This window comes from Nelusetta ayraudi, unplaced genomic scaffold (genome assembly GCF_046127955.1).
Source record: "Nelusetta ayraudi isolate G7.1 ecotype Tasmania unplaced genomic scaffold, CSIRO-AGI_Nayr_v1 ptg000238l, whole genome shotgun sequence".
NCBI classification, from domain to species: Eukaryota; Metazoa; Chordata; class Actinopteri; order Tetraodontiformes; family Monacanthidae; genus Nelusetta; species Nelusetta ayraudi.
In genome coordinates, this window is record NW_027466287.1 from 475,431 (window position 1) to 543,028 (window position 67,598).

Below are 67,598 nucleotides of genomic sequence, written 5' to 3' on the forward strand. Positions count from 1 at the left end.
ATGCCGTTATCAATAGATCCATGGACGTTTTTTTCCTTTGGGACAATTAATCACCCAAGGCTCTTCTACTCAACTGTGGAATGTGAAATAAATGTTTAAAAATGGGCGCAAGGTGGGATTTTAAAACACCGGTTCACTGGGTCCACTGGGTTCCAGTTCAGGAGAAACCCCCACGGGATTCTGGCCGCACAGCTGGCACAATCATCCTCCCCCCCCTCACAATCATCCGAGAGCAGGATCACCAGCATCAGATGTAGAGACCCAAGCGTGAGTCTGACCAAAGGAGCATCCGAGAAATTCACGTTCAGATCTGCTGAGATGGAAAATGTTTAAGTTAAACTGAGGTAAAAGAGGATGCACGGTGCATGCAGGGGTTGGCCTGAGGTTTCTTTCCAAATGCATGGAGTGACAAGCGTGTTGGGCTCTCAACACCACCCCCCACCAAAAAAAAATAATAAAAAATCCTCCAGGAAGCATGATAACAGTTGGCAGCCATGTAACACACTCCCCGAAGACTCCGTTACAGAAAATCACCTGCACCGTTGCGTTAACAACAAACATATGTATCTTAAAGTGTGGGGGGAGGGGGGGGGGGGGACTATCAGCCGTCTAAACTGAGGGAGATTATTTCACTATGAGCCAAGGAAAGATCAAACGCAAACAAAATATCAAGTTAATCAGGGCACAACCAGGACCCTTCCAGAGTGAGAAAACCTGCCAGAGGAGCTCTGCTCACTCTCAGAGGTGCCTCCGTGAGGTCAAAGGAAGCTGGGTGAACGTCGCCGCTCCGCACTTTGACAACTGGCAGATTCCCCAGTTCCGCCAGGCTCACACGCACACACGTTTGCGCACCAAGCACGGAGTTGCTTTAGTGCCGGTCTGGCTCAGTGTGATCGGACAAAGTCAATGGGCTTAACTTTGAGCCGCGACATTATATAAATGGGCCCAGAGGGCCAGGGGTCGACCACCAATCGCGTCGCATCTCTGTCCATCACGCTTTGAGATTCATTGGCTGATTTTCCCGTCACGGGGTGATAAATTATACACACTCTTTCACACACACTTAAGATGCTTATTAAATATGTGTGCAGGCACACCCACTCGCGCACTGCTTAAAGATACATTTACGACCTTTCCTCATCCAGAGAGGGCGTTGGGTGGCTTCACTCCTCAATTTATAACATTACTCAGCATCTGGAGCCAAGATTTCCAGAAGGAAAAAGAGAGAGCAGCTTGCATTGCTCGCATACTTTCCAAATAGTATTGCAGTGGCTGGTCAAACAATTGTGTTTCATTCAAGGGACTGGAAACGGATCGACTCAGTGGGATGAAAAACAAAACAAAAACTAAATGAGAAACAGCCAATCAGGCACATCAGGTGGGAAGCGACAAACATCTGTTTTAAACACACGAGGCGACAACGAGACACCAGTGGAAACACATTATGGGATTAGCCAAAAGCCAGGAAACAAATAAAGTGCGGGCAGGAAAACATGTTGAGATTTGAGACTTTCAAATTAAAAGAGGATGTGACCCCGACGACAAGGCCGCTTGTTGTTGACTTTAAACTGAAAGTCAGCTGAATGGAGTCCATCAAGCACGTCGCCTGTGAAAGTTTTGCACATTGCTGTGAATCCTGCCGTGGCCTTCACTCGGCACCCTTCACACCTCTCACTCAGTGACGGGTGTGAGATAGCAAAACTCTGTTGGCGTTAAAGTATGTTAGTTTAGCCCCTCCCCTAAACCCTAGACCACCCCACCCCACCCCCACCCCCACCCCCACTGGATCTATGGGAGTAGAAAAAACGAAGAAGAGAGAAAGTGGGGGGGGGGGGGGGGGGAATAAGAGAGCGCATCTGCTTTAAATCTGAGAACCATTGAGAAATTCTGAGTGAGGCAGTGACCCTAAGCGGAGAAATCCTACTGATCCAGATCCATCCAGTTAGTCATGCATGTGCTTATCTTGCTCAGACCGAAGTGGTCAGAGGGCCGCTGGCTACAGTCAGGATCACCTTTCAGCCTTTGCAGGTGGAGCTACTCATCCTGCCGCCGCTGCTTCTCGCCCAGCGAAAACCCTTCTTAGTCCGTCGATGCAAAGACAAATTTTTCGGAAAAAATGGAAGCTATCTGCTGAAGGAATGAGACAAGTGTGTCAAAGTCATGCACAGACAAGGACAATGTGCCAGGAAGGGTGTTTTCGTTTTCTTTTATTTTGATTGGCACGTCTTTCTGCGAGATGTGAATAAATAAAAATGATTGACGTGGAATCGTGAGTACGTCGAGATCACACTCGCTTAAGATGCATTTCATTCGATCCGAAGGCCCAGTTTCTAAGATTTATTGTCTTCTTAGCAATCGCCAGAACCCCTGAGCAGATACACTGGTTCTGGGTTACTGTGGGAATGTGGCGGCACATGGTTACACGTGGACCTGCTCTTTGAAGCCGAGAAAGATTTAAAAAAAAAAAATTACCCTATAATAACCCTGTGAGGAAGTGAAAATTCCAACATGGGCACGGTTGTTCCTATAAAAGAAAAAGGTCACTTCCTTGAAAACATGAATTGCCGGGTCAGGAGTGAGAACATCACTCACGCATCATGTGAACATGACTCAGTGACTTGCATTTGGAAGGTCAGAGTGTGTGAGTTCAGAGGGGCCACAAAGATCAACAAGGAGGTCAGATTCCTCTTGCACTCGGCCGCGACGGTTGCCCCTGCTGCCGTCGGACGTGTGGCGTCGCGAGGACGACGGGACCTTTGGAAGGTTTAAGCATCGGCAGCCGGTCGGAGGTGTGAAGCGGAGCCACCGATCCAGGCAGCCAGCCGAGAGCCAAAACACACAACGAGGGAGCTCCCGTCGCGGCTGGCAAAGAACACTGGCTGCGGCTCTACCTGCTATCAAAATTGAAAAGGGGGGGGGGGGGGGGACAGCAACCGGGGTTCGGGTCACAACACTGAGGCACACGAACAACTGGCAACAGGGGATGATTTAAAGAATCCAACCTGAGGAGCTGCCAGAGCAGCTGTCACCTCATGACACAAGTGTGATCCGCCACAGGTGCAGAACGGCGCCCCCTGCTGTCACAGCTGCATTGTGGCGGCTTCAGGTGTTTCAATGAATTGGCCTACATTGGAAGTTGCGGTCAGGCAGTCGATGAAAGTGCTCTCTCTCTCTCTCTCTCTCTCTCTCACACACACACACACACACACACACACACACGCCTCTGCATCAACAACTACTGCTCACCTGTCCCATTACAACTAATAAAATACACATTTTATATCATATATGACCCTTGTATCCTTTTTCTGTGTTTAACATCAGGCCAGGGTACAGTGGTTGGAACTTAGCCTCTGGCTAACACCGGCACATTGACAGGAATGTAACAGAAAAGTTCGGAGCCACTCCTCTCAAATGGCAAAACACGATAAATCGTCGTGGCGCGCCAATCACCAGGGAAACCGGACACCGACGCCCACTTCCGTCATCGTTCGGGTCGATATAATTAATCAGCTGAGTGTTCGGGAGAAAGGAGAGCACACTGCCATCATACCGGAAGGCGAGAGGTGCTGCACGATTCCCAGGAAGGAGAGAGAGAGAGAGAGAGAGAGAGAGAGAGAGAGAGAGAGAGACAGAGAGAGGGAGGGAGAGAGAGAGAGAGGGCGATAGAGAGTGAGAGAGAGAGAGAGAGAGAGAGAGAGAGAGACAGAGAGAGGGAGAGAGAGAGAGAGAGAGAGAGAGAGAGGGAGGGAGAGAGAGAGAGGGGGCGATAGAGAGAGAGAGAGAGAGAGAGAGAGAGAGAGAGAGAGAGAGAGAGAGGGAGGGAGAGAGGGAGGGAGAGAGGGAGAGAGAGAGAGAGAGAGAGAGAGAGAGAGAGAGAGAGAACCGGTTGGTCAGATGAGGCTCGGGGTTGCTGGTCTGGTGACAGCGCGCGCTGTCCTTTCAGCACCAAGGATGTTTTACGCGCGCGGGGCGAAGAGGCGGTGAAACACTCCACAGATATGCACGATTCAAATAAAATAAAAATAAAAAGTCACCCACACACACACACACATACACACACACACACACACACACACACACACACACACACACACACACACACACACAATAATAATAATCTCCTCCTCTCTTTCCTCCCCAACTTTCTCAGATGGGTGAGATTCATTTATTTTTTTCAATGGGGGTGGGGAAGCGGCGTGGGAGCCAATTGCGCGTCTCCTCCTCCCCAAGTAAAGAAAACCTCGCCGACCTTACTAAGTCACTGCCTAATCTCCGGCCCCTGTGCAAACCTCAGCGATGCCGCCGTGTTGGTTAGTTAGTTAGTTAGTTAGTTAGTTTTCGTCTTTGTCGTGCAAGTGCGGCAGCAGCAGCATTGCTTCAAAGGAGAAAAAAAAAAAAAAAAAAAAAGCTGCGTAACTGCGCTTTTTAAAACAAAACAACACATTCCGGTGGATGACGAGCGCGCAATGGCTCTTAATGAGATTGAGAGAGTCATTGGACTATGGAAGCACTGCCACTGATGTCAGGATCTGCGCTGCCGTGTGTGAGTGTCTATGTGTGTGTGTGTGTGTGTGTGTGTGTGTGTGTGTGTGTGTGTGTGTGTGTCTTTGCGTGTGATGTAGTAGGACATTTCGTGGGAAGTATTAGTGGGGAGAAGGTTTCCCGGCAGCGCCTATCGCGCTGATAAATGGAGTAACAGAGAAGGAGGGGTGCCGCGAGAGGATAAAAAAAGAAAGAGGGAGAGAGGAAGAGGAAAAAAAAAAAAAGAAGCCTTCAGTCGTCACCCGAGTGATGGTCAGTCAACTCGAGTAGACCTCCGACCCCCCGCAGTGCCAACAATGCGTCTCCTGCTCATCACGGACGCAGCGGAGTAGCCCAGGCGGGGACGTGTCAGCGCGTCTGGAGAGGCAGGATAAAAAGTCAGCCTCGGCCAGGACGCACACGAGGGGGTTCTCTTCTTGGACCCGGAGCCCTTTGTTGCCCACTCCTCTCCTCTGACCCCCCCCCACCCCCGCCACCACCACCATCACCCTGCAGCTCTGAGCCGGCTGGTGTTCCGAATGATGGTCGCACAAGTTCTACCAGGACTTTGGAGGTTTTGACATTTTTCCAGTCCGAGAGACCCAGATTCCAGGGGAGCTACATCCGACTGGCGCGCGCAGGAACTCCAGAAGTTGCGCACAGTTCTTGGTTTTGTCTCTCTTTTTTTTTTTTCTTAAACTGCTGGGATCGTTATCAAACTTTTGAGTGAAGAGAACCAGAAGGTGAGCACTTCATTTCCGAATTGTCTATTTCCCCACCCACTTGTTCATCAGTGTTAACGTTTTGTTTTTAGAAAGTCTTCCCTGGAGAGCAAAGAAAACATTGTTCTAATGGCGGTTTCCTGTCATGGTAAAGTTTGTCATCACTGTGATTCTGCGCACAAGTTGCGTCGAAAATCATAGAACAACTGTGGGATGGACGGAGTGAGTGATGCGGGGAGCTGTGCACGCTCGCAACTTTCATGTGGGCTTTAAAGTGCGCTAATTGTGGCTCCGTGCGTGATGTTTCATGGGTCGTTGACTCGTCATAAAAGAATCCGTGTGTGTTTCTCGACTGAAAGGGAAAGAAATACTGTATAATGGCAGAAGAAAGAAAGAATGTACACTTTCACAGCTGCGCGGCTGTTCGCTCCAAGTCTGCTGTCAGTCAGCGGCGTGGGCGCGCCGAGCCGACTCCAACATGCTGGCAGCTCATTAAACGAGGATGTTCAGAAGCTGCTCGCGGTGTTAACAGCTGCGCGTCACGCTCTGCCTCGACTCTCCCCCCGCAGCTCCGCCGCGGTGAAACGTCTGTGACCCCCCCACCTCCCCCACCCCCCTTCGCTCTTCCAATCCCCCGCGCCGCGCCGGGAGCTATGAGCGGAGCGCGCAAGTACGTCAGCATGGGACTGGTGCTACTGGTGTGCACGCTGACCGGCCACTGCGGCGAGGGCGCGCCCTCGGCGGCCCCGGCGGCGGCGGCCCCGAGGAGCAGCAGCAGCAGCAGCAGCAGCAGCAGCAGCAGCAGCAGCAGCAGGGAGGCGCAGTCGGACTGGAGGAGGATGGTGGAGATGGTGAGGCACGCGGAGGACGCGCGTGGCCACCACGGCTCCAGGACGGACGCGCCGGCCACGCTCAGGGCGCGCGGCTCCACGGCGGAGCCGAGGAACCAGAGGACGGACAAGGCGGAGAAGAGCGTCGGTGAGTTGGGTGCGAGCTCCGCGGCTGGACGCTGCAGACCTGTTGACTCTGCCGGGCTCAACATCCACTGTTTTGAAAAACTCCATAAAAAAGAGTTTTACTGGATGTGCTCTGAAGACATTTAAATGTCTGACTCAGAGCGTTAAAAAATACAACAACAACAAGGTGTGCAATGAGCTGAGACAAACATTTAGCATCCAGCTGGGGAGACCTGACATGATGCATTCATAAAAGGGTTTCTCTACCAGATCAGCCACAGATGTCTGACTCAAGCCTTTCCTCCCGTCCCCTTCTGTTCTGTTCTCCCCTCAGTTGTGTTTCCCAGAGACCTCAGGAAGAAGGAGAAATTCCTGAAACACATGACAGGTGAGGCCCAAATGCAAACGTGTGTAATTCCTCCTGACAAGCCACGGAGGGGCTCAGGCTCTGCTGGCTCTGTCTGGACAGCGTGTGGGGCACACATCAAGAGCAGGCGCAACATGAAGAGATCACGAGAGGGAAGAATGCATGCTGGCTTTAAGTAGCAATAATATAGGGGGATCGTGGGGGACGGAGAGAAAAACAGATATCAGCGGCTGCAGGTGCAAAAATGTTCTGACAAGATGCTCTCTTCCTCCTTCTTTGCGTCCAGGACCTCTTTACTTTGCCCCCCAGTGCAGGAAGCTGGTGTACAGACTCTACCACCACACCAGGGACTGCACGATACCCGCATGTAAGTCAAGTGTCAACTCCACCCCTTGACCCCTGTCTGACAGCGCTTCCTTGTCGTGGAACGTGAAACTCACGCACTCTCCCTTTCCCCCCCCCCCCCTCCTCCGCTACAGACTATAAACGGTGCGCGCGGCTCCTCACGCGATTAGCCGGCAGCCCGCAGTGCACGGAGGGGTAGCGCACAGCAGGTACGGTGACACGTGGCTTCAATATTGGGCACCGCACAAAATCATCCTGACCTCAGAAAGTCATCATGATGTCTTGCAAAGGGAAGGGGAGGGGGGGGGGTGTAATTCAGTGTTTCCTGCTTCAATGCTGGAAAATGATGCAGGCGTGCACCTGCTGTATGAAATTCAGCGATATTTCATTAATTATCATATACACTACCAGTCAAAAGTTGTTTTTTTTTTATCTTTACAACTTTCTGCACTGAGGTTAGATGCAGAAGACATCACATATATGAGCAAGATATATGTAATTATGAAGCAAAGAAAAACACGTTAAATGACTCCAAATGTGCCTTTTATGAAAGGTGGCTATTTTGAAGAATTGAAATATAAAACATTTTTCTGAGGAGATATATATTGTCATATATTGTCATACATATGTATGTCCTTACATCAGTTCCATAAACAGTATGGGGCACCTTTGTGTTGTTGTGCAACTGCACGTACCGTTAAATCCCTGAAATACGTTAAGTCCCTTTTAACCCCTCCCACCCTGCAGCTTATATTTCAGAAAAAAAAAAACTATATGAGAAAACGTAAGACTATGAAAGTTCCATAGATTCAACGCTAACTCTCTATTATCACGAAAATCACTGGCGTAAATTGTCCAGGTTCTTTGTAGTTGACCCTTTGGGTACTTTGTCATAAAAGGCCACAGTAACACAATAATGACTCGGCTGGTTTCAAATTGCCCAAAGAGGTGACTTTACACCACCTGCTTCCTATTAGGAGTCAGAGTGATGTTTGAATGGTGATGCACACTTCACACATATTGCTGTAAACTCTTAAGGTAGGACGTATAATGGGGCGTGCAGTTTGCCTTTGCCTCAGGATAAATTACTTCCTGTCTGAAGTCAGAGACAATTGGTCTTTGTGCACACCGAGGCCCACAGCTGCACAGCAGACTGGAGCTAAGCAGCTTATTGATTTCCCCCACCACCCACCCCCCCCTTCCCCTTCTTGTTCTTTTACGATTGTATCGTGAAAAGACATTGTCAGGCGGCGTCATGTTAAAGACTGGCCTGATTTTTCCAAAGTCTTATCCTCATCTTCTCCTTTGCAGACTGGAGAGCGTACTTGTTCTTGGGAAAGCGTTGGAAAGAAGTGCTTTGGACAGTGCGAGCGGAGCCTAAAATTACATGACCAGCCCAAAGTGACCTTAGGCACAGTGTTGCCCCTCGGGGAGGCCTATTCTGCTAGAGCACGGATTACCTACCGCAAGGCTACCTACCACCCTGGCTGGTGCCTCCATGGATGGCCGTCACAATGAGGGAGCAACAAAAAACCAGCCTGAGGGGGGGGACGAGAAAAAGAAGGGCAACTGATGAGTGAAGATGCTTCAAGGTGTGAAGTGACTGAGAAGAGCAAAGAACCCGGGGGCCTGTCTATTTCCTGATCTCATCCAAAAGATGAAGCTAGAACCAATCGAAAAAAGAAAAAAAAAAAAAAAGAAAAGAAAAAAAAAAGGGATTGCATTTTATCTTCTTGGTCGGTTTCATTATGAAAAGAGCAAAGGTCCAAATGTCAAGTTCATGTCAAGAGCCCGTTACTACCACAGCAAGGTCCCTATAGGCAACAAAGACAAAGGAGGAGAAGAAGAAGTTCTCACTGACTCTGGCTGAGGGTCACAGCCTCGTTTTTTTTTTGCTCAGCTGATTAAATTATTAACTCGCAAGGACTGTTTCTCCGAGAAATGGCGCTCCGTACGTCACAGCCCGCCTGTGGATCTTTACTCCAGCGTGGTGAAGTCTATATTTCTATTTGTTCTCACAAAGGTTCCACTGTAGATACGTTAGGCGGCAAGCCACATAAGATGTATGTGTCATATCTACTGTAAAGCAAAGGCATATGAGAAGGAATATGCATATATTTAAATAAATTATAAGATTGGTACAAACGTCCAACGCTGCGGCTCTTGTCCTGTGAACCGTTTCCCTCCTGATCACATGACCTGCGAGTGAGTTCCGGCAAAACAATATTATGGAAGGGGTGGGGCTCTCGGCAGCGGCTGCTTACACTTTGACTCGGGCTTGAAATAACTGAATAATTCATAGTATTTTGTGAATATAAATACTCTGTTTTCAAAAATTTTCGTAATGTCTTTGGGAGTTGTTAAAATTTACAAAATGAAAACATGATACTCGGCCGCCCTGCTAGTCTGGTCACCTTCTTAAGTTGTTACTCCCAACTGAAACAATGGCCATCTGCCAGCTGTTGCACCAACAGATACATATCTTACAAGTATTGCCGCTAAAGGCTGCAGTGAAACTCGACTCTAAAGTTATTATAAACCTGCCCCGGGCCTCAGTGTGAACACTGCTGACAGCTGACTGGATGGATTATCCCACCTAATGAGGACGAGTCCCGGCGACGCGGTCTGTCTCTCGATCCGAGCTCTTCACGCATGTGTGAGGAGTCCAGAAGTTAGCGCTGCCGCCAGATGGAACGCTTCTCTCAATCCTCTGGATTTATCTCCGCTCGCGCATCCATCTGGTGAAGAGGCCGCAGAAAGTTTGGACAAGGGAGGCAAAACTCTGAACTGGTCCAACCTTCTGTCTAGTGGACCAATCGCAGTTGCTGCTTACTACTAGTTCGGCCAGGTCATGACCTCTCACCAGACTGCAGTGTTATTCTCTCGCCAGACACCTGAACCTGTGTTTTAGGAGACACCTCCATTTTTCCCCATCTTCTTCTAATGTGAAAAAATGTCACCCGCCAGCTTCCTGTTTCTCTTCTTCTGACACCTTAATTGGGCAAAACATAACCGATCACCAGTCACGCAGCCCACCTTTTGATTGGTAAAGGAAGCTGATTGGCGAGAGAATTCACAGAAAACGAGGCCCGTCCGTCAGCACGCGCTCTCTTTCTTGGAGCTTGGCAAGACGGAGGAGAGTTTTTGAGAGCATTTCAGAGCTGTGCGAGGTTTTATCATCTACAGACGGTGAGTGAATAAAACGAGTCTAGTTTCATCCCTTTTTACGGGTTCTAGTCGGCGCTTGAGTTTCAGCTTATTTCGATCATTTAAGGCCAAAGAGAGGCGCAAAACTGCACGACACCAAATAAGAACCACGCCGGGAGATTCGTTTTCAGGTTAATGGTACCCAAAATGTGTGACCCCTGGACGTGACCTTTGACCCGTAAACCTCAGTAGTGCACAAAACCAGTCATGCATAATAATGTGCTGGTTAAGTTCATTCATAAAAAAAAAAAAAAAAAAAAATGAAACAATGAAAGTCAAACGACACATTTCGTCCGGTTTGATGAGCGTGTTGCAGAAACAAAACCCCACCAAAGTCCAAGTTAAAGGCCGGTTTATTGAATGTTAATTGACGGCGGACAAACTTTTCCACACAGCAGTTGTACAGCGAGTGATTCATAATATGACATTTATTACCACACTGAGGCAACATGTTCTCTGGTTTCCCTGTGACGTGTGCCGCCGGCGGCCCGGGCGAGCGCGGCTGCACTGGTCGGCTGTGAGGTTGCTGCTGTCTGACTGACTGACAGGTGCCAGTGTGCGTCTGCCGCTCACCCGCCGTTAGGAGTTGTCTTCCAGAAATGCTTTGCAGCAGCGTACACACTGCTCGTACACCTTCTCAAAGTCCTTTTCCCCGCCCTGTGGGGGTCAAAGAGGAGAAAAAAAGATATATACATTTCAGTTCAAAATGTCACGTCAACATACGCCTGGGCGATTTTGGACAAAAATAAAATCCAGATTTTTTTTTCTTTCTTGAAAACTCGATTTTTGATTTAGGTTTTTCTGTAAAACTACAAAAGACGATGGAATAAATTATTTTTTAACATTTTATCTTTATTTTTTAAAGAAAAATGGCAAACAAAATTCCCTATTGGGAATGGCAGTAAATCCTTCTTGGGTTTAGTAAAGTGCAACATTTACAGTCTTCCTGACCAAACAAAGATGGAGTGAGAACCTCACTTTCACCAAACATCACTTGACAATGAGCAGGTTCTCCATAAACAAAGATGCAGTTCGCTTATTTGGGAATAAAGCGAAAACTTCAGAACCAAACACAAATGAGTCCTGTGGATAAAGCAACACAACCCAACCTTAACTGTCTTTCACCAAACATCACTTTCAAAATAAAAGGTTTTCCTATCTTGAACAACAATGAATGAATAAAGTGCACAGCCCGGAAGCATGCGAGAGGAAAATTGATTTCAAGATAATAATTATTATTATTTTTTTTTTTTTAACATCGTCTTGACCAATAAATCCGATGTTAAAAAAATCCAATCCAATTAATCGCACAGCCTTATGTCAACACAAATGCAAAAATTTGAATTTTCGTTAAATCAGTTGCAAAGGCAACTGATTAAAGGTATAATTACAGACCCCAAGCCTTTATATTGAAGCGTCTTCAGGCGGAAGAATCGACCAAATAAACGTCTGGCTGACGCCGGACCAAAAATTAATGACATTTTCTGTGGGATAAAGTTACCCCCCCACCCCCCCCAAAAAAAAAAATAAAAAAGCTGTTGTGTTTGTGTGTTTTGGTGTTTGGAGCACCAAGCCTGCTTCCTCTGGGACGCCGCTGTGGCTTCCAGCGAGCACGTAACAGCTTTACGGTCTAACAAGCCAAGACCGTAAAGCGGGACACACACACACACACACACACTGCACTCACACAGGCTGCGGTCAACCACACTTCCAATCCCGGCCACAGCAGTTTGAAATGAATTGTTTGTTGTTTGTTTATTCAGTCATGGGATCTGAATGTCTCGAGATGAAACAATACTGCAGATGGTGATTACGCTTTGCTAATCAATGAAAGGTTTGGCCTTCAGCATCCGTCAGCAATGACTGCCAATAGAAAATGTGTCTGCTACTCCTTTGTATTGATGTAATCATAGTCCTGAGTTAAATATGAAGGGTGTTGAGATAACTGCATAAGGAGAGACTTTTGAAAAATGCTCAGTATTTTTAGATTTGAGTGGCTTGAATGACTCTCGGGATCACGGACGGACATCAATGTGTCACCGACTCTCTGGGGAAAATAAACTGCAAAAGCAGGGTGGCGATTAAGTTTGCAAGGCCGTATGCTCATGCATTTTCGTCTCCTCCGCTGTCTTCTCTCATTGGAAGACATCAGGAAGATGAAAAACAGGAACCCAGAGTTGAAAATCATCTGTCGAAAAGTTTTTGTTTTCGCAGGAGGACGAAAAAAATGTAAGGTGAAAAAACAAAAGAACGAATGAGTAATGAGCACGAGTATGAGCAAAAACATCTGAAAATAAAAATTTTCCGTCCGGTGGTTTCCAACGATCACATAACTGCATGGAATCAATAACTGTGTTTACGCAAGGCTGATGCAAGGTCGAAAGGCTGGAGGTCAGAGGTGAAGAACCGGCGTTCCCTGAACGCAGCGCACCACTCCAGCACGCGTACAGAAAGTCGTTTGTGGGGGAAAGAAAAATGAATAATTGTGATTGTGAGAATTTATGAAATGTGCTTGAATGTGGCTCCGCCCATATAGGCGTTTTAATTTTCTCCGTACAACCAGAGATGTCTTGGATTTTCCAGTTCCTCATCCTGCACTTCACTCGTACACTCACCGTATTAGTGCAAGGACTTCACTGAATCTGTCCGCTTCTATGAACTTTGAGTGATTTGCTTGTGCAGCATCTCTTTATTCTGCGTCACCCATAGAAATTCTTCTCAACTTGCGAAAAAAAGCACGTCTCATGATAAATTGAACACATATTTTAAAAGTCTTCACCAGAAACTGCTGCTTTCGGCTGCATCACTCGTCGTTGAACATTAGAGCAGTATGTCTGTATTACGCCTCAATGCAAACAACTTGCCTCAACATATGGAACTGGCGACGTTTAAAGAATCTCAATATTTAAAAAAAAGCCACTTTGCATAAAAGAAATGTCAAAAAAATACAAAATACTCGGCGTGAATACTTACATAATATGGATCCTGAATGATCAACTGCTTCTGAGGGTCGTATGAACCAAGAAGCTCAATCTTTGCTTTGTGGTTTTTCACTTGCTTTGCTTTATGGTTCAGGTCTCTGAGAAGAAGAAGCACAGACAAGTGACGCAATGACCTATATGTTACCTATATAGCAAGTCTCTTTCAAAGTGCTGACAAGTGATGGTTTAGCCTTGATTCGGGCAAGTCTGAGCACAAAACATGACATTACACCCAAGAAAGGTCCACAACTTGACTGATGAAACTGATACTGATATTTTTTTTTTCTCAAATTCCTGGTGGGAAACCAAACAGGACCTGGGTACCTGAGATCTAGGAGTGTCTTAATTTTCTCAGTCTGGTCAGCTTAAGTGAGGGGACGGGAGCGCGGGGAGCGCGGAGAGCAGGGGGAGGAGGGAGACCCTAACGTGGGAGAGAAAGGGCAGGAAAAGCTGCCCAGAGAGCAAAGACAAGGCATCCAAAGAACTCAGTAAGCTGCTTAGAGATCAGATCTGCCATGATCACAGGCATGTGATCTCAAAATGATCCCTAAACGTTCAAAGTATCAAAAAATATCCCTCCCCCTGACCTCTGGAAAGAGCTTAAGGAAGGATATTGCTCATTAAAAGCAGGCACTGGCCTCTGCGTTAGCGCTGCTCCGTGCCATTTTCAAGTGCATGTAGCGTGGTAGCGTAGATACTGGTGGCGGGGGGGGGCTGAGAGTGTTGGGGGGAGGGGGGTTTGGCAGGTAGTGGACGTCTTTGCTTGGGGGAAACAGCAGAGCGATAGAGAAGAAGAACATAATGGTACCTCAGGTTGGTTTCGTCCATGCAGAGGATGTACTGAAAACTCAAGAAGTCATCACTGGTCACCTGACAAGAGGAGGAGAACCAGAGGGGAGGGAGGGAGGGAGGGAGCGAGAGGAAAAAACAAAAACAAGTGTCACTATTGGTTTGGTGAAGACACAGAGCAGGCCTCCGCTGATCTGCAGCTCACCGCTGCGGCTACAAGAAACAAAAAAAAGGAAGAAAAACAAAAAGCTGCTTCTGACTGTGACCCCGGCGTTAATATGTGTTCTTCACATTAGGCAAACCCCACCCAAATAAACTCTGGCTAAGACATCTCATTTCATTCACACGTTCAAAAGCAAAACTTCAGCCTGCCTGTTGGCGGTGAGGCACCTTCTGCAGCGTCAACCACATGCAAACCACCACACACAACACAGACAGCATGTTGGCTGGTGGAGACGCGGTGGGCTCTGCGTTCACTCATTTGTTTGACGGCAATAAAAGCTTGCAGGAATTTGTGGGAGGGTTCGGAAGAGAGGAAACATTGCGAGGCTTGAGAAAGAAAGGAAAAGAGGAAGAGAGGAACAAAAGACATGAAGAAGACTTTGGCGGGGAACATTCAATCACGCCGACAGCTGAGGTCACTCGGAGAGATGGCCAGATGTTTCACCGCGACTGTTCACGTTTCATTCCCCGGGTGGCCGTGTGCGTGCGTGACAGCGTCTTTTACCAGGTCGCCCCGACACTGCATGGTGCCGATAAAATCGGTGAGGGGCGGCGAGGCTGCCGTCCTTTCATCCACCTCTCTGTGGCATTCTTCACATTCTGAGAGGAATAATCATTATTTCTCTCTCTCTCTCTCAAAAAAAAAAAAAAAAGAAAAAGAGAATGACACAGACAGCTGCTGTCACTGTTAAAGAAGAAAGAGTTGGGTGGTGGTTTTATGGTAAATGAATGACGAGCACAGGGAGGCGAGCGGCGGCGTGGCTGCATCTGAGGGATAATCCAATCCAGACCCGACACCAGAGGAGAGACTCCAGAAGTGCTGGACCAAAGGCCACACGGACGTTCCCCAGGCATGAAACGGCCTCGACCACTGGCTGTGCACGATATGGCGCAAACATTTTAGGTTTTGAAATATTTCACAGCTCCCCCAAGAGCGGATAACCCGTTTACGGCGATAGCCGGCAGCACCGGGGCAGCCCCGCTGATCGCAGACAAGAGCAGGAGATTTAGTGCAGCAGCTCACATGATTTATTACCTCGCTGAGCCCTTCTAAAGCCACTCTGTGGTCAAAACAGAATGGTTGCAAAACATCACAGTGCGTCTCTTTTAAACTGTACTGCCGTGATGTGGATTAGACTCGACACTAATTATTTTGTTGTTTTTTTTTTTTAGGCAAATCGCTGAGTGTCAAGTCACTAACTGGGAGGTGTTGCTACTTTGGAAAGCTGCGATCCCATTCCAGCAACGTTAGACGACATGAAAGGAAGCCACATGTTGGAGCGGTTCATATTTTTTAGTATATTAAGTTTGAGAGATTTTATTTGATTTATTCATGACTATTTTAACCTGGGGGGCCAGTCAGGCTGCTCTTGACAAATATTTGTTCTGAGTTTATTAATACAATATTAATGTTCTGTTGCCAAGTTTCTTCTTTGGTGTATGAATCAAAAATAAAATTAACTAAATAACAGATTTTTTTTTTTTAGCTAATTTCCACATGAATGCATTAAATATGGTAAATGCATTTATATTGGGCTTTTCCAGCACCCCAAAGCGCTTTCCAAAGGCCGCTCATTCACCCATTCATACACACAGTCACACACCAATGGGTGGCTGCTGCCATGCAAGGCGCTGCCAGCCCCACTGGGAGCAATTTAGGGTTTAGTGTCTTGCCCAGGGACACGACGACAGACTAGGATGGAGCGGGATTTGAACCGCCAACCTTTCTGTCATTGGACAACCCGCTCCACCTCCTGAGCCGCAGTCGCCTCTAACGTCTGTTACCTCTGAGATGACATCTTACATGTGCATCCTGTCTTTGTATTGTGTCAACAGTAATATGGCATCCCTGCAATGACATATTGCATGTCCTTGATGTTTTGTGATGTCTAAATATGACTGACTGTTTAATTTTATTGTTATTTATTGGGGACTATGTATGGAATTTATTTTTTATTTAATTTATTATTTAATTGCTGTCAAGACTTCAGGGACAATGTTTCACTAATGTTTTCATAGATGGAAGTGGGGCAGAGGCAGGCCCCCTGCTGGGCTCCCAGTGGTTCGCACCACAAAAACACTGCGATCGTCAACATTGAGTGTGAGGGACGGAGAAAGACCCCAGGGGCGAGCACTGCAACCAGGCCGCTGCTGAACAAGTGGGAAAGTATCAAGAAGTTGATGGGAGATGTATGTGGATTTATTGACACTTGTATCAATAAAAGATAATAAATGAGGCATCTGTTGCAACGGCTGCAGGCTTGGCTTGGACTGCTCGCACTTTCACACATGACAGACACATCTGATTGTGTTTGACCTTGTTTTTTTTAACTGCGACAGACTACAACGTTTTTTCTTTTTTGCTTGCTTGGTTTTTTGGTTTGGTTTTTTTTTTATATATTGTGGGAACATGTCATCCGAGGAAAATTGTGTGATTCGCTCCAGTTCAAATTCATTATCTGGAGCCTTTGCTTTCGTGAAGTTCCTTGCGAAGAGGCTTTCATTCACAAATGTCCCCAAAACATCTCAGGCCGTTAAATGTTGTGTAAACAATACATAAAAGTTTGTTTATGTACTGTGACAACAACAAAAAAATACTACAGAGTTCCCAAGTACTGCATGCACGAGATTTCCATTTCTCACAAAGCTTATTGCGCAATTCAATCAACGATAGGCATTTTACACGACATGTCGTGTACGGTAACGGCAAACCAACTGCATCTGCATTAATTTAAGAATTCCTCAAAAATAACCTAATCTTCAAACACTTTCTGTTTTCTTTGGAACGCGCCACTGGCAAGAACAACATCTTCACGATCAGCCAAACAATGACTCTATTAAATATGGTATTTGTTTTTTTTTTTTGCAATTTCTGACATTTACTTGATTCCGCACAAAATCTGTCATTTCAAGAGAGTCGACTTTTTTAGGGAAGCACTGACTTCAAAGCAGCGCACACTTGGCCCAGTCAACAGGGGATGCTGGCAGAGGTGGAAGCCCAGCCAAAGTTCAGGAGGCCAGGTGAGGGGAGGAGGGTGGGGGTGGAATATCTTTCATGTTTTTCACTTTGGAAAAATCATGATAAAAGAAACGGGGAAAGAGCGAGAGCGTGTCCAACTTTGCTTGGGTTTGAGCCAAGAATTGGGCCTCGCCATTCCTGCTTTGAGGAGATTAAACGAGGCTCCGAGTGATTTGCAGATTTAGAAAAAAAAAAAAAAGGCAACAAGGGAGAAGTTCACAGGTTAAAATACTCAGGTAACCTGAGGACAACATGGAAAAATTATTTTAGGGCTACTTGGGAATGAGAGTTGCCAGTAGAATCACAAAGCCATGAGAGTTGTGCCTGTGCAAACATCTCAATGTATTCAAGGCCTGTGTCAGTCGTTCAAACACATGATGTGAGGCCATACAGTAACTGCTACATACTGTGGTGAATTCCAACAGCACGAAAGATTCTCGTCAGTTATCGTCATTCGTCAACAACCTTTTTTCTGACTGAAGCAAGACGATAACTAAATAAAAATTAATTTACAAGGACTAAGACGATGACGAGGTGTATCGACACTTTTGTCAACAAATAAAAACGAGAACATTTTAGTCAAAAGACTATGACTAAAACTAAATCAAGTTTTGCTGTGAAAATTAACACGGTATTGAGCTGATTTTATCGACAAAAAGATCAGGGAGCAAAGCTAAAGAAGATTTTAATTTTGGAGGGAGATGTTAGAGGGGATGAAAGAGAAGAGACAGAGCGAGTATTGTGTTAGACGTCCCAGGTTAAAAAAAAATCAAAAACGGTCTTGTTTGTTGGGCATGCAGCAGACCACATTCTCCAAACAGTCATCAATAAGGTACCACAGGAGCCTCAGGACGTCCGACTGTACCTGTCGGGCCCTGTGGCTCGTTTCAATGCCATGCTTCCTGAGGCAGGCCAGGCCTCGGGCGTCCGGTGAACTGCCCACATTCCAGTCGGATGTGGCCCCACTGTCTATGACCCACTGAAACAACAGAGAACAGAAAAAGGGGGCGCTAACTATAGCTAAGGTGTCGTGGTGGGATGTCGTACCTGCCTGGCTATATGCTCCATGGGCACACCATGCTTCCTCATGCAGGCTTGACCACGGTGGTCCGGAGGGCTTCCTATTTCATAGGTGGATGTGGCAGCGCTGTCTATTCTCCACTAGGCAAGGGAAGCACGGGAAGCAACAGCAAAGCAACATTGATTGATACTCTACATTTGTACTGGTAAGGTAGAATTAAAAACAGCATGAAGATAATTTGAAGACAATTGCAAAAGTATATTTAGTACATAAAGAAGGACTACTGAAACATACAGAGTTTAAACTCACCAGGTGCGAGAAAATCATTGCTAAAGTTGTATCTTGCAGACTAGTACAATTTAGAGAGGAATGGGGCGTGCATGTCCCAAATAATCTTCAATATGAAGGTAATGTTATTAGCATTGAAATTGGTTGGTGACAGTTGCACATGGTTTAGTTACCTGATCAAGAGTGCCAGCTTCAGTTACCATTTTGGCAAAGACGGCTTCAGCGATGGGGGATCTGCAGATGTTCCCTGTTCAAAACCGCAGAATAGCAGCAAAGGTGAACAGATTTCAGTGCTTGTTTTTTCACGACAAGGTTTTTTTTTAGTTGGTCACAAGATGGCAAGATGCTATCTTGTGAAGCGGAAGCCTTTGTTGAAAAACAAAGATATAATGAACAGGACTTAATGCACAATTTGATGATTTATCTGTGTGTGGATCAAAGAAATTTATAACAAGAATATTTTCAACTATGGTACATTTGGACATTCAACATGGCACAAATATATTGAGCAAGAGCATCAAAGATAAACTGAGTAATGTGATCCCCCTGCGCCAACTCTTTCTCCCTGAGTCATTTGCATTTCCGTAAACTCTACACCGCGCATTCGGGCAGCAAATCGAGCGAGCGTTTTAGCATGACGTCACCACCCCGGAAGAAAGCCCCTGTCTGTAACCTATCTACGCACTATTTGACAAGTGCCTAGTGCGTCAGAATGAAGTCACTCTTTTTGATATTGTGAAATTAATATATGCGAAAACGGGACATAATACGACTTCACCTGAACAGCGTGGATTGTTATAAATACAAAGAGAAGGGAAAATAGATTTATTACTGGTCCATTTTCAAGCAAAAGCAGCCTAGAATTCGATATTCAAATCACGGGACTATTGCTACTATACTGTTGTTGCCCGGCGGTAACCTTTTGCCAATGACTTCATATTTCAATGTTAACAGAAAAGAGCAAATGGTTGTATGTGTCGCTTGCGATATGGTTTGCATAACATAGGCGGGCGAGCCAATGATGACTGGATTTTAGGCTCACGACAACGGCAACTTGGGACCGTGTGACACATTTGGAAGGAGCAAAGTTCGCATTTGCTTGCGCCCCTAAGCAATTGGTCAGTCACGGACATTTAGTTGATAAGATTAAATTCGAAGACGCATTCCTTGGTATTTTCCCAAGTTGCTCGTCGCCATGCAAAACACCAGGCAAGACAAAGTTTAAAAAACAACGAGGGACGATTCGTAATAGCGCGAGCAGCTCATTCATTTCTCAGAGCTAGCTGCAAGCTAACGCTTTAGCAAGCGAGCCAAATAAAGTTGGAAACACGCTAAACAGGGACGAGCGCCGATGACGGCTGTATTTCTGTAGTTGTACTCGGGGCGTCCCAACTCGGTTAGAGCGATTCAGCTTAGTTAGGGTTAATTAATGGCTCTTACCCAGGCAAACGAACAGAGCAGACTTTTTTCCGGCGGCGGCCATGTTGTTCTAATGGCTGTAATCGAGCTGCCTGGAAATCAGAAATGCGCAGCCGGGACTGCAGTCAGCCTGGCTTTCCGCAGCGAGCAAGTCAGGCGCCTCTTATGACAGAGTGCGCCGGTATTCTAAGTATTACGTCAAAAGCTGGGTACCCCGACTCTTGGAAAGTTTGACTTTAATCAATCAAGAACAGTTGTTTTAATGAATTTAATTCACATTGTACATAGACATAGTGGGTTTAGGGAAACTGAACCCTAAGAAAGGAATTCATTTCAGAGTCTAAACGTTATTATTTATTTATTTTCTCAAGTTTCTAAATTCCAACATAAAACTTCAGCGTAGGTTATTTATAATAGTCAGCGTGGTCCTGATATAATTTTCTTTTCTTTTCTTTTCTTTTTTTTTTTTTTTAAATATCCCTTCAAAAAGAAGTTTTGTGGTTATGTAGGATAACTCCTTTTATGTCTTCAATAATAAATTCATTATTTACATAATTCTTGGAAAAAGACCCCAGATGACTAGGAAGAAAAACCTAACTTTTCTCAGAATATATCAAAAACCTTTCCAAAATATTTTGGATAAATTATATTGAAACCAACTTTAGTTAATGAACTTTGTCTTTTCTTTACTGCAGAGAATAACAAGCAAACCACAGTTTGTTTTAGAAGTACAATAAAAAGCAGATCAACGTTTGGGCAATTCCAGACCTACTGGCCTTAGAAGGAAAAAGACCCTGCTGTTTTCTCTTCTGAAGGTTTGATTTATTTGTTTTCTGACATGAATGGTATTAGGATTAGGATTAAATCCTAACCCAATTGTCTGAACATTGCAAACTTCAGTTGCAGCTAATTAACTACAACCCTGAGCCAAAAGATAACAATTAATTTTATCAACCTTAGAAAAAAATAACACGACAGTCTGCAGGTATATGTGGTTCTGGCAGTAAAGATGTAAATGTCTACATTCTAGTTTGACCATCGGACAGCCGATTCTAGTTGTGATGAGTTACAGAGAGCGTACAGAGAGTCTTTGTTTCCTCGTATGGCACTCATTAGTTTTATTGCGATAGTTTCTTCCCTCGTGGGTCACAATTTCACCACAATTAATGGTTTCATTCACATCAAAAGGAACACTGTCTGAAGTCTTGCTCGTGCGTCACTTTGTATAAAAGGGTCTTCTAAATGAAATTGTAGAGTTGTAGAACGTGCTAAGAGGGCAACCAATGATTGCATTATATTTACACTCATATTGCAACTGACAAATATCAAGTGTTCTGTGCAAGCATTTGCCTCGATTATCTATGAGACAGGAATTATAATTTGACGTAATCTGAATTTTAAAGGTTTAAGGTAAAAAAAAAAAAAAAAAAAAGAAAGAAGAAGAAGAAGAAGCTGATTTTCCATTAAAAAAAGCAGCAACAAATCTCAGATAATTTTTTTTTTTTCATACAGTGAGATCGGCCTATGGCACCAGCTTTCATGTTTACTCTGCCTCACTGAAAAGTTTGAACTGTTTCCACAATGCATTAATCCATCAATTCATGAATTGACTTTCTATACTGAACTCAGGGGTGCTTAAGTCCATCACGGCTGTCTTGGTGCAAAGCTGGGGTTACACACTGGAAAGCCACCAGTTTGCTGCAGGGCCTGATGTCTAAAGGGTCTGCCTATGGACTGCTGGAGGAAGGCACCCAAAGAGAACTCATGCACAGGCTGAACTCATCATAGAAGTATACAGAAAGGTCTTTGGTGAGAATCCAATCCGCAACCTTCCTGCTGTGAGGCAAACGTGCTGGCGCTGCATCAGCCTCCACCAGTGGCGGTGGGCTAAGTCAGTAATAGTAATTTGAATATTTGCAGAAACAAAAGAAATCTTGATCTAATAATATTCTTGGACATCCTTCATCTCGAGATGTTGGAAATTGCGCAATTCCTGTTTGACATCCTGAATAGTATTTGCACTTCCAGAGGGAGCATCACTCCCTTGCCATGATTTAAGAATGACTAAACAGATGTAAACATATATTACACAACAGTTTCATGTTAATGACCACCAAACCAATTTCATGAGTCAATGCCTCTGGGAAATGAAACGGATAACAAGAAGGGGTTTTCTTAGTACTGGATCTTGTTGGATTGCAATCTGAAGCCAGCTGCACAACACCGACATTTCCATCAAGGACGCCAAGATGATGAAAAGGAAAAACACAGCTCAGTTTTCTCACAAGTGATAGTATCAGGTGGTATCAGGTGTACTTTGAACAAGCTTGTGTTTGGCTTAAAAACTAGCCTGCGCAGAGTGGGTGGGGTCATGTGTTTGAACAGACAAGGTGAAATCTCCTGTTGTAATGCGTGCTCAGGCAAGGAGCAGGCGTGAATGGAATCTTATACCGCCGCCGCTCAGGCGACCGACTGCACACTACAGGACTGCCTTTCCTTTGGAGGCCACTGACGCGGATCTTCTGGGGGGAAAAAACGACGCATAAATGCCATGGACGCAACGAGTGACACCTCGAAAATCCTGGAGAAGGGTCCGGAATACCTGCGTAAGCAAATGGAACTGGAAAGTGAGAGCAAGGGGGGTATGAGCGCCGTGGAGAGGCTCGCCGCAAGCAAACCTAAATATGTCAAAAGCCAGCAGGTGGTGAACTCGACTCAGGAGCCTGCCATAAGCCTCGGATCAGGATCTACTGGTGCAGCGTCTTCGCAGCCGAGCTCCAGCCGGGACGAGGACCCCGACACAGATGCCGACAACAAGGAGCAGACATGCGGTGTGCAACCGGGCTCGCAGGTGCGCCGCTCCAGCTCCAAGAAACGGCCGGATTCCCTGCTGCTTTATAGGCATAAATGTGAGTTGCTGCGAGGGCCGGCCAACGACCGTAAACACCACATCACACGCAAGCTGCTCCTCGGTGCCGTCCAGAGGAGCGCTCCGTTGCACGAGGTAGCAGACGTGAGCAACCAGGAAAGAATTGCCACACCTCAGGGGACAGGAAAGGAATGCGACCGCCACGCTAGTAGCCCTCAGTCAGGGAGGAAGTGGGATGGAGCGAGGACACGGCGCGGCTGTGCCACAAGCTGTGTCTCTGCTGCCACAGAGAGGCCAGGTGGCGTCTTGAGAAAACGTGGCGGACTGTTGGCGGTCCCTGAAACCGAGCAGCGCTCCGGCAAAGGTGTGAGCCGCTCCCACTCGGACATCAGCTCCAGGTACTCGAAGAACTTTGCAGACTTTGACGCCTTTTTCAAGTACTGCGGACTCCAGGGCGAGGTCGTCGAGTCGCTGGGCAAGGAGAACTTCTCGGCGCGCTCGGACGACATGGCCATCAACATTCGCAGCGTGAGCGTGTCCACGTCGGAGAGCGGCTTCACCAGGAACAGCAACGAGAGCGATGGGCTCCAGGAGGACGAGCTCCGCGGGAAGACGCGACAGGGGACGTCGGTCATAGAGCGCAATGCTAGAATCATCAAGTGGCTGTACAGCTGCAAAAATGCAAGTGAGGCTGGAAAAAGATTGAGAGACTTGGACTGACGCACGCTGCCTTGTGCCTTGACAGGGACCAGAAGTGGATTAAAGTTTGTCATCAAGACAGCCTTTTGGGGGGGAAAATGACACCGGGCTACTGCAGCTGTGGGTGTGTCTGCTTAGATTCCCATTTCCACTTGCTGACGCGTATTGCATGTGTTCGAGAGTGCCAATTTTCAGCTGACACCCCGGCAGCAAGCCTGTTGGCAACTGTTTCAACACAAAACGATTTATGAAAATTGTTTCTGACAATACTATTGAACTTAAAACTTTCACACAGCACTGCAAAGGCCACTCGTAAATGAAAAGACAGTGGGGGGGAGGAAGAAAAGTGCCAGTAAATAGAGACGTTTTCTCCTCCCTGTGTTTGAATGTCTCCCATGGGTCACAATAAAACTTGAAGAATTGCTCAAAGAGAAATTTAACTCTAGCCAAACAAAATCCTAGAATTGAGAGACTGCTCTTTAATAATCTGCCAGGACTGAGTCCAGTAACCTCCTTTCCCCAGCTCTCCACTTCCTGCCCTGAAGTGTGCAAATGCTTATTTACCACTTTCACTTAGGCCATCGTTCGGTGGTGGTCAGAGCTCGCCCGTCTGCAACGGCGGCTGGGAAAAAAGCCAAAGGACAACCTACTGTTGTCTCCATGCGTAAACAGGATTGCCACCCACTCTGACTCTCTCACACACACACGGGAACAAACAATATTTATGTAGAGTGTGTGAGCAGATTCACATCAGCCAGGCGCCGATGTGCCAGACACGCTTTTCACACACAAAAGAAGGAGAAGGCCCAGCCGGCTGCGTCACGTTGGGGCAGGTCATGTCTTGCCTCCCCACATGTTTGTTTCCAGAACTTACTACTGTTAAACAAGAGTTAATCATTCCTTTGCAGAAAATAAATGGAGCCTTGCTGTTGCTGCTGATCAACGATTGGCAGATTTCAATGTTTTATTTTTTCTTAGCGAGCTTTTACCAAGTTTTAACATGTTACAAGACTTTTTTTTTTCAGTAGGGTTAAATAGTGCTGTGATACTACGCTCACACCACAGGTTCACTCCTCAGCATTGTTTTATGTAATAAAAGCTGTTATTTCTTTATCACCCAAACTATTCCATATTTTACTTCAGTTATACCTGGTACAAGGTAACAGTTGAAAGAAATCTATGCATTGACTGGACAATGTGGTTTCTCACTCTCACTAAATGGCTGATTTGTTTTGGGGTTGTTGTTTTTTGTTTGTTTGTTCAATCTCTCTATTGATATAATACAGCCATCAAAATGATCGGTTAATATCAGTGCAGAATATTATTTATACACAACAGTTTTTGCACGTTTCTAGTATCTAATGGTCATATTGCACATTGCACTGTAATACATTAATACATGTTTTCTGGAGTCCTGGTTGATCTTCCATCCTTCTAATAGCAGCTGTTACATGAGGGTAAAATCAGGGAAGCCCAAAGTGATCTGTGTTCCGGGCAATGGGAGATACTGCTGGACCTGGTCTTTAAGCAACTATGAATATTATTAGTTATTATTAGTAGTCAATGAAGACGTATCAGTCATTTGATCTCAATAACTTGATCTAACAATAATTGTAATTAGGAAGTAGTAGTTTTCACAACAGCCAGAGTATAAATTAAAACTACAGTTTTATACTGTAGAGCTACCTGGTACACTAACGCCTGTTGGATTCCGTTTTTTAGATACGATGGAGGAGTTTGAAAGCAAAAGTTACTGACGTTTGTGTTTGTGTCTTACCTCATTTTGAACTACACCCTGGTACCCAAGTTTTTAATCTGCAAAAAGAATAGCTACGCAAGTGCATGCACTGAATACTTGGGGAAACGCATAAAATCTCAACTTTACCTGAACTTGGTTCAAATAGATTGTTAAGAGGCTAAATAAACAGGTTTCAAAATGTGACCTCTAAAAATAAAATGGAGCGATAAGTATGATACGTCGTCATCTACATAATCTATTAAAAAATAATCAAAATTTTCATTTCAAATTGATTTTTTTCAATAACCACTTACCTCGGATTTAAATCCGCCTACACACGTTTAAAATCAAGCCACACGCACCAACGCGCATTCGTCTGTCACGTGCGCGAGAAAACCCCAACAAAACAGAGAAGATGCGAAGATTATGACTGACAGCGTCACTGACCAATCAGCGGTGAGACTCGGCGTAGCAACAGGGATATTAAGTGGACCTTCCGTCCAATCAGAAAGCGCACGGGGGCGGGGCCTCGTTCCAGGCGTCCGTGCTGTGTTTACTTCCGTCAATATTTCCAGTACGACGGGGACGAGACAAGGCAGACCGAGGACGGGAGAATATCGCGAAGATAGACTCGGCAAGGTTTGTCCCACCGCAATGTAGACATTCACAACCGGTTCCCGGCAAGTGTTAATTGTGTGTGTGTCGTTTGTAGTAATCCTGTCGTTAATGCGTGTGTTGAACCGACTGACAAAACCGACTGTTTTCCCCCTCTATTTTGAGTCATTGCGACTAAAAATCAGAAGCGTCATTTTGTTGTTGTTGTTGTTGTTGTTGGTGGTGGTGTTGTCTCAAGTGTGTCACCGAAATGCTTTGATCGTCATGCCAGCCGGCAAACCTACGATGATAATATTCCTAATTGCTAAAACATGGACATGAAGAACAATGCCAGCGGCATATTCTACTGTACGATGGTTTTTGTTGAGTTTCACAGCTGCAGTGGACAACTCGAGGTGATACAGGCAAGCCGAGTAATTACAGGTTCTTCTCTTCACCACGGAACACACTCGACTCGTTTGACTCCTGGCATTCCAGTCTGAATATACACTAAAAATAAATAAATAAATAAAAATACTGCAACAGCTGGTAAAAGTGTTTGACCCAAATTGACCAACATTGAGATTTTATCTGTAGTTTGGCTAAGAAAAAAAAAAAAGTTAAATTTGTCTAATGTCACTCCTCAGTCTAACTTGGATTGTGTTTAGTGTCATTTTTTTGAATTGAAAATTCTCCTGCGTGACGATAAAGTGGATTAAAGTGCACTAAGTATGAAGTCATGAATGTCAATACTTTCTTTTCTTTGCCATAGAGAGACTCCCTATGTCTTCAGGTATTTTCAGTAACCGCCTCCTCCTCTCATTTACAGCCTGTCCTCTGGCAAAAATGCCTTTCTTGGGCAAGGACTGGAGGTCGCCCGGATGGTGCTGGAAGAAGACGGACAACGGCTGGACCAGGATCTTCAGACACGAGCTGGAGAACAACAGCATCGACTTGGAAGTGTAAGACGTCTGTCAGAGAAATGTGCCTTAAAATCGCTCCTCAACAATCGCAGCGTTTGCGTCATCGGATTAGATTCTTTGTTAGAGATCAACATTTACCTTTTGTCCACAATAAGAAGAAGATGCTAGCAATTACCAGCTCACGTCCCATTTTCAAGGGGTTAACTTAACCCTAACCCATGCAGACATGGGAACCACACTGTGTGTGGGACGTCACTGCATCGCCCCTTGTAGTGCACGTCTTTGTCATTCATGTCATTTGAGAATGCCAGCAAGCTGTGATACATCCGATGTCCCTGTGACATCTGTACTAATCTGTTTAGTAGCAGCAGCAGTGAGAGTCGTGGTCATTTCCTGTATTGCTTCTTCTTTTTTTCCCCTCCATTTGCACCGTTTTTCCCCAGATTGGTCACAGCTGAAAGGAAGCTGATTGATTACTGGGCCCCAGTGCAGTTTGACAGACCAGCTGCCCTGCAGTTTTATCATTTTTATCCACAGCTGTAATGTAAAACTGACGTCGGAACAACACTAACATGCAAGTGTGCCTTGTTTGCAATGGAGACAATTTGCAGTGTCGACAGGAGCCTGGCAGTGCTGAAATGAAATTTTTAATTTGATTTATTTATTTTCATTGACAAGGGACAGTGCATATTAATGAACATGTAAATGGAAATACGCAAGAATTAGCCAAAGGCTACCTTCCCTCTGCAGTCCTTTGCAGATCAGACAAAAGTAACAAATGAAATGATCAAATGAAAAATACAAAAAATTAACAATACGATAGAAGAGTTGGTCAACTGACACTAACAAAGTAACTAAAAACACTAAAAGGATACATATAAACTTAAATTTAAAATGAGTGCTGACAGATCTGGTTTCTTTTCAGTCACTTCTGTAGATTGACTTTAAACGTGTTGAATGTGTTACGGTCTCTTACTGGAGCTGGAATCTCACTCCAGACGTCAGTGGTCTGGATTGAGGGTCAAAGGTGGCGTCCAGCGACGTCTCCGTCACGTTGCAGTGTCCACTCTCAGTGTTGAGTGGTGTCTCACACAGCGGAGGCAGTGTTGCGCTAATGACATCATTTGCCCGGCGTGCTGTGTGTCAACAGACCTCTGTCACCATTTGTCTTGCAAACACTCGAGTGGACGAGACTGCTTCTTTAATGCAAATTAAGAGGAAACCAAACAACAACAACAACAACAGCAGCAGCCACACGCTCTCTTTTCTTTTTATATTTTCTTTCATACATGACCTCAGTTGCAATGACCCAAATATTTTAGGACGCAGCCGGAAAAAAAAGAACCCACAAAACCCTTCAGATCATTCTGCCGCAGGGTGATTTGTTCCGCATGTAAACAGTTTGCAGTTTAGCTGGTTCTCTCCCAGTTTGCAGTTCCCCGCTAACATAATCGTGCTCGCCCATGCAACAGGATTAGAGGTGAGAGAGCGGGGATTAGCTTTGAGCCCATTTGCCCCGAAGTGGTCGACTTTGCTGTTCAGCAAGCAAAGACGAGCCCTCACATGTCCTGCGGTGGGAGGTGGAGGTTTGTGTGTCCTGATGAACCCCAGCATCCTTCTCACTCCTCCCACCCTCCTCTTCTTGCCTTTTTTTTCTGCACCCGCCCGAAAAACGAAGACCAAAGCGGAGCAACAACGCAAGAAGCAGAGCCCAACAACAGAGCCCATGAGAAAAATTTCAAGTTATTCAAGGTCACAAAGCGGCTGTCACACAGATATCGTGTTCTCTGTCTGCTTCGTGTGATTGTGATAAATCCAGTGTGCAATTAAAAGCTGATTCTCGTAAGAGGAAGTCCGAAGGCTCGGACAGGGTCACCGTTGAGAGCAGAAAGAGCATCGCCAGAGACCAGAGAAAGCCCCCCGCCTCCATTTCATCTTGTGATTAAACAAACACATCTGCTGACGGTGATTAATTGCACATCTGCGGTGTCCTGGCAGTTTGTCCGGGGGAACCCCGCTCCAGTCCAGCGGAACCTGCAGGAAGAACGGACGGACGGAAGATGAATCTGATGTTGATTATCTCGTCGGCTGAAAAGGAAGAATGAAAAAGAAAGCTTAGAATTCTCCCACTTAAGGAGCGCTGGCTACACAAACTCCCATGATTATGACTGTTGGTGTTTCTGTCACGGGAATCAGTTGAACTTCATTACTCATGTGATGTCTAGAAAAGATCTGTGTCCTTTGGATGAAACCACTTCTGAGGAAACGAGAAGAGGCTGAGCCTCTCGTGTCCCGATAGAGAGAGACCCGACGCATCCCAAACACCAGCGATGACCTGTTAATGAAAACCACAGTGGACGGAAACAAAAGAACACACCAATAAACAAACAGAGAAGGGCCTTTTGGGGGCGGTTTGATGGAACGAGACCAAAGATTTCCTCCCTCAACGTTTCTATCCCGGGGCTGACCGGCTCGGCACCGGCAGTGCAGCCACGAGACCAAGATACATTGTGTTCTGGACTGCAAGCAGAACACTGCATCAATCATTCGCCTTGGCTGTGTTGCAGTGACAATTACACCCTGTTGCTTTCCGTCTTGCACGCAGCAATGTGTTCAGCACTCCGTGGTCAGCGCCAGAGGATAATTAACGTCTGGAGGGGAATCAGCGAACAGGCCGTTGATCCACCAGTCGACCGACGGACCGACGGACGGACGCACATGCCTTCACTTGCACCAGGACAAAAAAGAAAATAGTCTGCAAGAATTTACCTCCAGATGCTACCAGACTCCCGTCCATCTGTTGTTCTGAGTCCAGGTTGTGAAGTCAGCGTTCGTTATCGGGATGTTAACAATCAATCGATGACGATTGTCCATTAAGAATTTAACCAATTATATTAAATTAGTGGTAATTAACTGAACATTTTCTACGTGGGTAGTTAATATTATTATAACAGTGTAGTGGCAAGAAAGAGCAATTTACCTGGAGATGCTGTGATGGTTACAATACACTGAGAACAAGGTACTTTTAAACAACTTTAAAAAAAAAAAAAAAAAAAAAAAGTTCAAATGCGACCCATGAGAAGTCAACTTAAACTCAGAGGAGAAATGTTTAGGGTGTTTTTGCTGTTCTCTAATGTAAAAAAAAAATAATGTGTTCCTTACACATTATTTATTGTGAAATTTAGGTTCTCAGGAAAAATCGCCGCTCATCAATTAATCGTTAATCGATCGATACGGTCAATCAACATCAATTAATGAATTAATCGATAATTTGCGTCCCTAGTTTATTATCCGTCAGACTCGTCAACTCACTGACTGTTTAAAATCAGGCTTCTCAGTGGCAAGCAAGGCTGCTTATTGACCAAAATTGGCCCAGATGAATAGAAATCAGATCAAAAGAAATGGCGCATCCACGGTTCCTTCTCCTTGGTGATGAGATACATTTTCCATCTGTGGTGGGCCAGTAAATCAACATCATTTTCCTGCTTCCAAAGTGTCTTCTTTTACAGCTCTTTGCACTTGATGTTATTCCCCTCCACAGTTCACGCATTTTTTCTTTTGTTTTTTTACACTTCTTGGAAGTCTCTTTTATTTATTGTTTTGTACCAGACAGACTCTTTAAATAGAGATGGACACACACACACGCACACACGCACACACGCACATATTCCTGGCCACTGGTCGCCTTCTCTGCTGTGAACACATTCTGTCCAAACAGGCTCTGCACGGACGGCAGCGGCGACAACCTGTTTGTCGGGGATGTGTGCGAGCTGGTCACCACCAAGAGGCAGAAGGACTTCTACAACAACAGCACCAAGTCTCAGTGTAAGCATTAAAGATGAACACAAACATTCTTTCCCGACTCACAATACGAAGGAAGTCTCCTCTTTTCAAGACGCCCTCGGGTGCATTTTTCTGATTCCTCTCGTGCCTGATTCAGCCGTGCAAGACCAACCTGTCACTTTCACGCATTTACAATTTACTACTAGCTGTCTGGTCGCACATAGTTTAGTCAGTATGTTTGTGCTACACTCACTCTGTTGCTTGCTTGCCTGCTGCACTTCATTTTAGCAAATGTTCCGGTTGGTTTTATCGCAATCGCTGTAATGACGATTTATCCAAACTCTCCCGAAGTACGACAGCAAAAACATTCCGAAACACCCGCATCCTGTTGTGATAAATGACTACGATGTGTGCACAAGCGGAACTCAGTTTCGATACTTGTGCTTCATTAAAGAAACATCAGGCTCACACAACTCAACAACCAGTAATGCTCCTTCTGTGTTGTTTCACCCAGTTGTTTACCGGGATAAATGGATCTACGTCCAGAAAGGAAGCACAAAAGAAGTGAGTTTGATTTTAACTTTTGAAAGATTTTCTCTTAGAGGATTTAGCCACAGCAGTGTTGATCTATTTCTTCTCTTTTTTTTTTGTCCACAGCGTCATGGATACTGCACCCTCGGCGAAGCCCTCAACCAGCTAGACTTTTCCAGCGCCATCCAGGACTTGAGAAGATTCAACTACGTCGCAAAAGTGAGGCTCGGCGGTTGCACGGTTGATCCGTCATCACTGTGAAACTGCTGCTGACGCTCTTCTTCTGTCTCTCTCTCTCTCTCACTCTCTCTCTCTGTCTCCACAAGCTGTTCCAGCTCATAGCCAAGGACCAGCTGGGCAGTTTGAGTGGCGCCGCCCAGAAAAATTATTTCAACATTCTGGAGAAGATTGTACGAAAAGGTAAGAAGGACCCTTCCCTCCTATTCCATATCGGATTAAAAAAAATAGATTTTTTTAATTTAAGTTTGATAACTTGATTGTTTGTATCTGAAATTGTCCAAAATAAAGTTTACAAAAAATAAATCCAACACTGCATTGCCCTAGTTATTATTCATTTTTGCTCTACATCATTGTTCTCTGTTTTAATTTGGTTTTTGAACGCCCCCCCTCCCACCACCAACAACACCGCCACCAGTCATAGAGGACCAGTACAACCCGCGCCTGGTCAAGGAGCTGCTGCAGGACCTGAGCCTGACGCTGAAGGGTCTGGCCATCCACGCCGGCAGGTGTGTCCTGGTGGGCAACATCAACGTCTGGCTCTCCCGGATCAACGACATCATCAAGTGGCAGCAGCAGCTCGACAACCTGCAGATCCCAAAGGTAGATGGACGCTGAGCCAGAGGTCTCACTTCTCAGTAGCGCATCCCTCCCAGAGCTCATTGAGGGAACTTGATCGACTGCAGTTTGAATGCTGTGACCCTGAACGCATCGCTTTGTCATCGTCTGGCCAGCACACGAGCAGCGGCTTCTCGTTCAACGACCTGCCGCTCCACACCCAGAGCACCATCATCTACAAGCTGTCTGACGCCTGCGACGTCATAAACCTGGGGCAGGCCACGCCCACCATGCAGGCCCTCAGCGAGAACAGGACGCTGTGGAAGAAACTCTGCTACTTTCACTTCTCGGACAAGACGGTGAGGAAGCCGGCGGGAAAATTGTCCAGTTTATCCTGCGGTTCTGTCAAGTTGTAGTTCATATATTGACCACCAGAGGGCAGGATTGAAACAAGTGGGCTGGCGGTCTGTAGTCACTTTTACACAATTGTGTCCTCAGCCATTTCCAGCTGTGTGTTGAATAATAATGATGACAATAACAATAATAATAACAATAATAATAATAATAATAAGAATAAGTTTTATTTGTTATGGCACCTTTCACAATACTTAAGGTCGCCTTACAGAAACAATTAAAATAGAAAATAGGAGAGATAATATACAGAGAAGTCATACAACAAACACACAGCAATTAAAATACAAGGATGTGGATTACGTGCAGCGCTGCCACGACTTGGTCCTCACCACCAGCGACAAGGTGGACTGGAAGCTCATGTACTTCACACTGAAGAAGCACTACCCAGTGAGGGAGCAGTACGGCGACACTCTGCACTTCTGCAAGCACTGTAGCGTCCTCTTCTGGAAGGTAAACAAGACACACCTGCAACCATAAGCAAAACACGTGACACAAGTGAAGTAGCAGAGTTTGTTAGAAGTGGAGTAGAAATGAAATGTTCCCCGCAGGTGGGGGAAATATGAGAGCAAACTAAGTGCAAGGGATTGATATTGCTCACTAACAGGTGGCCTGGATAGAAAGTGCAGCGTCTTCCTTCCCCTGTGATGATTTAACACTGACTAGTTGTAATTATCCTTGGTGGGGGTCTCCGGACTTTTTCCCCTTCTCCTTACGTGTCTCCTTTTTTTCCCCCTACCTCCTCTCCTGGTTGTCCCTCTCCCTGACTCCCTCAGGATCTCCAACTGGCTTTGTTATTCAAGGTATTTTCTGTCCCTCTGTCTGTTTGTTTCAATAAGTTTGCCGCCTCGGCTGATACAGTGACTGTGACCACGAAGGCTTGACCTCGATACCACTGGAGCTTGTCAGATTTGTGTTTAGTGAGAGTAATGAAGCTGTTCACCAAAGAACGTTTGATTCCTACCTTTCATTTCTTAATAGTGTGCCTGTGTTGAGTTTGATTGTTTGACAAAGATGTCTGTCAAAAGTCTCACCTTGTTCTCCACGTGCCTGTGTCTAATTTGACTGCACATTCAGCATACTCCCATACTCACACTTGTTGTTGACTGTTCCAGGACTGTGGCCATCCATGCTCGGCCATGGACCCCAGCAGCTGCCTCACGCCCATCTCACCCCAGCACTTTATGCAGCTCTTCCAGTACTAGAAGAACTCCCCCACCTACGCTGCTCCGTTAAACTCTTGGACTGGGAGAGATGAACGGGTGTGTACGAGATGTTTAAAAGGGCTTCAGGTGAAAAAAAAAAAAATCTGATGGATTTTCACTTGAACGTTTTGAATAGCTGAGCTCTTTATCAATCAGGGTATCGGGTCCGTGAGCTTGTGCAGGACCTGACCTTGAGTCTGCCGAGCGGGAAAGAGGCGGCCAGGTATAACTGGACTTGGAGAGAAAACTAGATTTTTCAACTTTTTAGAATTTTTAACGCACAAGATTTTCCACAAGACAGTCAAACAAAAGTTTGTTTGATGAAGAATGTCTTATAACGGAAAAGTGAAAAAATTGTCTTTTGTCAACTGTCAGCAAGACGCTGTTCCCGTATACAGAGAAAAAAAAAGACAGTTCTAAACGTTTTACGCGAGTATGTGCAATTTCTAGGTCAACTCAACTGTAGCATGTTTATTACGAGAGAGTGGTGACTGGTAATGTTTATATATATTTTAAAAAAAATATGCGACTTCAAATGTGGCAGTGTGTTTGTGAGATGTTGGTATTTTTCAATATTCTACTTTTTTGTACTTTATCCTGGTTCAGTGGGGTTTTCCTGCTCTAGCTGAATGCATGTCATGTTGGAGTCTCTGTTACTGTACTTAGTTACCAAGTCGTCCTATGTGAACTCTTGCTGTGCTTTGTACACTGGAAACACCAACGTTTGGAAGAGTCATTCTAACAATGTTACCTGAAGCTCCAGTCTTTTGATGATGTACTGTAAAGTATTATTTATGTGGGAGGGGGAAAAAAATAAGTTTTATATTCCAACCTAGAACTTTATTTTTAACGTTTACTTTTTGTTTCCACTTGGAAAGTTGCTGTAAAGTCTTATGGGCCAAGAACTAGCAATATGATTATTAAACATTTCTAAAATACATGAAATGAAACAGTTTTGTCTTTCTTTTGACCTGAGATTTCAGAATTACTAAAATGGTTCAAATAAACAGAAGCAGAAAATTCAAACTAGACCTTTAATCTGCTTGAGAGAAGGTTGGAAAAGGTCCTGTAAGTGTGTACAAATCTGGCAGGAAAAAAAAAAAAAAAAAGTCAATTACATTCTCAAATAGTAGTAGATTTAAAAAGAGAGAGGAAGAAAGAGAAGCAAAGATCAATTACACAAAGCTTTACATCTAACTAAAGGAGAGGTTCCAGCCCTGAATGATATAAAAATGTACGATAAGAAACTGCGCTGCTTTCCGGAAGGTTGCGCCAAGGTCACTGGTTGGTTGGAAGAAACCACTTGTGGGTCACAGAGACCTGCTGGATCAACCAGCAGGTCCTGGCACTGAACGCAGCGGACAAACACTGCGAGGACGTCGCTGCACAAGCGTGACGTCTTTAGGCGGGAAGCGTGCACTGTGTCGCCGTGTGGAAGCTGGTGGGAGTACAGTGGAATATTCCCAATATGTATCGCCTCACACACCCCACACTGCAGCGTCGCTTCACACGTGCTTTGAAATGTGATGAAATGTGCAGGTTAATTTTCGACCTCACAATGGACCCATGTCGTATTTGCCTGTTATTGACATTCTTCCCGCGCATGTAAGGAAGTGGAAACCAGCGTCAAGTCTTCAGTCACGCATGTGCAGATGCTTCCGTGTTTCTTTTGGCTTTCTGCAGCATATAAACTTGCGGGAAATACAAGACATCTCGACAGCAGACTGGTGGATGTCACAGTTCAAACGGTACAGTAGTTTCAGGCTTTCACTCGTCATTTACATTCTTTTTCAGTGATTTAAAAGTGACCAAAAAAAATAATGTTAATCGCTGTAATCAAGGGCTTTAGATCAGGTCTTAGATTTTGGGACTAGACACCTACTGACATTAACAGGGGCTTCAATCAGAACTCGACTACAGAGAGGCAGCGATTCGGTTCAGGCCTTCGTCCTCTGGATTGTTGGATGGCACACGCGAGGGGGAGAACTGTGCACGGTACAACTTCCACTATTTCAAGCCCTCCCACGCGCTCTCTGACACGATCCCTCTGCTCATCCTGCTGATTCCCGCCAGCTTGATTTTGGCGCGGGCCGTCCACCTGACGGCGGCCGTGGCATCCTTGGAGTCCGAGAGGTTAGCGTAGCGTGACGAGTCCTCCTCCAGACCGCGACCAGCCCAGGAGGCCAACTCCAGCGGGAGGCCCAGGGACTCCGGCAGGGTCAGCGGAGGGTGGTCCGTCTGGTTCTTGTCCTCTGGGACTTGGTCCGTCCCAGACTCGGTCTCGGGGGAACCCTCCAGACACGGCGGCTCCCAGCCCTCTATCTTCTCCAGTTTCTTGGTGGGTGAGATTTGCCTCATGGTCATGGTGATGCTCTCCCAGAAGCAGAGGCCCTTCTCCGGCTTGTCCTTCTTCTCCTTCTCCTTCTCGTCATCTTTGATCTTCTTGTGAGACCTTTGGAGAGGAAAAAAAAAACAAACAGCGGGAAAACAATTAGCGAGTAATCTAACAACAAGCTGTGGAAGTGGCTGGGTGCGTGAGATTCGTGGAATTCTCTCCTATACGTCAAGCCATTGTGTGGTTATACATTTGTTTGTCACATCAACTTGGTTAATGAAGGTTTTCCTCTGTGTACAGTCCACTTCCTTCACGACAATGAGAGGGAACGACGGCTGGAAAACAGCAGCCTCGGTCTCACAGACAGAAGTCAGTGGTCTGACCTGTTCCTGTTATTTTGGATCGAGTGTGTTTACATATTTTCTTTGTGCATTTGACAAGAAGTTTATAGGGACAGGGAGAATATGTAGTGCATTGCAAGAATATGTTATCTCATTGAGGAGTCCAATAAGGACGATGGGATCTTATCTTGGAGACATTTTCCAAAATCTCAGAGGAAAAGGGAGGTTTGCAAACATTTGGAAGATTCCAGGAAGAAAAGAGGAGCGGCTCTCACCCTCTGCCAGCTGCCAGCTTGACTCCCGACAGTAAAAAGTGCTCATCGTCTTTGGAGGAGAACATCTTCTTTTCCCTCCTCTCTTTCTTGGACATGATCTTCTTTACCTTGGCGTCCTGGCAAAAACAAGCAGACGTGAGCAGATTCAGCATTTGACCACGTGTGTATATATTCGAACACTAGAGGTCGCACTTGTTGGATGTTTCACGTCAGCTCAGTCGATTGAGTGGAATTGCCTTGGCTCACGACGACGTTGGCGCTACACGGACACTACACACGTGTAGTAGCCTAAAAGTTACAAACCGCCGTATGTTAAGAGAAATTAATTTAACTGAAACGAAAATCTTCTTAATTAAACGTTTTATTTAAATTCAAACTCAACTTCCAATCCGGGTTCCCAGGTTCCCTTAAACTAAGCTAGCTGACATCCAAGTGCAGCTTCCGGTTCTCTGGCAGCTACTATGCGGTTAAAAAAAAAAATCACGGAATGCCGCTTTAAACAATATTCGTGAAGATACAATTACACACATTACACAACTTCATTTATTTGTTGACGCCGCCAATTACATAAAAACAGGTGAGGGTTGAATGCAGCCGAGCAGCCGGCGCATTCATTCCCGTGGGGTGACGCGCCTTCACTCCCTCCGAGTCTGAACCTCCCCCTCTTTATTATTATTAGTTCAGAATTCCTCCCCTGTGATGCAGCCAGCCAGCAGCAGCAGCAGCACAGACCGTCGCGGAACACACTTTTGGCTCGCTTTCCGTCTCGACCTGGGAGGAATTCCAACGTCAATTGTCAAGGTCGGAGTTCCTCCTCCTCCTCCTCCTCCTCCACCTCCTCCTCCACCTCCCATCCGCGCCTCCTGCCTCCTGCCTTCCCTTTCACCTCTATCAAAACATTCTCAGCGCTCACTCATGCACCTGACCTCGGCTTCAACACTCGCATGTTTGACCGCCTGCTGTGTGTGAAGGGTTCACTGTGTTCTGGCACAAGGAAAGCAACTGGCGAGCCCAGACCAAACAGGAACTGCTCTGGAAGATCACGTGACTTGAAAGTGCGATACTTTCAGATGGTACAAGTCCAGTGGCTGTGTGAGTTTTATGATCATCGGAAGCTGAACAGCCTTTGGTGACGGATTGATAAATGAGATGAAATAAAGTAAACGGAGCCCAACTGTGGCACGTGGAACACGCACACTTTCAGCAGATGAATGATGAAGTGTGCTTCTCCTTTCACCTCTCACAGTCATCAACATGCCTGAGGCCAAGAACTGCTGCCAGTTCCTAATCATCAAATATGTTCACATTTCTCTCGGTTTCTTCCATCGTGTGACCTCTCTGACCTTTCGTTCTTCCTGTGTGTTCTTTTTTGCAGCAGAAATGCCCGTGCAGATTGATTGTGTATGCCCGTAGAGCTGGATTCCACTAGTGTACACACACACACACACACACACACACACACACACACACACACACACACACACACACACAGTGTACTTCTTATTGAAACCAGTGCTCTGTTGGACAAAAAAAAAAAAAAGCTTGCCATGACTCCTGCAGCTCCCACTGTAAAAGCTCACACAGTGCACTTAATCTGATTTCCTCCGTTGGAATTTCTGTGTAGCGTGAGAGAAGCCTTTACACTCAGGCAGTGATGCAAAGTTACAGGAGGCGTGTCAGGTGCACTGTGGATTTGTAATATTATTTACTGCCTGAAGAGGGAGACATAAATTCCTATTGATCTGTCAAAAGTGAGGGTTTGCGAAAAGTGTAAACAGATAATTAATGTTGGGGCAAATAAAATGTGTCTGCTGTTAAGAAAACCACATATGGAAACTAGAAAAACTGAAATAACTGATTTAGTGAACTGAACCGAATCAATATCACAAAAAAAATATAACACAGAGTACTTCATGCTTACTTAATTTAAGCATGTTTTATGATGACAGGACAGGTCGTAGTGTTTCCAGTCCTGCTTTTGAGTCGACCACATTCCAGCGTCCTGTTCACATTCACCACACAGGTTTGTTTTCAAAGTTGACTACATTTTTAATATGCCTAGATTAGTACTGAAGATTAAGTCAATAAAAGTCAAAGGAAACCCCCCCCCCCTGGAACTATAAATGGAGTGAGCGGTATCCCACACTTCCCGGACTCTGTGCCTCCTTTGTGTGTCCTAATATGAGCATGAAACAGCCAATAGCGGAGGAATATGCAGCGCTGCAGCAGCCTGCCAGAGCAGCCCCGCGGTTATTTTCAACCTTATTTTTTTTCCCAGCCCCTATTGTTCCCAATCTGAAAGGTCCGGCTCCTTTAAAGAATGCTGGGTTTCCTTCCCTTCTCAGAGCCACATCACCGCAAACAGGACAGGTCGTGAAATAACGTCCTGTGAACCGAGTCACCCGACAGCCAGCGAGGGACGGTGGGCCGCCCAGTTGTTTGCCTCTCCTGATTTATGCAACGCAAACTTGACCGCATGCGATCAAGATGTCAGTGCTCAGTTCGGCCGTGGCCGTAATAACATTGATATAATATAATAAAACCGCTCGACAGGAAGTTCCTGAACTGACCTGTGGGATTCACACTCTGGAAAATAAATCTGTCAGCCATCATAAAGACATTCAGAGCAGCGGTGGGCAAACTGTTGCACTGGTGGTTTGACAGCAGGGCCTATAAATGTGAACGAGGGATCATGTAGCTGTATAATGTCAACTGATTGACGGTATTGAAATGACTCTTAAAGCACTGGGTGAAATCCAGCTATTTTATGACTTACTGACTATTGATATAAATTGAAGTTCGGGGGGCCGGATTATAAAGCTTAACGGGCCGCATATGGCCCCCGGGGCCATAGTTTGCCCACGCCTGCATTCAGAGCCATTTCTACTAGTTTTTATAGCCACACAGGAGAAAGGGGATGGGGGGGGCGGGGGGGGGGGGGGGGGGGGGGGTAGGAGCACTTGTTGTGGACACACATCAGATTGCATCTCACAATTCAACTGTCAGACACACACACACACACACACACACACACACACTGACTGTTTGCTGTTGGATCGTCAGCAGATAACCCAGTGCACATCATTCAGTATGTGCAGGAAAATGTTTATTTTAAAATTTCATTCACCAACTTTTGGCTGGTAAATTTGGCTCCCTCTCCAGCATCATCGTACATTCCATGTAACAATCCCTATGCACCATTATGATACAGTGAAGTTGCACTGAGCCAGAATTGCTCTTGAAATCCTGACCTTGGGTCAAAGCGACCTCACGTCACCATTTTCCAAAGCTTGAGGTCCGAGATAGAGGGTGAATCCTGCTGAAACAGGCCTGTGTTGTAGCTCTGAGGCTCGAGATAAAGCAGGCGGGTGTGTTTACAGATAAACAGTGCGGCCTCAGTCATCTCCTCCTGCTCCTCACCTCAGAGCGACCGGGAAACTGCATGATCATCTGACAAGAAGAAGCGGCTGCCTGCGCATGTGAGGGAGGTTAATCAGAGGATACGGGGGCGCCTTCTGTGACGGCTGCCATAAAGTGTGTGTCGCTGGGGTATTTTTGTGTGGGGGGGTGGGGGGGTTTTCAGGGGCGTAACTCTCGGTGAGTCGAACGAGCGTCAGTTGAGAAGCAAACAGTGTCCTCGTATCTTGTGTTTGGTTGAAATAGCTGTGAAGAGCGTCTGTTTACCTTGGACACCGCAGGGACGGCTTCCTCCTCCTCTTCCTCTCCTTCTATGTCTTTGTCCTGAGACACACACACACACACGGGCACAGACACACACACACACACACACACACACAAAAAAATGCAAGCCAAAAGTGAGTTAACACAAATACCAAACACACACACACACACATAGACAAATACCAAAACCCAAACCACAGTATGTTGTAGGCGTAAAGCGTAAAACCATTATCAGGTGTATTGGATGGATGGATGGATGGATGGATGGATGGATGGATGGATGAAATGCTAAACACGACCCAAGCAGCAGGACAGCAGGTGACACCGTCCAAGTGGAACTATTTGGGTCCCATTGTGATCCAGTTCCCGGTGGGGCCGCGTGGGACTTCCCTGATTTGACGAGCGGCCTCGTCGCTTCCTTGTTTTGGTTGTTTTAACATGAGGCGGTTCACAGCGTTTAGATTAGTGTGAGGAATCTAGTTTGATGTTAATGATAACAAACAGCGTTAATGTTCCACTTGGAAAAAAACAAAAAACAAAAAACAACCGCTCAAATCGTCCCACTTGTCGTCGCGATGTTGCCACTTTGAAAGCTTCCTGGTTCCTTCTCAAGTCTTACCCGCTATTTTCGCCAAAGGAAAACACTGTTAACTGTGAGCGTAATCGAGTTTAGCTGAAGCTAACTGGAGACTTCCCTCAAGCCAAAACAAATTTAGCACGTGTGGGGAAACCTGATGAAGGACAACTCTCCTAAATCACCCTCATTCAGATAAAAAAAAGAAAGAAAAGAAAAGAATCTCTTGATACGTCAGACCCTCTGAAATGACTTTTTTTAAGGGCTCTTCCTAAGAGCACAGACACAAAGGGGAACCTCACCACCTCCAGATGATCCTTCTGGGGCATTCCCCCCCCCCGCCCCCCTTTTTTTTTTTCAAAACTGTTTCAAATGTCCGACTCGCTAACAATAACCCCATAAAACCTTGTGATTTTACTTTGGAGCCGCTCCAAAAGACTTATAAAAAGAACATTAAGCGGCCGAGGGGGTGGAGGCAGCAGAAGAAGTCATCAGACCGGCAGCTGAGCCTGAGATTAGTGAAGTGGTGCCAGAATTCCTGTAAAATGATCAAAGCTGCAAGGACGTCTAGCATATCACAAGTCCAGAGGAGGAGGAGGAGGAGGAGGTGGTGGAGGAGCAGGAGGAGGAGGAGGAGGAGCAGGAGGAGGAGGGACGGGCGGCGCTCGGACGTGTCTCGGCAAAGTCTGCCACCTGAGCTGATCAAAGACACACACACACACACACACACACACACACACACACACACACACACACACACACACACACACACACACACACACACACTTCACTCCGACTACTGTTTAAGTGTGAAAGCATTAACAACTTGGAACAGGAGGAGAGTTTTAACACCTTCGGCGGCCGTTTTGGCCCCGTTCTCTATTTCCTGTTTTGATTTGGTTCCAATGAAAGCTCGCCTCACTTTTTCTTTTGACACAGTTTTGTGGCAGACTGCGAACAACCACACACACACACACACACACACACACACACACACACACACACACACACACAAGAACACAATACTTAGCAGGCCAAGGAGATTTAAATCATCAATCTTTTTGCGTAAACTTGACCCCCATTGTGTGTAAAAGAATACACTGGTCAGCAGTTTTCTCAGTAATTGATCCCACAAGAGTTCAGTCAGGAAACTTTTTTTTTTGGGGGGGGGGCATCTTAATTTTTTTCTAGCCATTCACGCCCATCATGCATTGCTCATCATGTTTGAGGCCTTCAACATGTCAATAACGGCAAACCAAGCTTTATCTACGCTCCCCCACAGTTCCTTCACAGCAAAAAGGACAAATACGCTCTGTTCTAAAAAATGTCCACCAAAAGAATGTTGGATATTTGATTGTAATGGGTACAATGGAGGACCTTTAAGAAAACAATAACCCTGAATTTTCACAATTGCATTCGGTGGAATGAGCTCGATGTTAAGTGCACTGGAACAGTGAGTGAACCCAGTCACACAGCTGAATGAAAGAGCCGTCAGATTTGTGTCGATGGAGTGGAAATCAGTGGAAAATTCCTAGATTAGCTTAGTATGCACACACACACACACACACACACGCACGCACGCACACACACACACACACACACACATACATTTGCCAGAAAAAATGGAAAACTTTGGGAATCCGCTTACTTTGTCACAAAAGACCTGGCAACAGGGATAAAAACCCACTGTACTGCAGTTGTACCACTGGTGCCTTTTTTGTGTTTGGTAGCTTGTTCTTCACAGAAACTCAACCAGAACATTTTGGGTAATAGTCCATTTTTACGTTTGGTAAAACACAGCACTTTTTTTTCTCCCCTACACACCAATTTGTTATCTTATCATCATATTATTCAAACGACAGAATGTTTTCTCTTAAGCTTAAATTCCCTGATCCGACCTCCCGTGATCCCAGCGGCGGGTAATCCGTGTTCTTTTGAGGCTACTCAGGTGCTGTTAGTGCTTTAAAGCTGCACACACACACACACACACACACACACACACGCACACACACACGTCCTGCAAGCTGCGGGCTTCATCCAGGTCCATCAAGAGCGTGGATATTACTTCCACATCCTGCCCGCTGTCTTACTGATCTTCAGCGGGTTGCCAGATGTTTGATCCCCCTCAGACTACTGCGGCTTTACCCGTCTGCCTTTGTGTGTGCACGTGAGCACAACAGTGCACAGTCGGGGCTCATTTCTCCCGTCACAGGAGGCAAAGAAAGAGCAGCAGGTGACGGTAACGTCAGTCAACCCTGCTAGAAACACATCATGTTTAAATATATTCAATCGTATGAAATTTGCTTTCCCAAAGTATGACGGTGGGCATGATATGGGACCTCGTCTCAACACTTGCGACTCGAATGTGGATTCGGCTTTGCTCTCTCCAACGTTCTGCCAGTCCACAGTCTGTTATCTCCAGCATCACTGCATACTGAATCTCACTCACTCTGCTGGTGGAGAACCGACCTCTCCTCTGTGTTGACAGCAGTTTATGGTCCGACCTTTGACCCCCCCCCCCCTCCCGACATGCACTTTACTGCCGCGGAGACTTTAGGAGACCTCTCCTCATGACTTTCCCAGGAATTCTGGGTAAGTGGCCACTCTCTGGTCTCAGACAGTAACTCTGGCAACCAGTGGGTGTAAGTGACACCAGGGAGGTCGACTCAGGGAGGGACACATGCATGGGACCAGACCTGCCCGCCACTGGCTGCCAGCGTGGACGTCAGGAGCTGCTGAAGGCCCCCCCGCCCAGGGTCGAAGTGAACCAGTGAGGAACGTGGTTCATTTTCATCACCTGCGCAAACTTTTTTTATACTGTAACTGAAATAATGAGGTTGCCGGCAATGACGTCTGGCTTTTCCTAAATCCCCTCTTGGGATGGAAATAATTAAAGCGCCGCCGTGTAATTATGCCGCTTCAGACTTAATGTGAAGATTCACCAATTGAAGCTTGCTTGCCGGCTTCTTCTGGATGACTTGTGAGTCATGCAGCCTCGAGCGTGTGTACGCACTGTGAAATCTGTGTCATGTGTAAAGAGAAACTGACTGATTAGATGCAACAAGCATGATAATATAGCGCATCATCATCTTTTCCACAGCGTGACTCAATTCTCACTGGGGAAAAAAAAGTGGAGTTGCAAATTTTATCAACGTTTGTGAATTAAAGCAACATTTTGCATAAACAACTTTGTCATGGTCACCAACTTCCCCCCCCCCCCCCCAACACTATGTTGCTTTTTTTTTTTCCCATCCACTGACTTGTAGCAGAGAGAATGGGCGACACACAGCGCACCTGGTCCAGGACTGTGTTTTAACTGCCGCTCAGACAGGTGATCTTCTCGCGACACGGTGCAGCTGCAGGCCGCCAAAATGTTCTCGCAAGTTGTGGTGAGCGTGAGCCCCAGACTGGGGGCCAAAAGTCACGCTGCTGCGCGTCAAGGTGTCCTCCTCCGCAGCCGCCCCGACACCTTGACAGAGCCCAGCTGCCAGCAGCGCTGATACAGGAGATACAAGGCTTCTTGGACCACACACACACACACACACACACTATACTCACTACTAAAATGCAGAGACGCGTTTGTGATAAGATGAACGCATTAAGAACACAATCTTGAAGTTTTCTTATCTGACCTGAAAAGTCTGTCAAAACAAATGTATTTAAAACTGTGTGTGTGTGTCTCTATGGCTATGAACAAATACTTCTCTAAAAGTCCAGATAAGTGCCTATGTACGTAAGTACAACACTTTTAAAGGGATAACACACCAAAAATGTACATTTCTCTTATTTATAGCAGCCAAGTGTCTCTGCCAGTGGACCACTGTCCCTGCCAGAGACACAGACTGTGTGCTGTGGCCGTGCCGATGTCAGTCATCCATAAAGAGACACTTCACTCAAAAGTGAAATGTCACCCATTGGCTTCTCATGCCGAGCTTGATGGAATCACTGACGCCCTTTCAAATAAATCAGCTTTGAAGTGTGACATTATTCTTCACGCGCGAGTTGATTCATTTCAATTTTTTTTTTTTTTTTTTTTTTGCCAACTTTATCATGCACAGTGGAAACACTTTCCCTCATCAACGCAGCTTGAAATGACCGTGCTGACATTTAATTCACGACGCCTCCATTCGCTGACATTGGCTTTCTGGGGGAACAAAACAAAGCGGCGGCAAGCGTGGCAAAAGCGGTAAAGTGCCGCCACTCCACTCTGCTGCCACTGTGTTGGCCGGGTTACCTGGTAGGAGAGATGACGGTGCCAGCTCATGTCGTCCTCCTCTGACGCATAATCCACCAGCACTTTACTCTTGCTTTTCCTGAACATGTCCTCCACTCGTCGCCGGAGTCTTGGTTTGTTTGGTGGTGGTGGTGGGTTGGGGGGGCGAAAGTTGCCTGGATGCCTGCTGAATGGGAGCCCACTGTGCGCGCGCGCGTGTGTGTCGGCTTCCTAAACAGACCGCGGTGACGCACCATGAACGCGCACTCGGGCTCCTCACTCACTTCGTTTCTGCAGCAGCAAAAATCCCTCCTTTCTTCTTCTTCTTCTTTTTTTTTCTTCTTCTTCTTCTTCTTTTTTTTTTTTTTTCTTCTTCTTCTTTCCTCCGCGATAACAGCAGCTTATTCATTCATGTACGTGCCAGGAGCTGCGAGGGTCCAGCTTTCATCACTTTTTCTCTCCTCCTCCTTCTTTCATGACGTGCGCCGTTTCGTCACAGTTTGGATTGGAGCGCGTTTGGTTGGGTTGTTTTTTGTTTTTTTTTTTGTTTGTTTGTTTGTTTGTTTGTTTTTAACGCAGAATCACCACCTGTCCCCCGCAGAGTCGCTCCTCCCCTGTCCCCCTTTCTCCTGATCCCAGTTGCCATGACGGAGAAAAAAAAAGGGGGGGGGGGGGGGGGGGGGTGTCACCCTTCTCCTCCCCGCCCGCTGCGACTACAAGTCACAGCATTTTGCTGTGGAACGGATGGGGAAGGTGGAGAAGGATCCTTGCAGAAGTTAGACATCTTAGAACTCCTCCTCGAGGCGAATGAGGAGAGAGTAAATAAATAAATAAATGAATAAATAAATAAAAAATAAATACATTTAAGTGATAGAAGAGAAAATGCTTGAATACAGGAAGAAGAAAAAATGCTATTTAAGTTTGTCTGTGTGCGTGAGTGATTTATCCAAAAATAATGAATCATACTTATATCAAATGCTGATCGTCCAGACTGTATGGCCAACAATTTCCATTCCATTAAAGTATTTTGCATTGTCATTGTTGAGTGATCGAAGCGAAACAAATATTTCTTCTAGAAATCTGGGTCAGCGGTATTAAATCTTCTCAGGAAAGAAAAAAAAAATTCTGCAGAGAATGAAAGAGCTTCTTTTTTTCCCTGCAGAATTCAACACGGCCAGAAATGTTTTCCATTTCTCTTCCCGCAGAGATAAAATGTGTTTCAATGAATCAAACCTTTTGTTTGTGTCTGTTTTATGTGTTGGCATACACATCATCCTCAGAAATGATGGGATCCACTGATCTTTAATAAAAAAAAAAAAAACGTGCGAATGGTATAAAGACGATGTTCCCGTCCTCTTTTTCTCCCGCTCTCAGACCTCTGTCGCCAGGGGAAACAAATGGCACATTATGCTGCTGGGCTGACCTCCTAAAATAGCCCCAGTTTAGCCCCAGTTAAGACCACTCACCTGATTCAAAGGTCCTTGAAATGCTGCTTCAATGTCCACATTATACAGTAAATCACCGCGGAATGTGGATTGCTGAAAGTGTAAGAACTTACAGGCGGTGGAAAGAAGCCCAGAGAGACTCCTCAACTCTCTGCCCAAGCATCTAAAAAAGAAGCCAAAGTTTGTTCTGTCACTTCCCTGCAACCTAACGTCTCATAAATAATGCTGCTTCTGTCGGGCCTCTGGACCAGAACTCAGAATGTTGTCAGCACTGTATCCGTCTCTTTATCTCTGTTTCCAAATGCTGAGAAAAATGAACTGCATGTTTTGCCAGAAGTCTGAGTCGTCGGGCCGTCTGGCTGCGGTCACCTGTCGCCAGGCAGGTCGGCGACCTGCGGCGCAGCAGGTCACCGGGGGGGGGGGGGGGGGGTCAACGCTCCATTTGCGTCGCCCCTCTGGGATGTGCGTTCCCACCGCAGCGGTTTATTTCCAGTCGGAGACGGCCCCTGATTGGACATCGCGTCTCTCCGCTAATCAATCCCACTGATTGTCTCTGACCTCCTCCGTCCCGTTTGCTGAATTTAAAGCCGCTGACGTCACTTGGATCTGGGAGAACAGACTGACTCGTTTTATTATAAACACAGCTGGGCTACCCGCTTTGTTTAAGGGTGCAAAGTAAGATCTTTTTGGAAAAAAAAAAAGCCTATTTTTCTCTTCGTCCTAGCGGCAGTGGCTGCTATCAGCAGCAACACTTTATTCCATGGCTGCACAGACTGTCCCTGCAGTGGGGACACCTCAGCCAGCTCTGCGATTCGCTGCGTTGGGACCAACTGAACGTTTGTGTGCCAGCCTCGTCTGTTCCCGTGTTGTATTTTGGAATGCGCGGGACGCTGTTACGTCAGGTGTTCCGGTCGGCGGGAGGGAGGGAGGGGGGGGGGGGTCATTCAGGCGGCAGGTCACGTCTGTCAGGGTCACAGAGTCGTGGCGGCCACAGCTGGGATTAGCCGGCCCGCTGTCTCGGGTTGACACAGATGCACTTGTTCCGCTGAGGCGGCCCGCAGGACGGCTGTGGTCTCACGCAACCGCTGAGCCCTTCTCAGACAAGGTGATAAGAGGGGGAGTGCAGGGATGAAAAATCAATACTGGGTTTTTGCCAATCACTTCTTTCCAAATGCTTATTGATCTCTTTAGGACAGTGGTCAGCCACATGAGGGAAGCTGTATCACTCGAAAAAGGGAAAAGCAGATGAAAATCGATCCTTCTAGTTGACCCAGAACAATTAGAGCTAGAGATAGTAGATAGATAGATAGATAGATAGATAGATAGATAGATAGATAGATAGACAGACAGACAGACAGACAGACAGATAGATAGATAGATAGATAGATAGATAGACAGACAGACAGACAGACAGACAGATAGATAGATAGATAGATAGATAGATAGATAGATAGATAGATAGATAGATAGATACCATGTTTCCTATATTACATCTTATAAATACAAATACTCCGAGTCTACAGTAGCACAATGTACCTCAGACTTTCTGTCCCGTCATCATTATTCAGCACTAGAACAGACAGAGGCAGCAGATATTAGCAGTGACTCAGCAGTTTATCTTGATAAGATTCACAGGTCGCAGGGTTCTCTGGTGTCAACCTGTTATCCCGGACCGGAGATTAGAGCTTTAATTATGTTCACAGGGGCCACGTCCAGCCGCGATCCTTGGAGACTCTGCTGAGTGGAGGGAACAGCGCGTGTCCGGGACAATGACTGGATAGGGCCTTCTATAAATCACACTGTCAGCAAGGTGCAAGGCAAGGCAAGTGTCCGGAAGTGTGGAAATTCTTCAATATATACATATGATATATCATCCGGTGGCCTGAAAGGAGTGACTTTCTCATAACCAAAAGTGTGAAGTACAAATCAGATTCTGAAAAAGTTCTATTCTTCTTCTCTTCTAAAACAAGCGCAAAACGCTCAATAAAAAAAATTGGAGACCCATAACTTTACCATGTGGTGAGAATCTTTAGCTAATTCTACCGTGCACGTCAAGTCCGTGCATGTGTGTATCTTTAGCTTGGATGTCGGGGTTGCGGAGTGTCTGCAGGAGCAGCTGTAAAGAGCTCTGGGAAGGCGTTTAAAACGAGGCTAAGCTCTTCCTCGGATAAGGAAAAGCCTTTTAAAAGCAGGACAAAAGTGCTGCATCACTGCGGACACACGCAGGCGGACCCACTCGGCTTAAGAATAGACTGGTGCTGTGTCACGGTTGAGCATCAGTGCACTTGTATGTCAGTAATGAGATTGCAGGCAATTCAGAACAACGCACTTGTCTATTTGGGGTCAAGCGGAGGAGCGGCTAACGGTTTAGCATTTATAGCATCGACAGTGGTGAGTCCTCAGTGCACTCAGGTCACATCTGCTCTGGTATAAAGTTCTTTCATCTCCTCAAGAGTCCCATGTATTTTTTCCTGCCTTTCAAGCTAATACTGAGGCATTTTTTTGGACCTCATTCTCAAAAACTGCAGTCTTAGATACGACCGTGTCCCTCCAATCATCTCTGCAGTCGAGGTCCAAGTGCAGAATCTCCACCCTCAGCCAACAGAAAGTTTATAGGCAGCAAGTTTGGCCTGAGGGCTGGTGACATGAGATGCACGCACTACCACATTTTCGGGGGCTCGAACTCGGAACTCAACTCACCGCCATTGTGGAGGTTTGAGTGACACGCGAGGACAGTGTCTCTGTTCCCACTGCCGCAGCATCACCTCCGGCTGAGCCGTCAACTTTCAAAACTCTGGGAATTTTCTGCATCATTTCCAAGGAAGCCACTGAGCGATGTTGACACAGTCAATGGTGTGCACAGTGTTTTCTTGCCCTACTTACTTTTATGTTTGTCTTGCAGGCCTGCAGAACAAGCTGCAATATTAAAGTAGCAGCAGCTTGGTAGTATTTCTAAGGCAGCTTCAGACTGATCCTAACAGGTTGCTGTGATGTGAAGGTGGACCACTGCTTCCTCCAGCCTTGGCCTTTGATGGCTTTCCCATCCCTGCCAGTGTGTGAGGCTGCGAGTCTTTGAAGTAGTAACGTCCTGGATCTGTCCCTCGCTCCTTCTCAAGCGTGTCTCCTGCTCTCGCAGAGACATTCGCCTCTTTGTTGCCGTCTGGGAGAGACGGTAACAGGAGCCTCCTGAGGAGAAGCCACTGAAACCAACCCACAATGCACCTCTGTGTGTGTGTGTGTGTGTGTGTGTGAACTTGGTGAGTGAGTGAAGCTGGAAGGTAAGACACTGAGTCCGTCCTGTAGTAGTGGCACCTCTCCTCCCTGAGGCTGGAAACCTGATTTAAAAAGAAGGAAAAAAGAGGAAAGGTCTCTCCTCTCTTCTCTCTTCCCGAAAAGCCCCTGAAAAGCCTCCCCCCATGATTTCAGGTGTCCACCAAGAGCTGGAACCCCTGACTGGCTGGGCTGGTTTCCAAAGCAGCTTAGGTGAAGAGGAAGTGGGTCAGAACTGGAGGGAACTGAGGGGCAGAGCCACGTCCACCAGTTGAGTGACTTTGAGATATATCAGATAAATATCTTTCCTTTTTTTTTTTTTTTTTGGATATGTAGAACACAAACCCATGAGATAAAAGTAGCTGCTTTGTGAATGCAAAAAAAAAAAAAGAAAAAAAAAAAAGGTTAGTGTGTACTTGGCACACCTCTGTGAATTAAAGAAGTTTAACAGATCACTTGTTGCCTCAGTGAAAACAGATCTATACTGACCTCTAGTGTGTAAATGAGTTTTGTTTTTGTTTTTTTATAAAACGTTTTTATGAAACACATTATGAATATTTGTTTCTTTGTTGTTTCTCGCAGGAAGTGAACATAATGTGTAACGCTTCATATCTCCTCGCCATAGCTGTGAAAGGATGACCCGAAGAATGCATTTTTGTGTTTTTATCCTCTCCTATTTTTGCATGTCTATCTCAGCAATGAAGTATAACAAATAAAACTCCCTGAGAATTTTACTCCATCGCTTGTCTTTGTGTTAGAGAGAGGAGGAACACCAAACCAGGCCAAAGCAGGAGGATGGAGACCAAGAACACCGAGAAGGTCGTCTCTGAAATAGCTTCTTTTATTTGAAACCAGTGCGTGAAACATACACAGTCACGAGTTTTTCCACATTGGGTCTCCATTTCAAGGTGAGTGACCTCGCTGAAGGTGGTCTAAAAAGACAGCGACGGTAAGAGGATAGGCGAGGGATCATCGTATCACCGCGCGCACCTTGTGACCCGTTAATGCTGATCCTCTGCAGCCGATTCCATCAATAGACACGACTGCACTTTGCTAATCTTCGACACAGCAAAACATTGTTTTCTTTACTTGTGCAGTTTAGTTACAGTCACACTTGTATTTACAGCTCGGCTCCATGTCCGTTTTACATTCGTAACGCTGTCAGAGACTTATTTCACGTACAAAAACAAACAAACAATAAATATACAGCCCGAAAATGGGTCTTATCTATGTTAAGAGACCGAACCGGTCATTCATCTACTTCCACCTTGTTAGACCGTGGTGTGCAACTGGGAGACATCCAGGTGGATTCACACGCTGGCTCAGGCCGTGTCCGGGTTGGCCGACCCGGTTCCTCTGCCTGAGAACCAAGCAACGCAGCATCAGCAGCGGCCGTCAATCCAGCCGGATGTCACCCAGTCCAGCTCGCAACACAGGCTGGCAGCACCCGGCGTCCTGCTCTACTAATCTCCTTCAGCATCTTCATCGTCATATGTACAGGTTCATGTACAAGGTATGTACACAAGGGAAAAAAAACAAAAGTGCAAAAACAGCGTTCACGTCACAAAGTCACATTATCCTTAGTTTTGTTTTTTTTAATTGTGTTTTTTCTCTGTGCATCCTGTGGAATTTAGCCTCCCGCACGAGAGGAGCTTGGGGGACGGAATTCCAGATTCAAGAATGAAGAATTAAAATAAAGGCTTTTCTCTTTGAGTTTAGGCTGCTTCTGATTATGTCACCGAAAAAAAAAAAAAAAAAAAAACAGGTCAAGAGGTCCTAACACCGGCTTTTCTTTGAAAAGAGTGGGGACATGGGGGGCTGATCGTTACATGACGGGAAAAGCCAGCACAAAAGCAAATGCTGATTTAAAAATAAACTTGAAAAGAAAACTGAGTTAGAAATCTATCAAATGACTCAAGGCACAACAATTACTTTCACAAACTCCATTAAAAACATCCAAAAGCTGCCCTTTGCCATCACATTCTGTCACAAGAGAAAGTATTTAAGAACTGCATGATGCTTTGAAGGGGAGAGTAGATTTTAAAATTCACATTCTACTGCACAAATGGAGCCTTAAGGCAACAATCTTCTTATCTCAACGCAACACAGTCAAACTGGGTGCTGGACATAATCAGCAGGGATGCACAGAGAAAAAACAGAATGGCTAAACTGACTGGCCTGGTCAGTCAGGCCAGTTGCTGTACAGGTACAAACAGTTTGTTATATGGAACATCTTTTCCAGCCTTGGCTTAAGCGTAACAATAAAAGCAGACGGGAACAATGTAAATGACTGGTCTAGGTTTAGTAAATGACTATAAAGTCTAACAATCAGACAGTTTAAAACTCACTGACTCAACTAAGCGTACTTTTTTCCTTCAGAAAAAGATCAAATGTGCAATTTGAGGAGCAGAATATATTGAAAGTCGGGCCGTATTTGTCGGCCTTATCTAAAGAGGCGGCTGGATGGTTTGCAGTGCAGCGTGAGCTGGCGGGAGCTGTAGCCGGACACTCCAATTCCCATGAGTCCCAGCAGGACGGCCATGCGCGACATCACGGGTGCCTCCCGACTCTGCAGCACCGTCTGGGCTGCCTGAGTCTGAAAGAGAAGGCAGGAGTCACCAGCCAGGAAGCAGCCACAACCTCCGCTGGCGTGAGCCGCCAGGACCGGCAAGCGTGGCAGCGCGTCCGCGGCATTCCTCCGGGCTCGGGCCGCCGTGGAGTCCTTAAAGAGGTGACTCTGGTCACACACCTGCCTCAACCCGGCCATGGTCTTGCCATAGGGGAAGAGGCGCACGGCTATCTCCATTTTGTACATGTGCCAGTGTGCACTGAGCCACAAGAGTCACACAGTGTCAGCCATCTGACAGCTTGGGGGCCATGTGAGAATTACCGGCCAATCCCAGATATCTCCTGAAGTCAGATACAGATGCAGTTATTGACGTTGCTGTCCAGCGTAACACCCTTCAAATGTTTGATTATTTCTGACACAATGGTGACACAAAGGGTCTCTTTTGTAAATCTTGAAAATTATTTTTGTAAGGCACAAACACTTTTTGCGTTTACATTTGATTTTTTTTTTTTCTCCAATAACTCTAAACTTGATTGTCGCTTAGGAAAAAGAAAACACACATGGTATTTATCAAGCAGTGAAAATAGGCTAAAATGAACCTCAGACAACATTATGCGGCAAAGACTGAAACACTAATAACTAGTCACTCTCTGGGTTGCCTAATCCAACTTATGGGAGCCTATGAGACACCTCGAAGGGACCATGAGAACACGCTCTGCTCCTCAGCAGATCCAATTAGAAGGTATTTACCTAACCCAGAGAGATTATGCATCAGAATCAAATCCGTTCAAAGACGGTCTGTTGAACCCGTAAAAAATCCTGCCATGACACAGACAAAATTATAGCCGTGCACACTGTGACTAATCAGTGAAATTGGTATTGAAATGAATGTCCCATTAAACACAAATTTGGTAATTTGGAAAACGTGTCATTAATCAAGTTGATGTATAACAAGGCAGCAGTCAGATATTTACTCTGTTGTTACGTTCAAGACATCTCTGTCTGCTGTTATGAATGACGCTATCTTTCCGTTTGTTGTTGCAGGAGGATGCACAGTGCCTGCCAGGGCCCCGCAGCTCAACTCCGGTTTGTTATTGGAGGCTTTTGTGGAATTGGCTGAGACTAATCAGGAAAGTAAGAGGACAACCAGCCAAAAGCATCTCACTCACCTGGAGGTATCTGATATATCCAGGGGTCAGTCGAGGGATGCGGAAAAACATTGTTGTTCTCTCCGGTGTTTCACAGCTGAGACTGGCGGTGGATCCTCCTCAACTTGCACTCTTGGTTTCCTGCCAGGCAGCGGCAGTTCCTCTCCGTCAGCCTTGTCTGTGTCTCTCACCCGGCTCAGATCTCCCCCGGCAGAAGCAACAGCAGCTTTCCGCTGTGTCTCTCCCCTCTGCTCCCCCCCTGCTGAAATGCAGAGTTGATCAGCTTCCACAGGTGGTATTTAAGCCTTTGGCAGCGTTGCATAAGACGCTGCCTTGGACAGTGTTTGTTTGTGTCTTCGTGCGAGTGTGCATCTGTGTCAATGGAGGATTAGCAGTCACTAAATGGAGTTAATATGCCTGTCAGACAAGTCCATATGTGCGGAATGGAAGCAAAGCCAAATCAGTGGAGGACAAAGCAGTGACTCCGTGTCGGTCAAAGATGAACTGTTAAACAATTAGGAACAATTAGATGGGTAATTGGAACCCTTCTGCTGGTGAAGGCTAGTCAGCCTTTGCTGCCCCACTCAGGAGAGGTGTTCAGGTCAAGGGACGAAACACCTGTGACCCTGAGATACCTGCTGATGATGCGGAAGGGTTCCAACAAAGTGGAGGGTCAGGGAGTTCTTTCAATCTCGGAAGATCTGCATCAGTTAGCGTAGGTCCTAGTTGCAGCTCGAAGCAAGGCATCTTTGATGTTTACTTCACCCGAATGGAATATGCCTGTATACAGTGGGCACCAGATGATGCCCAATCTATACAGGCATAATTTGTTTATATGTAACAGCACAGTTGTATGCCCTATACAGGTTCATACAACGTTTGTTGGAGCTGTAGTCTATCCCAGCATGCAGCTGGGGAAAACATAAAAACAACAAAAACAACAAAACAACAACAACACATTGGCTATGTATTCACAACGATGGACAATATAAAAGCACAGTGCGTGTTTTGAAGATGCATGGCAGCGGTCCCCCTTCATGCCAACAACAGATTAGCCCTAATGTAGCTGACGCGTAACACAGATTAGGGAGGAAAATCTAACAACATGATCACGCACACAAAACAGTGCAATGAAAGAACTGTGTTAACTTTAAGAAGCTTTGTCGGTTATTTCTAGGAACAAGTAAAATAGCAATGCTGTGAGGCAGCATTTGTAAAAGTCCTTCAAGTGAATTTTCAATTTCTTTTAACATTTTTCTGTTAGCATCTATTTTCTGTTCTCTGTGATTACAGTGTAAAGCATTTTGTGCAAACATATAGTTGTAGTAGTTTAGTTTTTTCCCCCTCAATAATAATATATATATATATATATATATATATATATATATATATATATATATATATATATATATATATATATATATATATATATATATATATATATATATACATATATATATATATATATGTATATATATATATATACGTATATGTATATATATATGTATATGTACATATATATATATATATATATATATATATATATATATATATATACATATATATATATATATATACATATATATATATATGTATATATATACATATATATATATATGTATATATATACATATATATATATACATATATATATATATACATAAATGTATTTTATTTATTTATTTTTTTTAAACAAAAACAAAAACAAACGGGCAGAAATAAAGGCAGTCTCGCCATCTACTACGTCATTACTGTGCGTCGACACGAAAAGGAGGCCCTTCTGAGTTTCGGTTGTTCAGAACGCGGGCTCAACTACGAAAGAACCTATTTTATTACAAAAACGTGTCCTTACGAATAAAAAGTTGAGTGGGAAATTACGAAACGTATGTGTTATTAATGTTTATTCGCTGCAGTCTCACCACAGAAGACAGAAGTTTTTCTTCTGAGCCGGTAAAACTACTGGTTGCTTTAGCTTGGTAGGAGCTAACGTTGCTACCGCTGCGCAGTTTCGTTTTTACAGAAAACACAACAGTAGACAGCTAAGATTATTTGGCTGTGTCTTTCAGCCAAATTAAAATTCCGGAGAGTGGCATGGGCCGACTTTATCCACGGATGACAGTTTGTCGCTGCTAACTACGATATAACCTCAAAGGTAATAGTTACTTTTGCAGACATTTACTCTCATATATCTGAACTGTGTCTCGTATAACTCTGAAGTCTTCTGCTTCTTCACACTGTTATTATTGCGACATTAATATTGCATGCTGCAGTGAATACGTACTTTCCTATAAATCTACGAGCCACACAGATTGTTCTACGTTACTAAACAAACGAGTTGTACGGTACAACTTGTACCCACAATGATCTGAGAACACGTATGTCGTATGCATGATTAAAACATCTATAAGAATCACGTGTGCTAGACAGTTGCGTGTGCCACAAACAAACATTTCCATCACTGTGCTGTTAAATTGCCTCATAGTGTCGGTTTTGATCAAATGCAAAGCTTAATGAAATTGAACCAGTCTTGCCATCACTCCAGTTGTTGGCATGAGATTTGTGTTTTTGCTATAGTTCTTTGCTTCTCTCTAGTCATGCAGCTTGCTTACTCTGCTCATTTCCATTCTAATGTCAACCTCACTTGCTTTTATCCAAACATTTTTAACATTGAGAAATGAATCGCTGTGTGTCCCTCCTCTGTATCAGCTACAATGAAGAGAAGATTAGAAGCGGGGTCTGCGTCGCTGCAGGAGGCAAAGAGAGCTCAGGAAGACAGCAGCTCAGATGAAGAGTCGCAGTTGTCCAGACAAGGTAGATGCATTGATGTCATGAATAGTTTTAGACAGACTCAAAGAGAGAAAATATGTTGTTGTGTCCTTTGGCAGCATCTGTTTCTACCTGTGGTTTGTTGATTTTTCAGACTCGAGCCAGAATGATTCCCTCAGCGACCAGGATGATCATCGGCCGGGATTTTCCTCCAGAACTTCAGTCGATGATCAGGACAGTGACGCCAAACAAACCTCCTCCAGTTTCTCCATGTACAACAGTGTGTCACAGAGACTCATGGTAAGAAAATCACATGCATGCTGACATGCTTAAGTTTCAGTTTTTAAATTTTGAAATTGTATTCTTGTGAAAGGTTTTAGATTCTGTACTTTGTTGCATTGCTGTCAAAATCCCAAACCACTTCTCACCTGTGACCCTCCAGGCCAAGATGGGCTTTCGTGAAGGAGAAGGTCTGGGGAAGTTTGGTCAGGGCCGAAAAGAGATTGTGGAGGCCTCGACCCAGCGGGGCAGACGGGGTCTGGGTCTCACCCTGCAGGGCTTTCAGGGGGAGCTCAACGTGGACTGGCGCGACGAACCAGAGGTACATCAGCCAATAAGAACTCTTCAGAAGGATGTTTTTTTTGTTTTGTTTTTTTGTCTTCACACCCAGTAACTATTTCCTCATACACGCGTCTTAAAACTCTGGTTGTGTCCTCGCCTGTTTGTCCAGCCGAGTGCAGTGGAGAAGGTTGAGTGGTTCCCTGAATGCACCACAGAGATGCCAGATTCGGATGAACTGAAGGAGTGGATGATGCTTGGAAAGGTAACTGTCGAAACTCACACAGTGACTGTTGACTTCGACCTGCTCTTTGGTGTAATCTGGATTTTGAATGTCCACAGTCGTTGATGTTTTTTTAATCATCACTGAATTTTTTTTTTTTTTACAGAGAAAATTGAAGATTGAGGATGAGACAGAGTATTGTACCGAAGACCTGCTTCACACTCTCTTAAGGTGCAAGGTCAGATATGCCTTTGTTTAATTTTATTCCCCTGTTTATCTTAATTCAGAGTTTTGTGTATGTTTTCCTTGTGTATCTAATTGTGGATGAACATTATGAACAAGGCCGATCTGACCATTGGACCGGTTTGATCCTCAGACAGTGTTTGATAGCCTGGACGGCGAGGAGATGAGGAGAGCACGGACGCGCTCCAACCCGTACGAGATGATCAGAGGAGGCATCTTCCTCAACAGGTCCGTCAGTCCTCACAGAGCCAACAACTAGATTCCCTTATGATGTATTTTATGAACCTTTGCCGTAGAGAAACCAACCTTTTGTCTCCTGTATTCAGGGCGGCTATGAAAATGTCCAACATTGATCACTGCTTCGACAATATGTTCACCAACCCAAAGAGCCCGCAAGGGGTGAGTCACTTCAGAACCTTGGACTCTCGCTGGCTCGGCGCACGCAGGCCCAGTTGAACAGCCGCTGAAGCTGCAACCGCTGTCTTGAGTGCAGGTCCCCGTGACAAAGGACCGCATGGGCGAGCTCCTCTACTTCGGCGACGTGTGCGCGGGGCCCGGAGGCTTTTCCGAGTACATCCTGTGGAAGAGGCGCTGGCACGCCAAGGGCTTCGGCATGACGCTGAAGGGACCCTGCGACTTCAAGCTGGAGGACTTCTTCGCAGCCCCCAGCGAGCTGTTTGAACCCTACTATGGTCTGCACGGCATCAGCTTCAACCCAGGAAATGATCGCCCCAGACACTGATTGATCGTTTACTCAAACGATTGACCTTTGCGGGTTTGCAGGTGAGGGAGGAGTGGAGGGCGACGGAGACATCACCCGGCCAGAGAACATGACGGCCTTCCGCAACTTTGTCATGGAGAGCACGGAGAAGAGAGGGCTGCACTTCCTCATGGCCGACGGGGTGAGAGCAGTTCTGTGTTATTCCCAGTCACTCTTCTGTAAGAAGAATAGAAAGCTGCGACCAGGATGAGATAATCTGTCTGAATTTTCAGAGTTGTGTGTCATCTTGTTTGATGGGCCTGGTCTCTGGCAGGGTTTCTCAGTGGAAGGCCAGGAGAACATCCAGGAGATCCTGAGCAAACAGCTGCTGCTCTGCCAGTTCCTCACAGCCCTCTCTACACTCAGGACAGGTGAGGAGGCGGCCTCTCACAATGAACAACATGTGTATCAGTCATTTTCCTCCTTAAAGCTGAGATTTTGTTCTGTCATTTAATATTTTTGCATTTGTCTGCATTTTTAACCTCTACAGGGGGTCATTTTGTCTGCAAGGCCTTTGACCTCTTCACTCCCTTCAGCGTGGGTCTGGTCTACCTGCTGTACCTCTGCTTTGAGCGGGTCTCCCTCTTCAAGCCTGTGACCAGCAGGCCTGCCAACTCCGAGAGGTGAGGCGGAGGACCTCGCTGCAGGAGGAGAGACCTCCAGAATAATTCAGATGTTGCAGATATTGCTGAAAAGAGTGAAGGCTGACCTTCCTCTCTGCTGCCAACTTCCTCCGCAGGTACGTGGTGTGTCGCGCTCTCAAACCCGGTTCCGACGCCGTCAGGGAATATATGTTCAGAGTCAATCTGAAGCTGAACCAGCTGAAGAACAGCGACAAGGACGTCATCGAGGTGGTTCCTCAGAGCATCATCAAGGACGACCCCGACTTCTACCAGTTCATGGTCAACTCCAATGAGCGGTAGAGACACTTGATTAACTTTAAATGTAAAACGCAGTGAGTGACTGATGTCGTCAAAAAACTAAATCAAATAAAAAAACCTTTTCCTGCAGCCTCTGTGTAGTCCAGATCAAAGCCTTGGCCAAGATCCATGCTTACGTTGTGGACCCGTGAGTAACACCTCTTGCTCAGTCAGCGCACCCACCTCTGTTGCAACACGATGATGACATGACGCTGTTGGTTTCTGCAGAGCCCTCTCAGAGCCGAGACAAGCCGACATTAGGAAGGAGTGCCTGAAGCTGTGGGGGGTGAGGCGTAAAATCTGACAATTCAGTGTTTGGTCAAGTAAAGTAAACTTTGTTGTTTTGGCTTTACGGACTCTTTTTTTTTTTCCCATTGCAGGTCCCTGACAAGGCCAGAGTCGCTCCGGCCTCCGCGGACCCAAAGTCCAAGTTCTACGAGTTTGTTAAGGTCAGTTTTCTGGCGAAAATCACCCCTCAAGGAATAAATCCAGACTCGATATTCATTTACTCTCTCAACTCAGTGTTGGTTTAATGTGTTGTGTGTGTGTGTGTGTGTGTGACATCTTTTCTCACGTGTTGCTGCACCTCAGAACGCAGACGTGGAGTCGTTCAATTGTAAACTCACGCCGCTCAACTCCACCACGCTGGAGAAGCTGCGACACATCTTCGATCACAGGTGCATCGTGGGAGGCGGCGAGCAGATCTTCCTCCTGTCACTGGGAGTGAGTCCAAGAGATCGAGATTTCAACCTCAGAGTTTTGGCTGGGGATGCAGAGAAATGGTGCGTCGTTCAAGAAGCTCACTGACTGCGATCTGCTCCGTTTGCACCGTGCAGAAATCTCAGATTTACACCTGGGACGGGAAGATGCCGCTGCGCTGGAGGAAACTGGAGAACTTCAAGCTGGAGTTGCCCAGAGACACGCTGCTCAGCGTGGAGGTGGTCCAGGAGCTGAAGGGGGAGGTGAGAGGTCACACATGAGTAGACAGAAGAAACCTCAAGCCTGTCTTTCTTTTGTGTTTTGTCTGTCCTGTCTTTTTTTAACCTGCTAGAATAAAGTTTGTCGCTTCCGCGTGTGTTCAAACAGTGTCATTGGTCTTTAGGGCAAAGCACAGCGCAGAATAAACGCCGTCCACGTGATGGATGCGCTGATCCTGAACGGCACAGACATCAGGGATAAGCACTTCAACCAAAGGTAGCGCGGCGCCACCTGCAGTCAACTTTCTTCGGCTTTTAGTCGATTCTTTTAAAATTCCTTCATTAAAAAAAACTTCTTCCCCCACCTCACCGCAGAATAAATATGGCGGAGAAGTTTGTGAAGGCGGTGGCCAAACCCAGCAGACCAGACATGAACCCCATCAGGTAACCTGACGGTGCAGCAGGCTCGTATTTACATCAGAGAGATGATTCGTTCGTATGTGAGTTTCAAATATTAATATATTTTGCCTCCAAACAGAGTGAAGGAAGTGTACAGGCTGGAGGACATGGAGAAAATCTTTGTCAGGTACGAGTTGCTCGTGTTTGTCACCATGTATGTAATGTTGCGTCACGTTTCATACAAGAATTGATCAGATCTTGTTTTGTTTTGTTTTGTTTTTCATCAGACTTGAAATGAAGGTGACGAAGAGTTCAGGAGGCGTCCCACGTCTGTCCTACACAGGAAGAGACGACCGACACTTTCTCCCCACAGGCCTGTACATCATCAAGACCGTCAATGGTGAGTTCACGTGTGTCCCGCCGGGACTGTGTGTGTGGAATCATGTCACCACTAGATGGCGCGGTTGGACTCAATATTCTCTGATGTAGTTTTCCTGTTGATTCAAAAGAATTTTCATAAAAATGTTCAGTTATTTGCAACTAATTTAATTCAAACGATTAAATTCTTAATCGACAATTAATCGATAATCGATTAGTTGTTAAGGTCCCTAATTTGGATAGTCAACACCTGCGTCTCCACCTGCTTCCCTCAGAGCCGTGGACGATGGCCTACAGTAAAAACTCCAAGAAGAAGTTCTTCTTTAATAAGCAAACGAAAGAAGCCACCTACGAGATGCCGCCCAGCTCCGCTGCTCCCTTCCAGTACGTCTTAAAGCTTTTCTCATCACATCGAGTGAATCCATCTCTGCAGACGTGGTTGTACATAATTTAACCCTATGCTTTCAATCCCCCTCCACCACCAGCGTCTGCCACGCCGAGCGGCTCTTCTGGGCCTGGGTGGACGGCGTCATCGTCCATGACTCTCAGACCAGGGTTGACCCTGAGAAACTGTCCAAAGATGACGTTTTGTCCTTCATCCAACACCATTACCAGACCTGAAAGTCTCACAATCAACCCGCAACAGCGTCAGCCCTTCACACAGACTGCACATTCAGTGCATGGAGGATAGAGAGTAGTAGAACAAAAAAAAGTTACTGCTCAGATTTTTTTATTTTTTTACTTCTTTTTTTTTTGCAGTTTGAAAGGGTGCTTGGTCACATGAATAATTGGTCCAATCTTGGATCAGAGCCGTAAAGTATATTCAGTACACTGTCAGTTCCTGCTTTTCCTCAACCAGTGAAGTAACTTTAACATCAGTTGGATCACGACATTTTTGTGTGTTTTTGTGTTGCTTTATGGAACTATTTACATGATCAGAAATTGTGTGCGGCTTCATATGTTCATACACGTTGAGTTCAGCCACTGTTGGCAAGAGACATTTTACACACCACTCTGTCTGTCTGTCTGTCTTTTCTACTGCCAGTCGTTCTATTTCGAAGGTTTACAATAAAGGACGGTATTGGGACATAAGCTGCTGCTGCAGCTGCCACCACTGCTGCATGTCACTGCTGTGTGTGCGCGTGTGTATTTACTTGTTCATTAAGGGCATCCTGTAATGAGGACATTACTTTCCTGGCACTCAAATGCTAATCTATGCATCGTTTCCTTCACTACGTACAACATAACACTTGCAACTGGCAAATCCCTGCTTGACAAACTCAACTCGACCTTTCCTCTCAGAAGATATGGCAGCTTTTCACATTTTAAACCTTGTCTTCTCAAACCGTTTGCGTCCATTATGTTGACTATCCCAACACCTCATGCGGTTAATGCCTTATCTTGTGTGTGTGGTATGAAATGTTGCAAACTATTTTTTCATTTTGTTGTTGTCCCTCGTCAGATTAGTGAGCAGAACTTTTGATGTAAATAATGTAGCAAATAAATTAAACTGATAGTGAGTCATCGTGTTGTCTGCTGAGCTTTGTTGCCGTGATAACTTTAAGGTGCGGAGAAACTTTTCCTGCCAAGTCCAACGCCATTCTCCGAATAAACATTATTCAATTTTTGTATTGATAATACGTTGTATTTTAATTGTGATATTTGTTGACAGCACGGTGAGAACTAAAGAGAGTAATAATAATAATAATAATAAAGCCGGCATTGCGTTAATTAATTTTAAAGGTTCGGGATTGGGAAACTTTCTGGGAGTTTCTTTTCCGGCGGATAAAGAGCCGCCTATTCGAGGAGCGCGCATGCGCAGATCAATTGTCGCAAATCGGGCAGCGTAAACACAACGCGGAGCTGAACCTGTCTCAGGTAATTACGTCATTATATGTTCTGTATATCGTTCGTTTTTAATTGATGCTAACGCTGAATATTTTAGTTTTAATAGTTGGCTTGGTTTTCTTGCAACACTCAACTAGTTTGGAATATTTTAAAGTGGCCGTTGCGAAATGCGTTTCGTAAGCGGTCATGTGTGGAAAAAATCGACAAAACCAACAAAACTTTAGCAGACAATTCCTAACCAGCGCGACGCCGTTGATGTTCCACATTAGCAGCCTGTCAGACGTTTCCTCCCCATCATTACATCTATGTGTTATCTCACTTAACGACGCCGAAGGATAGTGACGTCAGACGTCACGCGACCCGACAACAGTTTTTTTTTTTTTTTTTTTTATCTGATGGGGCGACATTCGCTGCCTTGCAGAGGCTGAAGCTACTTGTTGCCACCGCTGTGATGTTGAGGACGGTGGGCCAGGCTCTGTTCTCCTCCGGGCTGCAGAGTCCTCCATACACCACTCAGGACAAGCAGGTGACCGCACTGACCTTTGCTCCTCAGCTCACATCATTTTATCACCCTGTCACGAGATGACCGGTGGGTTAATCATTGCACAAAATAGTTTTCAGTTTCCTCCACAATTTTTTTTTTTTGTCGTGTGACATTTTCTAATAAAATTGTGTCTCAATTATACTTGTTTATTTTTCGAACTGAAGCCGGGATATGTTTTATAGGGATTCATTTAAATGCAATTGAATTTTTTTTCCCCCATTCAGCAGGGTCAAGACTATGAAGTCCGCACCTACGCTGCCACCAAGTACATGAGCACCACGGTCAGCGGGAAGGAGTGGGATCCATGCATGTCTACGGGTTTCCGCCGGCTCTTCAACTACATTCAGGGCACCAATAAATCCAGTGAGTTTCGCCAACGCAAGTCAGTGAACGCCACATTAGACTTTGTTTTTTTTTTAAAAAAAGTATTTTTTTTAGGGCTCGTCAAATTAATCAGAAATTGATCCCAGCACAAGCGTTTCCCATCTGACCTGAACTGTGAACTGACCTGGAAAAACTACAAGAATAAAAACAAGGCAGGAGCAGAAATCCAGTATGATGCAAGCAAACTTTATCATGAGCTCAGCACTTCTGAAGGAGCGGCTGCCTTCCCCCTGACTCTGCAGTTTCTGCCTGAGCGATGACACATGACAAAATAGTGAAACGCCATTTAATCCCCCTGCACACGCCGACCGCCTGTTCAGACGTCACACGCCGCTGATTCATGATCCAACGGCAGAAACCGGAGGTCGTGTTGCATCGCTGAACGTTACCGTCGAGGAAAAAAAACACGAAACAAAAAAAAAAAGCCCCGTCAGAACACGGTGACGTCATCCCGTGTTGGTTTTCTCTGTGAATTTCCAGAGACCAGCGTGGCCATGACGACGCCGGTGACCTGCCGCGTGGAGCCCCCAGAGGAGCCTGCGGGTGAGGCTGACGTCACCGTGTCCTTCTACCTGCCGGAGGAGCATCGGGAGAACCCTCCCGAGCCGGAGAACGCGGACGTCTTTGTGGAGCAGCGGAAGGAGATGACGGTTTATGTCAGGTAGCCGAACGCACAGGAGTCATGGCATATTTTGTCCTTTATCTATCTAACCATACCGTGTGTGTGTGTGTGTGTGTGTGTCCCAGCACCTACGGTGGTTTCGCCAATGAGAAGTCGAAGCGCGAGGAGCTGCAGAAGCTGATGGAGTCGCTGAGGAGGGACGGTGTCCCCTTCGTGGACAAGCCGTTCTACGCCGTCGGCTACGACAGTCCCTTCAAGCTCTTCAACCGCAGGAACGAGGTGTGGGTCCTCAGGAGCCTCCCCGAGCAGCAGCAGTAGCAGCGACTCCTTGACTAGCAGCAGCTGACGGGGTTTTTACTGCTGTTGGAGAAAAGGGAAAATACTATGAAGGCCTAATCGAAAGGCGCTAATTCCTCTATGTTTGCCAAATATGTGTGTCTGTTTACTTTGGCTCCAGTTTGATTCGTCTTTGACGGTGTTTTGATGAGACAAAAGCTCAGAAATGTGTCTTCGGTGGAAATTAAATGCCTTATTCAGCTTTTATTTTGTGCTTTTTTTTGATGATTTCTTTCTTGATTTATATGTTACAGCTATAAGGGAATAAACACTGTCCTCAACATTCACACATATATATATATATAAAGGTAGATGTGCAGCGGTGCAATTGTGAGTGTGTACTCTAATCTAAGACTTTGTAAACTTTTATGACTAAATCTAACATAGCACTTTTTAAAAAATGATTTTATTTTCATTAAAAAAACACTTTTTTCAGTTTCAGCTTCATTTTAAATAAAGCTCAAACTACATAAAGAGCCATTGTTGTTCTCTGATTCGTAGCAGGATGTTCTTAAAGTGGAACCCAGGAAGCCAAACGCCAGATACTCGATGGTCTGTTCTGTTGTTCACATTGTCCTCTATAAGCTGATCTCAGGTGTCACCTTGTCCTCACATCTGCTGAGTCTCTCACTTTATTGGCAGCGCTGGTCTTTGTCCCGATCATGTTCAGACACTCAGCAGAAAAGGAGTCTTTTTCATTTTAAATTCTCCCCTCGCACACAGAGAGGACACACACACACACACTCCTTTAGCCTTTAGATGTCACTTCTTTTTTTTTTTTAACCAGGAGACTTTTAGCTAATTAACATATCGGTCCTGCTCCAGTCCGATGTGGACAGCAACATGTTCAACAACAACTCAACCGCCATCAAATTCAAACATTACCAATATCTGAAAAGCTGTCTTCGTCTTTAGGGTGTGAGGCCTCTTCAGTCCACTAGGGGTGCTAAAAGATATATACCGTCCAAAACACGACCACTCTCCACTTGATGATACGCGACAGTCATCGGCTTAATTAGATGCACCTGTTTCCTCGGTCATTATCCCCTAAAAACGCCGAAGCGATTTCGTCCATTTCTTGTCCGCGCTGATCAAGATCATAAATGTGAACTCAATAAAGTCATTAAAATGGTTGGAGAAATGGAAATAGTTAGTCCATCGCTACCAACTGAGCCACAGCCGAAAACAAACAAACAAATACGAATGTCGACTTTTAGGGTTTCATGGTTTAAGTGTTATGGTTAAAATGGTTAGCTTACTATGGTTACGGTTACTGCACTCTAATTACTGTGAGTCGGTCTCAGAGAGACAGAATAAAGTACTCCGCAACCAGGAAATTGACATTGTCCATGTCGGCTAGCTTAGCAAGACGGCTAGCAACAAGGGAGAGAAGACGCGCTGCCAGCAATTTACACGTGAACTTGACGTCACTCTGATATATGCTGACGCTGATTTTGAAGAGTGGAGGACACATGTTTAGGATATTTACATGTTCCGGAGGGGGGCAGCATATAAACATCTTACCATCTTGTTTAGCTGAGATCTCCAAAATCCAGACCCTACGCGATTCTGATAGGGACCAATCAGAATCAAGGAGATGGGTGGTGGTTAATTGAATCATTCATTCATTCATTTTCCATTACCCGCTTCTTCCTGAGGTCAGGGTCACAGGGGTCTGCTGGAGCCTATCACAGCTGTCTTAGGGCTTCACACTCACATGCACGCCTACGGACAATTTAGAGTGTCCAATTGACCTCACATGCATGTTATTGGACTGTGGGAGGAACCTGGAGAGAACCCACGCAGACACAGGGAGAACATGCAAACTCCACACAGAGAGGCCCCAGGCCCGGAATCGAACCCACAACCTTCTTGCTGTGAGGCGGCAGCGCTGACCACTGCGCCACAATTTATACTTTTGATACTAAATACCTTTAGAAACATATTTCACTCGGGCTTTGAAGAAGAAAAAAAACAAAACATCTAGCAACACTGGCCATTTCAGTGGGCCTTTCTCACCTCCATGAGTGCATAAGAATGGCAGTTAACTTCCTTTTCTCCCCAAGTATCTGCTAAACAATCAGAGCCATTCATAAAGACTCACATCAGTCGAGAGGCATCATCATCATCATTGCTGTGTTCCGCAGATCTAACGACGCTGGACGCTGAGCATCGACTTGGAGCCCAGGAGAAGAACCTAAGACAATAGTGCGATTACAGCCGAGGGGAGTTTGCATTGATTTCTGTCCGACAGCCAGATGGACAGTGTCAGAGAGCAGGTAAATCTGCAGAGCGGGGACAGGGGCCGGGAAGGGAAGGGAAGGACAAACGGACGGATGACTTCATCATCTCCCCCAGGAGGCCGGCTGTGGCTGCGTCCAGGGTGAAAACTGGCCGTGGAAACTGCGAAACACTGCAGCCTTCAGCCCTGAGAGTCGCAGCGGTGGTCCCACGTAGTCTGAGTGAGTGAGTGAGTCAGTCTGTTACCGGGTGTCCAGATAGTGGGACGTGAGTGATGACCCTGGGGGGGGGAGGGGTAGGGGGCGGGACCGAAGGAGAGCAGGCAGAGGGGTGAGCGATGGCCTCTGGAGGCTTCCAGACGACAGGACGACAGTGGGCGCCATGGCGACGGCGCTAATGAGGAGGAGATTTGGGATGCTGCTGGCCGGGCAGATGGTCGTGAATCTTCATCACACACACACACACACACTGGAAATAACCACATTGAGACGTGCTCTTTAAAGATCACCTTGTTTTTTTTATTACACAGACTGACTTTAGCTCCAATCTACAACACCTGGCCACTTCTATCATCAGCATTTTTTAAATGTTTCTTTCTGATTGAGACACTTCCAGCCATGAAAAAAAAAAAATCCCAGAGCTGGGGGAGGGGGAGGGTGGGAGGAGTTGGTAGGTCTCAATCGTGGTGCGGTAAGGGCAATAGGAGGAGACACTTTGGTAACAGGTGATTAAACCGCAGGGAGGTTGTGGAGTCACACGGCTGCATTCTTCTGAAGCACCTTCAGCAGCAGAGGAGTGGCCCGCTGTGGAGAATGTTGCCGTGTGATTGCATTTGAGGGGGGTCCTGCTGTGTGAAAATAAATAATCTAAGAAAAGGAAAAGACCGCTCCCATCCGACAAACACAGGGCTCTAAAAAAAAAATGTACAAAGTCTCTGTGAAAATGATTCAAAATGTTACTTAAAGTTCCTCACTCTGTTTTTTGTTTTTCCATATTACAAAACCACGTTACTGCAAAAAGATCAACTTAGCCGGGGAGGGTTAACAGCATTAACCCTCAAAAATCAATATCTGCCTTTGAAAGGTCCTGTGTGGTCTCTGCAAACTCTGCAACAGCTGGACCAAGCGCACGTATGCATGCACGCACGCACGGGTGTCGGGTCACAATCTCCCTGATGATTGTTGTCACATCCGCCGCTCC

General features: G+C 45.7%; 8 protein-coding genes across 23 annotated transcripts in view; 5 read left to right on the forward strand and 3 right to left on the reverse strand.

The window, feature by feature from the left end:
- Nucleotides 1-4,403: 4,403 nt before the first annotated feature.
- alkal2a (ALK and LTK ligand 2a) lies at nt 4,404-9,060 on the forward strand. Its single transcript, XM_076016851.1, has 6 exons — nt 4,404-5,267; nt 5,816-6,224; nt 6,537-6,590; nt 6,856-6,936; nt 7,049-7,123; nt 8,226-9,060. Exons 2-5 carry the CDS (start codon nt 5,900-5,902, stop codon nt 7,111-7,113), a joined length of 525 nt encoding a protein of 174 aa, XP_075872966.1. The 5' UTR covers nt 4,404-5,267; nt 5,816-5,899; the 3' UTR covers nt 7,114-7,123; nt 8,226-9,060.
- Nucleotides 9,061-10,456: 1,396 nt separating this feature from the next.
- acp1 (acid phosphatase 1) lies at nt 10,457-20,030 on the reverse strand. Of its 2 annotated transcripts, none has more exons than XM_076016805.1 (6): nt 19,882-20,030; nt 18,615-18,688; nt 17,998-18,111; nt 13,911-13,972; nt 13,095-13,200; nt 10,457-10,778 (listed from the first exon to the last, which is right to left on the reverse strand). In XM_076016805.1, exons 1-6 carry the CDS (start codon nt 19,922-19,924, stop codon nt 10,701-10,703), a joined length of 477 nt encoding a protein of 158 aa, XP_075872920.1. In that variant the 5' UTR covers nt 19,925-20,030; the 3' UTR covers nt 10,457-10,700. The 2 variants fall into 2 exon arrangements, with proteins under 2 accessions (XP_075872920.1, XP_075872919.1); XM_076016804.1 differs by lacking the exon at nt 17,998-18,111 and adding an exon at nt 18,180-18,293 and having other exon boundaries at nt 19,882-20,029.
- Nucleotides 20,031-22,096: 2,066 nt separating this feature from the next.
- fam110c (family with sequence similarity 110 member C) lies at nt 22,097-25,446 on the forward strand. The gene has a single exon (XM_076016779.1). The coding sequence runs from the start codon at nt 22,412-22,414 to the stop codon at nt 23,447-23,449; it is 1,038 nt and encodes a 345-aa protein (XP_075872894.1). The 5' UTR covers nt 22,097-22,411; the 3' UTR covers nt 23,450-25,446.
- A 222-nt stretch (nt 25,447-25,668) lies between these two features.
- On the forward strand, nt 25,669-34,235 carry fbxo25 (F-box protein 25). Of its 3 annotated transcripts, XM_076016776.1 has the most exons (11): nt 25,669-25,805; nt 26,590-26,722; nt 30,402-30,508; nt 30,981-31,030; nt 31,124-31,216; nt 31,324-31,417; nt 31,653-31,837; nt 31,969-32,151; nt 32,513-32,656; nt 32,980-33,006; nt 33,319-34,235. In XM_076016776.1, the coding sequence occupies exons 2-11, from the start codon at nt 26,607-26,609 to the stop codon at nt 33,406-33,408; spliced, it is 1,089 nt and encodes a 362-aa protein (XP_075872891.1). In that variant the 5' UTR covers nt 25,669-25,805; nt 26,590-26,606; the 3' UTR covers nt 33,409-34,235. The 3 variants fall into 3 exon arrangements, with proteins under 3 accessions (XP_075872891.1, XP_075872892.1, XP_075872893.1); XM_076016777.1 differs by lacking the exon at nt 32,980-33,006; XM_076016778.1 differs by lacking the exons at nt 25,669-25,805; nt 26,590-26,722; nt 30,981-31,030 and having other exon boundaries at nt 30,198-30,508.
- Nucleotides 34,236-34,247: 12 nt separating this feature from the next.
- LOC142882200 (testis development-related protein) lies at nt 34,248-45,164 on the reverse strand. 2 transcript variants are annotated; one of them, XM_076016780.1, is made up of 4 exons: nt 44,849-45,158; nt 40,044-40,100; nt 36,360-36,475; nt 34,248-35,860 (listed from the first exon to the last, which is right to left on the reverse strand). In XM_076016780.1, exons 1-4 carry the CDS (start codon nt 44,933-44,935, stop codon nt 35,416-35,418), a joined length of 705 nt encoding a protein of 234 aa, XP_075872895.1. In that variant the 5' UTR covers nt 44,936-45,158; the 3' UTR covers nt 34,248-35,415. The 2 variants fall into 2 exon arrangements, with proteins under 2 accessions (XP_075872895.1, XP_075872896.1); XM_076016781.1 differs by lacking the exon at nt 40,044-40,100 and having other exon boundaries at nt 44,849-45,164.
- Nucleotides 45,165-55,017: 9,853 nt separating this feature from the next.
- Nucleotides 55,018-61,947, forward strand: cmtr1 (cap methyltransferase 1). 3 transcript variants are annotated; one of them, XM_076016783.1, is made up of 25 exons: nt 55,018-55,209; nt 55,326-55,411; nt 55,966-56,070; nt 56,180-56,325; nt 56,468-56,626; nt 56,756-56,848; nt 56,973-57,044; nt 57,183-57,277; nt 57,376-57,448; nt 57,543-57,741; nt 57,833-57,951; nt 58,084-58,180; nt 58,300-58,432; nt 58,549-58,728; nt 58,821-58,877; nt 58,958-59,015; nt 59,110-59,178; nt 59,321-59,452; nt 59,566-59,691; nt 59,832-59,923; nt 60,022-60,090; nt 60,185-60,232; nt 60,333-60,445; nt 60,699-60,807; nt 60,909-61,947. In XM_076016783.1, exons 3-25 carry the CDS (start codon nt 55,971-55,973, stop codon nt 61,042-61,044), a joined length of 2,475 nt encoding a protein of 824 aa, XP_075872898.1. In that variant the 5' UTR covers nt 55,018-55,209; nt 55,326-55,411; nt 55,966-55,970; the 3' UTR covers nt 61,045-61,947. The 3 variants fall into 3 exon arrangements, with proteins under 3 accessions (XP_075872898.1, XP_075872897.1, XP_075872900.1); XM_076016782.1 differs by having other exon boundaries at nt 55,018-55,411; XM_076016785.1 differs by lacking the exon at nt 55,326-55,411.
- A 745-nt stretch (nt 61,948-62,692) lies between these two features.
- Nucleotides 62,693-64,633, forward strand: hebp2 (heme binding protein 2). Of its 2 annotated transcripts, none has more exons than XM_076016786.1 (4): nt 62,693-62,797; nt 63,040-63,178; nt 63,680-63,860; nt 63,947-64,633. In XM_076016786.1, the coding sequence occupies exons 1-4, from the start codon at nt 62,723-62,725 to the stop codon at nt 64,137-64,139; spliced, it is 588 nt and encodes a 195-aa protein (XP_075872901.1). In that variant the 5' UTR covers nt 62,693-62,722; the 3' UTR covers nt 64,140-64,633. The 2 variants fall into 2 exon arrangements, with proteins under 2 accessions (XP_075872901.1, XP_075872902.1); XM_076016787.1 differs by having other exon boundaries at nt 63,043-63,178.
- A 2,596-nt stretch (nt 64,634-67,229) lies between these two features.
- The window catches only part of nhsl1b (NHS-like 1b), an 80,852-nt gene continuing 80,483 nt past the window's right edge, over nt 67,230-67,598 (reverse strand). For all 9 annotated transcript variants that reach the window (XM_076016813.1, XM_076016819.1, XM_076016816.1 and 6 more), the window contains one exon: nt 67,230-67,598. This exon is cut by the window's right edge and continues 1,678 nt beyond it. The gene's annotated coding sequence lies outside the window, so the exon portion shown is untranslated.

What these genes read in the sequence shown, in the direction of transcription:
- fam110c (XM_076016779.1), top strand. Translation starts at nt 22,412, where the DNA reads ATGGACGCAACGAGTGACACCTCGAAAATCCTGGAGAAGGGTCCGGAA.
- cmtr1 (XM_076016782.1), top strand. Translation starts at nt 55,971, where the DNA reads ATGAAGAGAAGATTAGAAGCGGGGTCTGCGTCGCTGCAGGAGGCAAAG. An exon ending in GTCGCAGTTGTCCAGACAAG is followed by an intron (nt 56,071 to 56,179) that starts GTAGATGCATTG and finishes TTGATTTTTCAG; the next exon opens with ACTCGAGCCAGAATGATTCC. An exon ending in TCCAGGAGCTGAAGGGGGAG is followed by an intron (nt 59,692 to 59,831) that starts GTGAGAGGTCAC and finishes ATTGGTCTTTAG; the next exon opens with GGCAAAGCACAGCGCAGAAT.
- acp1 (XM_076016805.1), bottom strand. Translation starts at nt 19,924, where the DNA reads ATGGCCGCCGCCGGAAAAAAGTCTGCTCTGTTCGTTTGCCTGG. An exon ending in CGAGCCACAGGGCCCGACAG is followed by an intron (nt 13,973 to 17,997) that starts GTACAGTCGGAC and finishes TCCTCTTGTCAG; the next exon opens with GTGACCAGTGATGACTTCTT. An exon ending in ATGGACGAAACCAACCTGAG is followed by an intron (nt 13,201 to 13,910) that starts GTACCATTATGT and finishes TCTTCTTCTCAG; the next exon opens with AGACCTGAACCATAAAGCAA.
- alkal2a (XM_076016851.1), top strand. Translation starts at nt 5,900, where the DNA reads ATGAGCGGAGCGCGCAAGTACGTCAGCATGGGACTGGTGCTACTGGTG. An exon ending in ATTCCTGAAACACATGACAG is followed by an intron (nt 6,591 to 6,855) that starts GTGAGGCCCAAA and finishes CTTTGCGTCCAG; the next exon opens with GACCTCTTTACTTTGCCCCC. An exon ending in GGACTGCACGATACCCGCAT is followed by an intron (nt 6,937 to 7,048) that starts GTAAGTCAAGTG and finishes CCTCCGCTACAG; the next exon opens with ACTATAAACGGTGCGCGCGG.
- hebp2 (XM_076016786.1), top strand. Translation starts at nt 62,723, where the DNA reads ATGTTGAGGACGGTGGGCCAGGCTCTGTTCTCCTCCGGGCTGCAGAGT. An exon ending in ACACCACTCAGGACAAGCAG is followed by an intron (nt 62,798 to 63,039) that starts GTGACCGCACTG and finishes TCCCCCATTCAG; the next exon opens with CAGGGTCAAGACTATGAAGT. An exon ending in TCAGGGCACCAATAAATCCA is followed by an intron (nt 63,179 to 63,679) that starts GTGAGTTTCGCC and finishes GTGAATTTCCAG; the next exon opens with AGACCAGCGTGGCCATGACG.
- LOC142882200 (XM_076016780.1), bottom strand. Translation starts at nt 44,935, where the DNA reads ATGTTCAGGAAAAGCAAGAGTAAAGTGCTGGTGGATTATGCGTCAGAG. An exon ending in CCGTCCCTGCGGTGTCCAAG is followed by an intron (nt 36,476 to 40,043) that starts GTAAACAGACGC and finishes TGTTTTTGCCAG; the next exon opens with GACGCCAAGGTAAAGAAGAT. An exon ending in AAGCTGGCAGCTGGCAGAGG is followed by an intron (nt 35,861 to 36,359) that starts GTGAGAGCCGCT and finishes TCCTCTCCAAAG; the next exon opens with GTCTCACAAGAAGATCAAAG.
- fbxo25 (XM_076016776.1), top strand. Translation starts at nt 26,607, where the DNA reads ATGCCTTTCTTGGGCAAGGACTGGAGGTCGCCCGGATGGTGCTGGAAG. An exon ending in AACAGCATCGACTTGGAAGT is followed by an intron (nt 26,723 to 30,401) that starts GTAAGACGTCTG and finishes CTGTCCAAACAG; the next exon opens with GCTCTGCACGGACGGCAGCG. An exon ending in GTAGCGTCCTCTTCTGGAAG is followed by an intron (nt 32,657 to 32,979) that starts GTAAACAAGACA and finishes TGACTCCCTCAG; the next exon opens with GATCTCCAACTGGCTTTGTT.